We start from the raw sequence: 72,089 nt of genomic DNA on the forward strand, positions 1-72,089 counted from the left end.
GAAGACCCAAGTGCTCACAACCGGATCAAATGGTAACATGATAAATGGACAACAGGCCGAAGTTGTCAGGGATTTTGTCCTACCTGGGTCCACAACCAATGCTCATGCACGCAATAGTCAGGAGATCAAAAGATGAGTTACCTTAGGCTCGTCTGCTGCTGCACATGCCCTCTTTAAATTCCTCAAAGCAACACTGTTACTTTGAAGACTAAGGTGTACATGATCCACGCCATGGAACTTTCCATTGCCTTGTATGCATATGAAAGCTGGGCAAAGACAAAGGAAGAATCAGTGCATTTGTGTTGTGGTGCTGGAGAAGAATATTGCTAGAAGACAAATCTATCTGTCGGGGAAGAAGTGGGATCAGCAACTCCATCTGCCAGTGAAGAAGTAGGGTCAGCATACTCCATGGAGGCCAGGATGATGAGACTTCATCTTCTGTATTTTGGAAATGTTACCAGGAGAGACCAGTCCCTAGAGAAGGACAACATGCTTGGTAGAGGGGCAGTGAAAAAAGAGGAATTTCTCAACATTATGAATCCCCCAGTGTCAGCAACACTGGGCTCAGGAATCAGAATCATTGTGAGGATGGCTGAAGACAATAAAGTATCTCATTCCATTGTGCGTAGCATCTCTCTGAGTCAAAATCAACTGGGTGGCGTCTAACAACAGCAATTATGAAGTCATTACTTACTCCTCTGACTAACAAAATATTTTAAAATCTTAAGAATCCCTTTCAAACTCCTTAACTTTTATTTACTTATAATCTTAAGATTTCTAGTATATATGATTTTTCCTTCCAATCGATACCAAATTCATTGTTATCAAAAGCCTCATGGCAGCAGTGTTACAGAGTAGAAGTGCTTCTATTTGAATTGACCACTTCTGTCCATCAGTCTGCCACACTGTGGTGGCCTATGCATTACTCTGATAGTGACAGCTAATCCAGCAGTGGAACTTCCAGACTAAGATATACTCAGAAAAAAAGATCTAGTAATATCTTTATCAAAAATTTAGTCAGGGAAAATCTCAGGGATCACCACACAATCCTGTTTCAATATGGCACTGGAAGATATCCTAGGAACTGGGAAAAGTTCCATTATGTTACACATAAAGCCTCCATGAACCTTCGCTGACTCAGCAGCCACCACCAACAATCTAGGCATATTTTAAGTTGCATCAAGTACACACAGGCCAATAGTACCTTGAACTCCAGGGATGGTGACTCAGATCATTAACCCATAACCTATGCTCTAGTTCTGAATGTCAGAGCAATGCCTTGCTTCTTGCTCCACATTTACCTGCACATTTTCTTATCCTTTAAAACATCTGAAATAAATGTACTGTACTCTTCTTCCTGGAGGAAAATAAATGTACCCAGCAGATGATCTTTCATTTCTGTAATGCGAGTGTCTGAAATTTGAAGGATAAGTCTACTGTTCAGCATCCCTAATTATCCCAATCTCACCATCCATACTTTCAGATAATGTTACCACGAAATCACCCAAGTTATCAAGCGAGGGGATGGATTTTGAAGAAACATTAAGTATTGCCATTATATATGCAAAGCGCACATGATGTTTATGTTAAAGCAGTATGTAAATATGGATTTTTCCCTTGGCTATCAGAATACATTTGCAAATCAGTGTTATAAGATGTTAAACTAATTATCTAATATGTTGAAGTTTGGGGAAACTTTTTTTTCCTCAGACAAATTGGAAGTGAATTATAAATTCCAACAATTTATATTTTAGATCCCAGTTTCCCAGGCCTGCCAGCAATGTCACAGCCTTGAAGAATTACAGCTGTTTAATCAGGGTTGAGCATTCCCATGCTCACCCTTCAAGCAGGGATGCCATGCCTATGTTTTCACCAGTGATAAATGAATCCAGTCCCCCTCCCGCTTCCTGCGTGACAGTACTTTAGAAGTCCTGGTAAAGTCCACGTTTCTCAATATATCAAAGTTTAGTGGCACAGTGGCCTTCCAGTATTTGTTTTCAGCTGTTTATAACCAACAGTTCATTACTTTCCCAACATGGAGTGGAAGGATGCTAGCCGATGATGCTCACTCTAGCAAAGAAGGCACTACCGCAAACCACACCCCTAGAAATCAGGTTGTGGGACATGGCATAAAGAAAAGTCTAAGACGGCATCATTTCTCAAACTCCTGATGCTTAGAGAGGAAAATAATTCAGAGTCGACCATAAAACAGCCTCATCTGGCTTTATAAGGGTCTTGGTGGGACACTGGTGGGTAAAGCATTGGGTTGACAAAAGAAGGCTCAACTCACCAGCCTCTCAGCGGGAGAAAGATGAGGCTCTGCTTCCTTAAAGATTTCCAGCTCCAGAAACCTTGGGAAGTATTTTTACTGGATCAAATAAATTACTAGAATCCATCTTTTGGAATCTCAATATTCTAATGCAGAGCATAAGCACATGATTTAATAATGATTAACCTTCCTGTGTCCAGTATTATGTCCCTTAGAAGAGGAGACTAAAGATGGAGCTTCTTTGCTTTGCCCAACCCAAATAATCAGAAAGTTTCAGAGAAGGCACATGACTCATGCCTCCTAGCTTTCTCCTGGTAACTGCTTGATATGGGATGCTTCTCATCCAAGCTTCGGTAGGTGCTCCTCACCATCCATCCATAGAACGCTTGGGGCTTACCCTCCCCGGTCCCAATCTGAGTCTGAGCACCTGCTGTGAATGGATGCTTTCATTTGGAGAAGTGTGCTGTCCAACAGGACACACATAACCATAGTTGCATGGAAGAAAAATGAAAGCGTGTGCACTCACAAATCTCTCAAAAGATATTTCACACGGAAGAACGAGCTTGCTGATTGATTGTTCTTGTGAAGGAGAACTGAGCCTAGTGGGTGAGCCCAAAGAGACATAACGTTTTCATGATAACCTCTACCAACTCCACTTACTGAAGGCGGCGAGATGGAGGGATATGTTGGGAAAATTAGGTTGCAACTTACAAATAATGTTGAAATGGGTGCTGAAAGTATCAAGAGGCACAAGTGCTGGTCGGTTTCAATCTGCACCCTAAATCGCAGGCACATAAGTTGAATGTCTCCAAGGAAACTGCGTGAAGAAGTGATCATCTTAAAGTTGTTCTTGGAAGATATACTTTTTCACCTTTCTCCATCTTTATTCTAGATTATTCACCTTTCTAAAATTTACTCCACCCTTAATGAAGCTTGTGAGTTTAGGGATAAAACAAGAGGCCAGCAGAATCTCTCTTCAGCTAGCCAATACACTCCGTGGAATCATTGACGAACTCTCCCAATGTGTATAGTGGAGGAGGCTTCAGAAAAATTTGCTTTTGACCCAGACATCAGATTTTCAAACTCCAGTGAATGTAGGAATTACCTGCGTAGCTTGTTTCAAATACAGACGCTGTTCCAGGTTTTACTGTAAGAGATTCCAATTTGGAACTCAGGGTGGTGATGATGGTCGTAGGTACCATGGAGTCGGATCTAACTGCTAGGGGCCCTGCGTACAACAGACTCAAACACTGCCTAGTACTGTGCCAGCCTCGCAAGATTTCTAGAGCTTGAAACCGTTGTTGCAGCCACTGTGTTAATTCGTCCCATTGAGGGCTGTTCTCCTTTTCATTGACCCTCCGTTTCCCCAAGCATGATGTCCTTTCACAGGGACAAGCGCTTCGCTAGCATGTCCAAGCATGTGAGATGCGGTCTCAGCATCGTCACTTCGAGGAAGCATTCTGACTGCATCTCTGTTTCAAGACGGGTTTGTTTGTGTTCTGACAGTCCATGGTACTTTCGATGTATCAAGTCTTCTACGGTTGGTCTTACTCATTCTCGGTTTTCACGTACATAAAGGTGATTGAAAACATCCTGGCTTGAGACAGGTGCACTTTAGTTTTCAAAGTTCCTTCTTTTCTCATGAACACTTTAAAGAGGTGTGGAGCAGACATACCCAATGCATTATGTCATCGAAGTTTTCAACTACTCCCGTGCGCATAGATTTTGGATCCAAACAAGATAAAATTCTTGATAACTTCAATTATTTCTCCATTGATCATGAACTAAATGTCTATCAGTCTTGTTGTGAGGATTTGGGGTTTCTTTACATTGAGTGAAATCCACATTGAAGGCTGCAGTCTTTGGTTTTCATCAGCATGTGCTTTAAGACTTGAGCAAGATTATATCAACTATATATTGCAGATGGTTAAAATAGTCTTCCATCAAACCTCATACCATATTCTCCTTCAGATAGTACAGCTTCTTTAATATCTCACTGATTATAAAGATTGAACAAATATGGTGAAATATGCCCTGAGGTACCTCTTTTCTGATTTTACACCAATTGGTTTTCCATGTCCTCTTGGGAATACTTCCTCTTGGTCTATGTACAGGTTCTTCATGTGCATGAGTTGGTATTCTAGGATTCTCATTCTTTGACATGTTATTCATAGTTTGCTATGATCCACAGAATCTAATTTTTTATCTACTTAATGAAACACAACTAAACATCGGGTACTTTCTGATTTTTGTCAACATCCTCTAACATTGGCAACAATGCCCCTCTTTCTCTTCTGAAGCCACGTGATTTTCTGGCAGGTCCTTGTCAAATCAAGACTGCAATCAAGTTTTAATTAACTTTTCAAAATTTCACTTGTGTTTGATAATAATAATAATGTTCAGTAAGGCCACATTCTGGTGAGTTATCTTTATTTGGGGTAGGTACAATTATAGAGCTCTGATAATCCACTCATCGGTTATCTATCTTCCAGATTTCTTGGCATAAATTAATGAGGGCTTCCAGTGCTTCATCATCTTGTTGAAGCATTTTCACTGGTTTTCTGTCAATTGCTAGATTCTTATTTTTGGCTCATGCTTTCATTGTAAGTTGGGCTTCATCCTCAATACCATTTTTTCTTAATCACATGCAACTTTCTGAATTGGTTGTTGGCTCACAAATTCTTTTTGATTAACTACTCTATATTATTTTCAAATTCTTGTGATTGTACTGGAATTATCTGATATTTTCCCTATACAGTTGTTTTATATTTCATTTTGAGGCTTGGATTTTTCTTTAATTCTTTTAGCTTGAGATATCCTGAGCATGCACTTTCTTTTTTGTTTTCTAATTTTCTTTTAAGCCTTGATCTTTCTGTTCGATTGTCTAAATTTGCTTATTTCCCTATCATACTTTACTTTGTCTTCTCAAGCTGCCCTGTGCATGTTATGTTCATGTCATTGTCTTGTAAAGTTTGATTATACAATAAGCATCTTTATTCGTATATCCAATTATTTCCAACTAATAATTATTAAAGTGTCTGGATTGGATTTATAATTAATTTCAGACTGAAGAAGATGGCAGCATTCTGCAATATTTTTCATCATTAAAATAATTGTTGGTGCATAAATTTGAATTAGTGGAATTAACTGAACTTCCTTGTAAAAAAAACCTCAGGATATTATTTACCTCAACAGCTTTATACTTTATGACAAATCTTGAATTGTTGTCCTTGTTGATAAATATCACAACTTTCCTCTTAAATTTATTATTTTTGGCATAGTAAACAATATGTTTGTCTCACTCAAAATGGCCCAACCATTCCATTTCAGCTCACTGATGACAAACACACTAATCTTTCTGATTTCCACTCCATTTTTATGACTTCTAATTTTTCTAGATTCATTTTCAATACATTCCATGCTTCAGCTATGAATGGATATTTGCTGCTGTTTCTTCTCGTTTTGAGTCATGTCCCTGGAGCAAATGAAGGGCCTGAAGCTTGGCTCTATCCACGTCATTCAAGTGGGCTCTCCTTTGAGAGGTCTGCTCTACCCCAATTGTATTTTGAGTATCTTCCAGCCTGAGGGATTCATCTTATGGTGCTATATTTGACAATATTATGCAATTATTCATAAGGTTTTCAGTGGCTAATCCCTCAGAAGTGGACAGCCTGTTTCTTGTTCCCAATCTATTCTTTTTCTGGAAACTCTGTTGAAACAGTGTTAGTATTTGACATACCAATGCCGCAGGTTCCAGCATCACAGCAACATGCAAGTCTGACAACCTGACAGATGAGCATGGGAAATTCCAAGGTTTAGCCTACACATTTGCATTTCATGAGGACTCACAAGTAGTTCAAGACAGTCTCAGCCGCACTACCCTACTTAGGTCACTTTCTTTTTACCAGTGAGTTGAGGGATAGAATTCTAGCTATAACATCTATCTCTTTCACACTCCCAGGTCATCTATCATTTTCCCAACAAAGTCACTGGAAGATGATTTAGTAGAAACACAGTAATGCTATATTTCAACATAAAATTGGACCCCTTGCCCCTGGTGCCTCAGCGATTAAGCACACAGCTGCTAGATGAAAAGTTGGAAGTCTGGTGAGGGCATTTCGACGTATTGGTACTCAATAGCAACGCCTTGTCTCAGCATGTCACCTTGCGATCCCCATTCACTCTTGTCCTTCAATCTATTCATTTTTATATTTTATGTACACGATAGCCCTTCTTGCCTTGGCCCAGAAGAGCTCTACATTATTTTGAGAATGGAATTGCTCCTCGCTAATCTCTGTATTTCTGATGATGAATACCATAATAAGCATGTTTTCAACAATGTTTTCTAAAGGGAACAAAGGAGATCAGCCCTTCACGGATGTGATTGCCCTCTAAAGCAAATCCACTCCTGCCGCTCTACAGCTATCCATGATGCTGCCGAAGGTAACGCCGACCATTAGCTGAGCCTTTTTACCAGATGTAGGATATTGTGTTGCCTTGAGAGTTTTCCGTTTGTTCTTCACTCCTCTCAGTTCTCTTAACAAAGTAGCAAAAGCAACCATGGCGAAGACAGGAGGAAAGTGGGTAGACTGTGCATATGGAAGACCCCTGCCTATTATGTGAAAAACAATGGCAGCTGAACCCACAACTAATCCAACCACATACTCAGGAGCTACTGAGGTAAAGACATGGTCCCTGAGCATTAATCATTCCCAAACATGAATGAGGAAGTGGTGTGGAAAAGTAGCTACATTTAAAACCAGGCGCGCACACTCCTTCCACCTCCCATCCCTTCCCTGCCGCCGCCATCCCCACCCCACCAAACCCTTACACACGTAACACAAGCTTTGGCCTTTTCAGACACAAGGGTGTCTTTCAATTTATCCTTTTCTTTTTTTTAGGCTGTGTGGATATAAGGATTACAGGTTTCCTGCCTGTCTAGGAAGAGTGATCGCTTTGCTCTCTAAGAACTTAACTCCCGGGCTTAATTATTATGTGAGCATACCAGCATATGAAACTTGTGAGCCAAAAGCAATTTAAAGTCTCTGCTGCTTTGACTTTCAAATGCTTTCATTTCTATTTCAGATGCATACTTTTGTTAAGGAATTTATCACTGTTACACAATCAACCAGATTGCCCCAAGACTGCCGTCCCTTAAAGCCTCTAACCCCACCAGGTCCATATTAGTAGTAATAATTGACATTCCATACACTCGCATGTTGAGTCAGCCTTCAAGCCTCCTCCCCAAGCACCTCATTTCATCTTGCAATGTAACTCTCACCCAAGCAGAATCTATCAAATCCAGGAGACCTTGTCAGCAAGACAGTTTCTTCTTCATTATCAAGCCATGGGGTGCTCTTGGAAACTCGGTTACTGTTTGTTTCACAGCCATATTCCAAATCTCTTGAAATGAATCAGATGGTACTGTCAGGAAATCAGATCTGCTATTTCCTCAAATGTGTCAGGATCTAGGAAAAACTGGCAAGTACACAATTGCAGCCTTAGAATGTGGTGCATTGACAGATCATCCAAGACCCTTAATGCCATATCTAATGTTGAAAACTTAAGTTTTAAAAATATATTGTCTTGAATATATGATGTCTTAACAAGAGCCTTCCAGGGATAACTGGTCCTTTACCACCTACATTACCTAGCATTAATGAGTTACATTCTTTTCACATAATAAATACACATGGTGAATGTGAGCGCGTTTCTGGGATACTAAGAGAAATTGCTTTTACTGCTCCTTTTTCTTTACCTTTCTAATATTTTTCATTTAATATTTTACTTGTTCCACACTTTCAAAGCTAAATTATAGAGCTAGAAATAGAGAATTAAATCTTTAAATTTAATGAGCCCTTTAAATATAAGTGAAATAAGGAAACTTCTCCAAGGGAAATAGAATAAAGTGGAGGATATTGCTAATATGTTTGATAACTTAGGTTCCTCCATTAAAGAAATTTGGAGCAAAAAATTATCGATTTATAGCAAATAATGAGTGCCAGTTTGATTCAAGAAAATTGTTTGATCACTTACTATTAAAAAAAGGGACAGATACCTAAACCACAGGTTTTCTGGATGACTTACAGTAATATACAAGACATTGATCTTTAAAAAACATTTAAAGTACTATATTTTAGAAAACTATTTATTTCTAATTGCAAATAAATGAAATTTTGCCTTGAAGCATGGTGTAGCATGGGTAATAGTCTTCATGCTGGGCACTCTTAAGGGGGTGTATCTGCATGTGAGAAGACCCACCTGGAGACAGATAGAGGAGTGGTGTCTCGGTTCCTAAGACCATTGGAAATATGTGTTTTGCAATGGTCTTAGGCAAGCCATGTGAAAGGGTCGTTTGACTTCCAGAGAGGTAATGGTCCACAGGTTAAGAACAACTGATCTATGGTATATCTATATCCCTGGTTCACTTTAGAGATATCATTTTCATGTGCCTGGAGAATGTTATAAATAATCCCCCTGGGGCTTCTAGTAATTTTATTGATAGTATCATTAATTTAGCCAATAGTATAGAGTTTTTTTAACTGTTGAAAGGAAATATACATGTATATTAAACCAAAATACATTGTTCACTTGAAAGATTAAAGACATAAGTGACTGGTTCCCAGTTACACACACACACACACACACACACAAAGAAGGGTTGGACCTAAGACAAAACTTTAAATAACATTCATTCACAATGAGTGGGATGGCCCATGCTTTTCTGTACTGCCAGGGAATCCCTCATCTTTCTTCAAACTGCATTACATACAGGAAGTTGTTCTTGAGTGTTGTCAAGTTGGTTACAATTCATACTCTATGCACAACAGAATGAAACACTGGCCTAACCTACGCCGTCCTCACAATTACTCTATTTGAGTCCATGATTGCAGCCACTGGGTCAATCCATCTCGAATGGGGCTTCCTGTCTTCAGCAGCCTTTCTCCTTTATGGTATGGCAATGTGGCACGCTGTTCCTGGGACAGGTTTCTCCTGATAAGATGTCTGAAGCATATAAGACAAAGTCTCACCCTACAGGGACCCTTACTTACATACAGGAGTAAAACAAACAAAAACCTTGACGTCATAATGTTGAATTCTATCCATAGAGACCTTATGGAGCAAAGTAGGACTGCACTGCTTGGGTATATGGCTTGGGACTACACCAGTTACTGTTTTCATGCTCTCTTGGGATTTGTTATGGGTTTCTGAGACCAAAAACTGTTTACATGAGTAGAAAGTTTCATTTTTCATTCAAACTGCTTATCTTGCAGCTAGAAGCACAATAGGTTACCCACTATTTCACCAACTCACTGATTATTTTACCCAGACAAAAATGTATAATAGTAGATGAGATGCCTTCATGTCAATACGAATAACAATGGAGAGAATGCTTCTCCATGTCCCCAAGGAAATCCAGGCAGCTTCCTATTTTCTAATAAATAATTCTCTGACAAGCCAAATGCTAAATATTTGGATGAAGATTTAAAAGTTGCTGGAAAACAAGATATAACTATCATAAATTAAAAAAGCAGAAAGATATATTTGCAAAAATACAATCAGCAGCACGATCACATCAATATCCAAAGGGTAGACACAGGTGAGGTCAGACACAGGACTAGCATTGGCGCCCTGTGCACAGGAAGGAAATTTAAAGAGTAAAGTCTGTGAAGTCTAAGAGGGAGACATTTGTATTGTTGTTTATTTGTTGTTTTGATGGCACCTGATGCTTATACCAAACTCCTTCTATCAAGGAGAATGGAGTAAGTGGTTAAGCTGATGTGAGAATAAAAAAGAAAAGTGTTTTGCAATGGTTTCAGAGACAAGGTGGGGGATCACTTCTGGGACAATAAATAAGAAAAGCGGTCCCAGGAGTGTGAATAGAGGCTGGAGTGTATAGTGTGTAAGATGAGTGGGCTTGGGCTCGGGGATTTGCTTTTGTATTCCATCTGAAACCAATCAGTGAGAGAAAAAACCAGAAAATGCTCTTGGCATCTACTCCACCATTGAGAGGGGGTGGTGGGGAGGGGAGCGAGGGAAGAAGATTTATGTATATAACCCTCCCCCATTAGCACTAATGAAAAGTAAGCGGGTAAATCCCATGTGCAAGAGGAGCAAACACTGCCCTTTGTGTGGGGGGTAATTAAGAGCTACAGAGAGCTTACAGTTGCTCTCAACTGCACACGTCTGTAGGGAAAGTGCCTTCTTAGCAGCATTACAGTTGCTTTCTGCAATTTCAATACTTAGGGCCTGGCAGTCGTTGCCCACTTCTTGCCCTGCTCCCCGAGAAAAGAATAAAAGGGTATGATGTATTGCAAATGGCATTATTTGACACCATTTACAGAGGCGCCTTCAAGGAGAAAGCACAGGGACAGAAGGTTAGAAGTTCAAAAGGAATCAACAATTAAAGTGGAATAGAAAAAGTTGGAGGCACAAGGAAAATATCTCTGTATGCATAATGTCCTAGTCAGCAGCCCGTTCTTTGAAACCATGATGGGAAAGGAGTCATGTCTAAACTCGGAACCCTGATGGAATGGTGGTGAGCATCATGTCCGAGGTCCAGAGACCCAGATCTGGGCAGGAAGTAATAACTGACTGCAGGAACAGAGAGTAAAGGTGAGAGTTAGGTAGTCATCCCCTCCTTCCCATTTCTAAACCGTCACAATTGCTTTGGTCAATTTATTCTGAGTCACAGGAAATACTTGATGGAAACAAATACAGTTCTTTCTTCTCAGGGCAGACTCAGGCCTGAACAGCAATCCTTAAAAAAAGAACAAAAAAACCAGTTTGGACCAACAAAGCAAACGTTAACAATGAGATATTTAGAAATACAAAATGCATGTAAAATCTCTTACGTATTTATTCCAAGATGCAGCAGGAGGAATCTATCTTGGAAACAGGTTGTGAAGAGAGTTTTAATTCGCTGCTGCTCAATAAATATTCAGAACACATTCACCTTTGATTACTCCAGATTCCTGTCTATCGCCTATCATATCCTCTAATCTCATCCTAATGACTGACTGGCTAAACAAATAAATTAGGCTAATAGATAAGCTAATTGAAAAGTAAACTGCCTCCTTATCTTAAAGGGAATCAGTCTGCTCTGTGCTTCTCAGTCCACAAGTATTGTATAATTTTCCACTGTCAGTAACAGCTTTTCAGTGAAACCTTGATAAAGAATCAGACTTTGAAGATGAGATTTCTATGATCAAGGATATTTGAAATCGGACTGAAGGAATTGAAGGAAAATTGTAGAGTAGACAAGGCTTAAGGTAAACAAACCAGCAACCTTTGTATATTGAAGAGTTGTTATGAGAAGAATGGGGAGGCTTATATAGATGATACAATATCCTGATTAGAGTAGAGGATCAGCATCGCTAGTGAAGAGACACAAAACAGCTGATGATCTGAGAATATATACCAGCTTCGTAGTGTTACCATCTCAAGGGTTATTTCCTGGACAGTTCTGTAAAATGTTCCAGAATGGCTGCTGTAGCTCCCATGAGTACATCCATGTCCAGCCAGCAGCAAACAAGAGGAGTGAAAGATACAGTCCTAGATGAGAATAGATGTGAATGTTATTTATTTAATATGTAAGTCATTATTTTTCAAAGTTCATAATACTTATAAAATTATAAATGTCAACATATATATCAATTAATATATGTATATTAACGTGTATATGTATGTCATTCCAACAGAACACGTGTTATTGCATAGTTTAATATAAGAAATGTGTGTGTCAAGGTTGTATCTGTTCACCATATTTGTATAATCTGTATGCTCAACAAATAATCCAAAGAGCTGGACCATGTCAAGAAAAGATAGATTAAGGATTAAAAAAAGACTCATTAACAATATGTGAGAAGATTATGCAAACCTTGCTTGCTGAGGGCATTCAAAATCTATAGACTTTAGGATGCATGACATCTTAGCACAAAGAGGGGGGTGGAGAATTCTCAGACCTTGGTCACCAAACCATATCATGCTAAGCAAGGGAGAGATTGAAGCTGCAAAGGATTTCCCTTTACTTGGATCCCTAATCAATACTGAAGGAAGTAACCATCAATGAATCAAGTTGCATATTTTATTAGGAAAATGTACTGCAAATAAAATTGCCCAAACCTAGAAAAAAACCTTGTGAGGAGGTTGCAGCCTTAGACTAAGTCAAGAACTTTACATGAGCCAACCCACTCTCCTCTTCAACTCTACTCCCTGTGAACCAGGTCCACTGGTGTCTGTGGCCATTCATAACCTGTCCCTCTCTCGCTGCATTTCCACTGAACAAGTGGATCCAGATAGTCACCTAGCAAGCTTTTCAGGCTGCCTGCATGCTTCCTTTAACATTCAGTCCTAGAGAGGTGAGTTTTGTCATGGCTCTAGATGTTTCCAGTTTCAGGCACAAAACTCTAGTTCAAAATTCAAGACCTCAAAAGATTCCTTTTTATTTTCTTCAGTCTGTCAACAGGCCCCTAGGCAAATATCTTAGAATGCAAATGTCCTCATCACTCAAAGCACTGAATGGGGCTTATCTTTTCAGAGCCTTGGTTGCAGGAGTGTCTTAACACATTTAAAGATCCAGTTTAATGATGAAGGCAAGTGGGCTCACAATCTCTCTATTTCCACACGCCCTAATGATCATTTCTATCAATCATATTAATAGCAATAAACAGAAGTCAGCATAAACATAGAATAAGATCTTAAATGAAATTCCTAAACCAGTCAGACTCAATCCCTATCTATCATATCTTAATCCTTATTTAAACCATTCCATTGATATGAAATATGGCCTTAGGCCTCTGACTGCATCAAGCCATGGTGGGCTTTCTGTCCACTATTTTTACTAACTAGTGTTATCTCTATCAGAGAGAGGTTCAATGGACCATTTTTCCTCCTGAGATCAAAATTTACATTTATCACATTCATTTTCATCATTACAGACAGGATTAACCAAAGGCAACTTCGAGCAATCAAAACCATCACATCCATGTCCTATTCATAAAACAATTGAGCAAACACTGTGGGACTTTCTCAACTCTGCCTAGCCAAAGAAGAAAAACTACCATGAGGCAGAGGTCAAACAATCATACATTCTCTATCTTCATGATTTGTTTCTCTAGCACCCCCCTCCTGGTACCATAATGGCTTAGTCCAAGTAAACTAGAGAAACAAATTCACTGACATTCATACATGAGTAGGAAAGAGCTTTATATCAAAGAGTAATTGTATACCAAGAACTCATCTCAGCCAATTTCAGATCAAGTCCGTAAGTTTGGTATTAGCCCATATGTCCGATACTAATCCATAAATTCCTCTTTGGACTCACATAGCCACTCTTGATGATGCCAAAAAGAAAATCATAGACTGGTGGCTGAAAAGTCTTGTGGATCCAGTGGTAGTGGAAGCATGTTAGCACTGCACAGGTCTCCACATGGCACCTACAGCTTTCTGAATGTTTCAACAGCAGGAAAGTGAAGTAAATGGAAAATGTGGCATACCTCCATGGAGAGAGAGACAGAGGAAGTTCCCAGAATCCTCATGAGATGGCATGCCCAGTAGGAGACATCTTCAGGCTATGACCTGATTGACAGACCAAACTCCGCCCCTTCACTCTTACTACCTTCAAGTTGACATGAAGGTAACATTATGTAACTACCATATATGTTAACACATTTTATAGATTGTAACATATATCTATCTTAATAGTTAATATTTAAATGTACATTTGATTTCCAATACTACTCTCTGAATAGTTCTTAGGTAGAATAATCAGTGTGTCCATCCAGAGAAAGTTATACATTCATTACATGAAGAATTAGGATATTTTGTTATGGAATTACTTGGGCTGACTTTATAGAAGCTAACACATTTGCTACCCAAAGACTTTGTGGCATTGTTGCTGTTAGGTGCCATTGAGCTCGGTTTGACTCACAGGGACCTAATGTAAAACATAATTCTTATCCATTTTCTTTTAAAAATTCTGCACTAGGGTGTTCTCTATACCATGATCCAATTTTGTTTGGCCTTATTGTTCTACCTACCAACCAAAACCACCCTCTAGCCATGGTGTCATTCTGACTCACTGTGACTCAATGGAACTGAGTAGAAATGTGTCCTAGGGTTTCCAGAGTTTTATTCATCACAGAAGTGAGCTTTGTTGGTATTGTTGGTTATGCTTGGGCTGCTAAATTCAACTTTAGCAGTACAAAACCACTAGCTGGTCTGGGGGAGACAGATGAGGCTTTCTAATCCAGTAAAGATTTGCAACCTCCAAAAGCCACAGAGGCAGTTCTACTCTGTCCTATAGTGTTGCTGTGAGTCAGAATTGACTTGGTGGCTCTAAGTTTAAATAGTAATCATGTGAAATACCACCTCATATAGCTACAATTAAGCCCTGTTAATATTCATAAAAAGCTTTCATCATTTGAAATGTTAGTGAAATATGAGATAAGATTAGAAATGTGCTAAGAGCACTCATTGAGGTACTTCATTTCTTGGCACAAAGGCTTTTCCTAGGCCCAAACATTGATCAGCTCAAAAACAGAGAGACCATTTAGGAGTTTTTCTAATAAATAACATTTGATATGTGGGTTGACAAGATGGTAAATACCAAAAATAATTTAATTTTCTTTGGGAAAACTGGCACAGACTTAATGGAATCACAAATTTTATGGCATGTATAATAACCATGAATTTGCCTTAGCAATATAACATGATCAAGAGAAATTGATTGAGTTTAATCTGTGTCTACCAAGAACATGGAATTTCAGTAACATCCAAGATATTTTTTCCATTCTCAAGATATTTTCTTAATAATCCCACATACACTCTGGTACTTGGCCAGAAAAATCATACTAAACACTCAATGCAATTTTCTATTTTACTGGAGAAACCCAAGATTTCCTTCAGTTCTGGTCTTTCTATCTCCTTTCCTGAACATCCAGAATAATCAATTTAGAGAAATATCCCATTTTTTTTTTGCTATTTCAATATAATAAATACCATCCAGCGTACAAAGGGGAGTTTAATACTTCATGAAAAAAGTCCATTATCTTTCAGTTCCATTTTTCCATGAATGTTTTGATGCCCCTTATACTTATCTCTCCAAAAATAACCTGAACTCACTCTGCAGTATTTGGTTATGGGTGATTTTGACTAACCCCTTGGCCTGTGGTTCCATCACCCTGAGCCTAGAATTCTCAAATATTGATACTACCAATGGGTCTGATAGTTTTCGCCTCCCAATAGAGAAAAGATCAGCAGTGATTGAGTCTTAGCCCATTTTAGCTATCATTAACTCTGGAAGATCAGAGTCCACCCTTGGCGACTCACTAACAGCCACTATCCATGGCCCATCAGTTAGTCATGCTGTAGTGGTTGGTGTGTTGCTATGGTGATAGAAGCTCTGAAACCAGTATCTGAAATAGCAGCCGGGTAAGGCTCTCCTAGAGAGCTACTTCAGCAGAGCCTACAGACGAAGACAGGCTGAGGAGAAAGGCGTAGCTATGTATTCTCCAGAATTAACCAATGAAATTCCTATGTGTTCCAACAGGATATTGTCTGATCTATCTCTGGAAATGAGCGAATTAATTTGCAAGACACTCAAAATGCACGAAGGCCGTAAACATGGATGCCCAGACCATGCCCACAATCGTGAAGATGGTATAGGAGCTGGCACCACCCGTCATTCTGTGTTGTTGGACATCGGGACATTATGAGTCAGAGACAACTTGATAGCTACTAACAGCAGCAACAGCAACAACTAACAACAGAGATAGCACCACGAACAGAAATCTCATCATTCTATTTAGATATATTTGATGGAAAGCACTGACTAATTTTAGACTAAATTAATTCAAGTATTTAAACAGTAGGATTGTCATTGACTTAATTGGAAATAACCAAAGACTAATACTAGGTCTCTATAACTTTTATTACAAATAATTTTGGGGTTTCTAGATTCATGGTCTTACATTTCTGTAGGCAAACAAAAAAACGTTTTAGTAACAGTATAAAATTGTTATCAGCAAAGAGCAGTGTGCCCCATATCTACATTACCATCTGGTAACTTGAAAACGAGTAAATGCTCTTTGTCTACCTATCCTGCCACCACTTGAAGGGTTCTACAATGAACTCTACTGTCACTTTCACCCTCTAAAGCAGCGGTTCTCAACCTGCAGGTCGTGACCCCTTTGGGGGACAACCGGCCATTTCACAGGAGTCGTCCAATTCATAAGAGTAGCAATATTACCTTGATGAAGTAGCAACAAGAATAATTTCACGGTTGGGGATCCACTGCACGAGGAACTGTATTAAAGGGTCGTGGCAAGAGGAAGGTTGTGAACTGCTGCAAGGGAAGCACAAGGTGGAATCAAGCCCAAAGGATGATTAACCCCTTGCAATCACACCTACAGCCATCTGACAGACATTAGTCACTTTCTGCTACTCAAGGCACATGAAATTAGATATAAAAACCTTGGGTGCTCCGAGTTTGGGTTCTAATGCCAAACAAAATGTGTCCTACATAAGAGGAGCGTATTTGCATTCTCTCTCCTTCGGGTCAAGCGTTAGGCCAAGAATCCCATAAAGGCATGTGTATCCCTGTTCTTATTTCTTGAAGCCCTGTGTGTTTGTTTTCTCTCTTGATTTTAATTAACCGTTCATCATTTTGAACTAGCCGAACTTATTGACCCTTTCAGTGTTTGTCCCCATAGTTACAGTTTTCTGAGCAGAGCTGCCTCAGATAAAAACACATAGTCCAAAATGCATTCCATGCAACATACCAAATACAGTGCCTGGAAGCAATTTGACAGCTTGACTTTAATGGCACAGCTTCCAGGAAGTGTGTGATGTATTTCCTTCAGGGTTTCATAGTCAGACACTCTTGTAATACTAAATGCTTTCTCCTGAGTTCCCGTACACCTGCTCGGTGCAACCTGTTTTTCTAAACACTTCTGTTATTAGACTCTCTTGACATAACTGTCTACTGTTAATTATTACGGTAAATATTAGAAATTAACACAGATCATAGTGAGCACGTTGTTATTAGGCAATTTTTTTGCCAGCTTCTCTCATCATGATTTCATTCACATTTCAACAGAGATTAATTGTGTCTCTGCCATATCAGCTCAGTTGACGTCTAGCCTGTGACTCAGTATCAGTCATTTAAATGTGATGCGGTCTTGTGGGATTCAAATTAGTCCAGATGATAATAGAGCTGCTCTATTCACAGAGTTGGGTACCCACAGCTAAGCTGTTCTTCATCAGAACACAGACACTGCAACATCTGTGATAAAGCGCAATGACTATCCACACAGGCAGTTAGAGGCAAATAGCAGTAATGTGATACAGTATTTTCACAAACGTTTTCCAATAACTACTTCCTGGCTTATCAAGTTAGGCAATAATTACTGGTAACAGGAAACATGCTTGAATTTAATCCTTTATTAAATAAGAATGTGTTTTCCCTTTATACTTAAACAAATCATCCTTTCTCGATCTACTTAAACATTTTATTTTGTTCCTCACTTCCTTATGGGGACACGCGAACATTTATAAATAGACGCACAATAGCAATTATTTTTCGATGTTGAAACTACGTGGGAAACATTTCACATTTAAAGAAAATCTGTAATTGTCAATAAGGCAAATCTCCACGCAGAAATAATGCTGTTTATGGGACCAATTATTTCATGAATGTTTAGCACTTTTCTTTGGATGATTTTCAACATGTTCACAAAAATGGTGAGAAAGGACTACATAGATGATTGCTTTGTTTCACTATTGTAAATCCCTCTCTTCCCTCAAGACCAGCATTAATAATCATTTGGTGGGGTTATGGTGGTGACAGGAGTTATAAGTTGTCCCATATGAAGATAATGTGAGTGTATTTCTAGAAACTAGAATTTCTCAGCAATCTGTTTGCTGAAATTGTGACATTTAATGGGCTGTTACCCAACCTTTTGCAGTGATATTCTAATTAACTCGAATTCCCACCGCAGATCTATTATTACAGATAGAACTCATATTTCACGTACTAATACCCCACTTTATAGCCAGAGGTTGAGAAATCTAGACTTTGCATCAAACTTTCAGTTCAATCTCCAGGCAGCTATTAAGTTGGCAAGGCAGGTGATGAAAGGACTTCAGGATTTTTGCATGGTCAGCTACCAACAAACTCTAGCTTATGCCATCTCCCCACTGCCCTCCCTATTTCCTTGGAAAAGTCAACAGACTGATTCAAAGGAATTAGAATTTTAGAGCTAGAAGGAAACTCAGAAAGAACCCAATAATGCATTTTAAACTTCCCTTTGGGAAGTGGTGTTTTTGCCAGGTGTCACTAAGTTAGTTCAGACTTATCAACCGTGTACAACAGCATGAAATGGTGACTCATCCTGCACCATGCTGACAGTTGTTACTCTGAGCAAATTGGTGTAGCTACAAGGTGTCATCAAAGGTCTTCTTTTTGCTTTGACTCTCTGCTCCTAAACGTAATGTCCTTTTCCAGGGACAAGTCTCTCCTGAGAACATGTCAAAAGTACATGAGATTAAGGTTCCCCATCCTCACTTTGAAGGAACACTCTGAGTGTTCTTCTCCCGTAACAAATTTGTTCATTTTTCTGGCAATCTGCAGAATAATAAAAAAAATTTCACCAACACCATAATTCAAAGGCATCACTATTCTTTGGGTCTTTCCAATTCATTAGAAACTAGTCTTACATAGTTCATATTGAGACTATTAAATAGAATCATACCAAAAAGACAAGCCCATGGCCATTGAGTCTCTTCCTCCTTATAGAGACCCACTACAAGCACAGCTGTCACCTTGATGACACAGGTGCCCCAACGCCAAGCATGGCCTTCCCAATCCATTCGAGTGTATATGAAAGCTGGACAACGTAAAATAAGTCAAAAGGAAAAAGTGCACTAAATGGTGCAGTGTTCAATACTGACTGTACTGACCGCTAATAGAAGAAGGAACACACTAGTCTTAGAAAAAATATGCCCAGAATCTTCTTCAGAACTTAAAATGGCAATACTTAATCTCAATATTTTGGACACAGCAGGAAAGGCCAATCATTAGGGAGAAAAGCATACCTTTGATAAAATAGATGCATTGACCCGACAGTCCATCACAATGAGATCAAGTACGACAGTCATCATAAAGATGGCACAGGGCACAGGTACAGTTTATTCTGTTACAGTTACGGTCACCATGTGTGGGAGTCAATTGACAGAAACCACCAATAAAAACAAACATGCTCACATTTAGGATTAATTCAATGTTTGGTGAGTCATTTGATTTAAATCACATCTTCCAACCTCTTCACATTTTATTATGAATGCTAAGGTTTCTGCTAGCCCATATGTTTATGCTTAGAGATCACACGGATTTTTCTTCCAAAGCAAACAATATTGCTTTAGCTATAGGTTTCAAATATTTATTTAATATATTTTAAAATAAAATTTATAATAAATATATTTTAATATATTTATTTAATGTATTTTAAAATAAAGTAATAGATTTTAGAGTAGTTTTAAACAATTTGAAACCATCAGCCAATATGCCACAACCCACAAGGCGTACTCAAATGTCACTAGGTCAGCCGTTCAAACCCACCAGTGACTTTGTAAGAGAAAGATGAAACGTGCTGCTCCTTTAAAGATGTGTCGCCTCAGAAATCCAGAGTGGCTGTTCTACTCTGAGTTGCTATGAGTCAGAAGTCATCTGCTTGTAAGCGGCCCCTTAAAATTGGCATTTTTCCAGGAGGATATCGTGGGGAATAATTTTTCCTTAGGAGAATTACAAGGATGCATCTCCAACACATGAATGTAAAAGCCTTCCTCCACGAGAATCTCTGCCTCCCAGACTCCTTAAAATGTGAATATAGTGAATTTGTCTGCGTTCAGTCTCTTCCAGGTTCGTAGGTTCCCACATCTCCCCCTTTTGTTTGATTTTTTTTAATTCAAAAGGGACTCTGAAAAACATGGTCACTTTCTAAATTTCCAGTCTTCTAACTGCCAAGAAAAAATTAATGACAATAACTGATTCAGCCAGACTAAAACCAAGGCTATGGGAAATACTTTGATTCCAGGCTCAGGGAGTTAAACCCCTTCCAGCCCATCCACCAATTGGTTAATTGTGCTAGGAGATGATGGAAAATCTAATGTATTGACAATTGCCATTTTTAGCTGCCTGATGTCTATCCGGATTTTCTGTTAGCTAGTTATGGGAAATACATTGATTGAAAATTTCCTTTTTCGGCTAATTGACATATAATGAGATGTTTCCCTTAAATCCCTGCCAATGGTTTCTAATTAAAGCCAAATCCTGCAAGTTTACATTATGGATAAGGGGTTACATAAAACCTACAATGTTCTAATCCATGTTAGTATTATATGATATTGAAAGTCCATTCTCTTATCTTCTAGAAATGAGCAGTCTGTTGAAGGAGTCCAGTCATTTGGGCGTAAACTTGATTAGTTATCAAAGGCCTAGAGTGTCTCTCTGACAATAGTAGAAAGGACTATGAGTGGCAACAGGAAAGTGGGTGAAGGGAGACGCCAGGCAGTGTAAGATAAGATAAAATAATAATTTATAAATTATTAAGGGTTCGTGAGGTAGTGGGGAGCGAGGGGTGAGGGAAAAAAGGAAAATGGGCTGATTCCAGGAACCCAAGTGGAAGGCGAATTTTGAGAATGATGAGGGCAATGAATGTATAAGGGTGCTTTACACAATTGATGTATGTATGGATTGTCATAAGAGTTGTATGAGCTCAATAAAAATATTTTTAAATGACCATGCACATCAGGAAGGTGACAATCACCATTCTCATGAATCTGCGAGGTCTCTGAGATGTTTTAGATAGCTTCAGCAACAGGAAGTAGAAGTGAGGTCTCTGGCCTGTCTTTCCATCCTCGATTGGCCTCTCCTTCCTGGCCTTGAGCCACACTCACTGCCAAGGAGGAATAGTTGACCCTCTCCCTTGCCTGAAAAGAAGCGAAGCAAACAGCCCTTCCAAGGGTGGTTAGCAAAGCCAGATCCCAGACACCATTGTTATCCTTCCACCGGGTCTTCTCTGGCTCAGCTTTCTCTGTAAGGATAGAAACATTCTCTGCTCTAACTATATTAGAACTTTGGGGAAGGGAGAAAAAATTAGAGTTAATAGAGTTAAATGAAGTTTATCGTGTACAGAATCACCTTTTGTCTCCCCCTTCGGTTTTAATACTTGAGATTTTAGAGTGCCACGTATCCATTCAACAGGGCCTGGCCCTGAGTGTTGTAAAGGATGCCCGTTACATGAGGAATATTCCAATCTTGACAAAAACTGCAACACCGTTTGCTGGTGTGAGCGGGACAATTGTCCATTTTCAGATGTGTTGGAATTCCCCATACAGTGAAGCAGGAGAGTTAATGGCGGATGACTTGTGCTGTTGATTCACCAGTCAAGGCGGCCCCCATAAAAATCCTGAGAAAGTATCTCTAGTAAAGTGTACAGCAACTAGGTGTCCAAATGAGGGTATGCGAGTGACATCCATTAGCCACAGAGCATTTGACTGTTCTCCACGTGGATCAGGTCCCTGGACAAGTGAGGTTTGCTGACAGTGAGTACATTCCCTGATTGTCTGGTTTGGCCCCGCATTAGATGATACGTTTGTTTTAAGTTAGCCATGTTGTTGTTATGTAGACATTGATGCTCAGCTATTGGGAGTGTCAGAGTAGCGAATGCCTTTTGAGTTAACTCGTCTGCTGTTGCACTCCCCATAGAAACTGGCCCTGGAAATTGGGTGTGTGCCTTTGTGTGCCTGAAGAAAAATGGATGGAGTCAGGACCTTATTTGAGTTTGTGAGGTGATCGAGAATTTACCAATGTTTGAGTGCAGATCTGATTTCAGTTTCACTGGTTCAGTGAAAGAATGCGCTTGTACTGTATATGCTGAACCATTGATTAAGAGCAAATATCTCTGTGTTCGGAGCAGAGGTGTAACAAGTGTGAAAGCATTGAGAGGAGGGACCCCAGTAGGTTTCTCTGCCATTACTGGAGTCAAGTGTAGAGGACATGGGGCCCTCTCAGGCGGCTTTGTGGGGTGAGACTTTGTAAATGACCAGGAGGTTTAGGAACCCCAAGAGTATTCCTGGAGGGTAACAACAATCTAATTTCCCACAAAATTCAGTTAATGCTATTCGGACATCTGTAGAAAATTCCAAAAGAGGCTTCATATGCACTGGAGTGTAAAGCAAAATTATGATGAATGGATCATACCAATCAAGTTGTCGCAGCGATGCTGGCCTCTAGTGACCAGCTGTGCTTTTCGTTCCCAAGAAGGCCAAACAATTTTGGGGCGCGTGTTCTCCAGATTTAGCTACCCTAGAGGCGTGTCCTCTTGTGCCCATGTAGCAGCGGGGCGGAGAGGCATGTGCAAAATGACAAGGTGAATACTTTTTTCGGGATCCACCTGATAAATCTTTCTCTGGCAAATATGTTCTGCTACAACCTGTAACTCTTGGCCAGCTTCAAGGGTGAGCCCTCTAGGGCTACTTAGCTGTGGGCCTCCTTTTAAATGTGTCACACAAGTGTCTGAGCCCTTCTGTGGGGACTGCCAGCACAGGTAGCTTTGGGGAATTATTTAATGTTTCTAGATGGCCTTTTCTAATTTCACATTTCTGCGGTCTAATAGCTGTCTGATCTATTTTCCCTAGATATGTATAAAGGCTGGATGTCTGAATTTTATCAAGAGCCATTATCAATCCTGTCAGAGATGTCTTTCCTGGTGTGAATATAAGTTTGTTGTAGCATTTCATTATTAGGCATTGCTATGAAGATATCATCCATATAGTGGATGATGTATGCCTTGGAAAAACACTCCTTGATTGGGTCTAGAACGTTACCGGCAAAAAACTGACAGATTGTGGTGCTGTTCCCATGCCCCGAGCTAAGGCTTTTCTTTGAAATATTTTAAGTGGGGTCTATTGTTTAACCCAGGGACCTTGAAAGTGTATTTATCATGGTCAGCAGGGTCTAAGTGGATAGTGTCAAAACAATCATTCAAATAAATGGTTATTAAAGACAACCTTTGGGGGATCATACTAAACAAGAGGAGGCTTGATTGGAGGGTCCCCATGGACTGTATAATCATTAATTACTGAAATCTGAGTATATGTTTATCAGAGTTCTTAATTATAAATCAAGGGGAATTCTAAGGACTAAGAGTTTCTTTGCTACAACTTTTTCTTAGCAGTTCTTGTACTAACTCATGCAAAGCCTGAAATTTCTCTTTCATAAGGGACCACCTTCCCCATCAGGTTACTGGACTTCGAAGATAGTTTAATGAGTGCGGGCCTCATGAAAGCAGTCTTGATGTTCTACTGCAATACAGTTATATTTAGGTGTGTCTTTGATTGGAAGAGGATCTCCTTGTTTGTTTTTTTCTGCGGCCTTGCCTTGTTTATCCTATTGCCTTATCATGTTGGAATCAGAGGTAGTGAGTGTAACTACAGGGTTAATGAAACCTGACTGTCTTTCAGGCGATAGCCTTCAAGCAGTTCACCTTCAAGGGTATAGTAAGCAACCATGTGATTTATAAGCAGCACCTTAAAACTGGCATTATTATTGGGGGACATCTTGGGAATCAATTTTACTTAGAAGAACACGACTGGGGTGCATCTCCAACCCATGAACGTGAAGGCCTCCCTCCATGAGAAGCCTGGCCTCCCAGACTTCTTAACTATGGGCCGAGAGAATTGGTCCACATACACTCTCTTCGCGGTTCTGGGCCTCCCACAGGGAAACACCAAGGTTACGTATTGGTCCAACTGTGAAGATGTTTGTTTTCTTTCTGTTGTGTAATCCACATTGAAGTCTAAAGCCTCATCTGTATCATTATATGCGTCTAGTTCTCTGTGTTCTGTAAGGCACGAGCGGGTAATGAGACTTCCTCCTAAACATAGCAATGTTTACCGAATTGTACCAGACCAAGGAATTGTTTGATTTTCCCATTGTACATAGGGTCAATTTGATGCAGAAGCAACTCAACAGTGCTTAACAACCCCCACGGGGACACTATTCTTCGTGTGGCAGATGTGTAAAGCCCATAAAATGCTCTGTACATGTTTCCTCGTAATTTTGCTCAAACCGTTCTCCTTTCCGGAAGAATTACAAAGTTCTTTCATATGCTTTTTAATCACCCCTCCAATATGAATTCTTCTCTTGTCATCTTGAATTCACTCCACCTCACAGAAGTCTTTGCTTTAATTAAGTAAATGGAATTTAAGTAAGTGAGATCTTTTAGAAAAGAATGTGTGGATGATCAGGAAAGAGAAAGAACAGCATCTTCATTAAGTGACCAATATAAGTTTTGAGTCTATCATTTCAAGCGAATCTGTGCATATACATAAGATCAGCCAGTATTCACTCAAGATCATTGATTTCTCCCCATTAATAACCTCTGAAAGCCCCTATCTAAAATAAAATAGAATTCATAGATGGAATAAAAATGTCACATCTTTAAACCACACATTGGAGTATCAAGTCCTGTTTGATTTTATAGCATTATTTGCCCCTTAAAAGTGTTAAAATCATCAACCCATTTTAGTTATCTTCTTGTGCTCTTGTACTAATATATAGTTAATGCACAACTCTTCCACAGCACATTCAGACACATCAATTATCAATACCACTTCTATAGTTCTTGCTTATGGCTTTGCATTGCAATTAATGTTCTTTGCTATTTTTCTCCCTCCATAGTTTCCTGTCCCTTACTTCTCTCCACCCACTTTGACCCCTTACCCTCCTAGTCTTTTTAAAGTTTATCACAGAATGAAAACTATTTTTCTTTATGATAATGGCATCATAAAATATTTATCTTTATGTGATTGACTAAATTTGCTAAACAAAATGTTCTCTATTTTTTCCATGTTTTAAGGAGTCTGACAGATTGTTTGGCACTTTTGAGTGATGCACAATATGCCCTTGTATGAACGTACCAGAGTTTGTTTATCCATTCCTCTGTAGTTGGAGTTTGTTATTGTTTCCACAACTTTGCTGTTACAGACATTTCTGCAATAAACATAGGTCTGCATATCTGTTGGTGTTTTGTTCTTTATTTCTCTAGAGTTTATACCAAGGAGAGAGATGGGATGATCAAAAGGTATTTTTCTTTGCCTTTATTGAATGAAGTGCCATGTTGAGTACCACAGTGGTTGTACAATTTCAAAATCTCACCAGTAATGTATGAGTGCTCCAATCTCTCCATATTCTCTCCAGAATTTATTGTTTTATCTTTTTTGCCTAAATTTTTTCAGAGTATTGAATGATTTGGTATTGCATTGCTGTGTTAATTTGTGTTTGTCTTCATGCTAATGAACAAGATTGTTGGCCTGCTTGATGTCATCTTTAATAAATTATCTATTCATGTTCTGCCCCTTTTTAAAATTGGGTTATTTGTATTTTCTTTTTAACGTGTTAGAGTTTTCTATAGGCTTTTGAAATGACCCCTTTACCTGAGATATCATTAATAAATATTTGTTCTCAGTCTGTGGGTTCTTACACAATTGTCACATTTTTAGAAATCCAGCATTCTATTTTGTCTGTTATGGTGTAATATTTTTCATTATGTCTAGTAGTGTATTTATGCCTTGTATTCAGGCCCTTAAGATTATAATTATATTTTGCTGATGGTCTTTATGGTTCTAGGATTTATATCAGGTCTTTAGTACATCTTGGTGGAATTTTGTATATGATGTGAGGTTTGGGTCCTGGTTTTTTCTTTTGCTGGTGGAGATCCAATTTTCCCAGTGCCATGTATTTAAAATGTTATATCTTCCCCCACTTAATGTGCCTTTGTCTTTTACTAAATACCAGGTGTCTATAGGTACTCACTTGTATTTCTAAGCCTTCACACCAGTACTAAGCTATTTTGAATTATCCTATGTCTTGTTTATCCTGGGTCTCATTCCTCTCCATACAAAGTTAGTGATTTTTTTTTATTTTCTTTCAAGAACTGTGGAAGTATATGTATCAGAATTACATTAAATTGATAAAGTGTTTTTATAATATTGATATTCCCACTATATTTACTCTTCATATTCAGGAGCATGGGGCATTGTTCTATTTGTGAAAGTCTAATTTGGTTCTTGTAGAAGTGTTTAATAGTGTTCATTTTATAAGTTTTTTGTTTCTCTGGTAAGAGTTATTGTATTGTGATTAATTCTCTACATACACTTGAATTTCATTTTCTTGATGAACAGGACAGTATTTTATATTGCTTTGATTCTGCTACTGCACTTAGTATAACATTGGACAGAAGATATTTCAATAAATAGGCATTGGGCAAGGGAACAAATAAGGGAAAAGAGGGATAAGATAGGGGGCAAGGAATGCCCTTAGAACTTGACATTCATAATTATATTTCCAAATTGTATTATGCCTTGTATCTTTGTGCTCTTTTGGGGAGAGCTTAGGGAATGCATTTCAGAATCTGCTTTACTTTCCAATTTAATCCCTTGCTTTTCACGTAAATTAGAGACATGCTGCTCACTCTATGAATACCATGAGTAAAATATGTGGATAATATACATCTAAAGAAAAAAATCAGAGAAAATAAACTTAGATCATATACATGTGCAGAGTGCAACAACCATTTTGACAAGCCGGTATTTTTCAAGTTCAATGCAGGAGTCGTCCGGCTGTTGATCATGCAGTGAAATCCTCTACCCTAGAGAAGCAATGGTATATTGTACACATATGTAATATCCTCAAAGGGCTTCAGCCAAGTGACATTTCTAATATAAGCCACAGGGCAACATCTAGCAATGTGTGTGGAATTGCTTTGTGTCTACAATTCCAGGAAAATCAAATGAGTTAACATTCTGTGACCATAGAAATCACATCAGTTTTGCTTTCTTGCTGTTTCCTTACTCCATTTTTCACACATTTTCAATTAAATACAATTCAAGGCTGAATTGAAGTGGCCCACAGATATTCAGGACTTAGCAGTTTTTAGGAACTCCTAGCAAGACCCAGACCCAGAAAAGTGTGCTAAGGGTATTCATCTAAGATGCTCAGCGGCATCTTCCCCTGTTTCCTCTTTTTCATTTTTGCCTTAGTAAATAGGTTTTTTTCTTGGAAGTCCAAATCCAGGCTGACTGAAGAGAAAAGTTCAAGCAAATCAAGCTTGAAGACACTCTCCTGCAAAAAAAGCAGTTCCTTACGATTTCCATTTGCATGTTGATAGCATTGTGCTGATGAGTTTAGAGACATCTCTCACTTGGAAATGCGTCTCTGGGCAATTGGTGCAATGGACTTTTCTAAACGCATGCATGTGCTCTAGATTAGAGGTCAGATGCCTTTAGATCATGCATTCAAAGTTAAAGAGGCACTGAACATTTCGCTGTGACATATAATTCCAGTTGCACAAGAGAGTGAGATTGAAGAGCTATCCTGTCTACTAAGAATACAATCGCTTCATGAGTTTGGGGCATTAAATGAAAGGGGATTTTATTTAAACCTGTCAATAACATTTGTGGAAGTTACATAATCTGGTGTCAAGTTGTGGAGGGGTGGAATCTAGCCTGTCAATCAGGTCACAGCTTGATGACCTCAGTTGGAGGCAGCACAGAGATAAATAGCTCACTGGAGGCTAGATACACACACTTCCTGTGAGACATTCCTGTTAAGACACATAGAGCTACGGTAGGGCCCTGGTGCTGAAGGAGCCACATAGAGACCCTGGCAGCACTAAGATTCCACTGCCACTGGATCCACAAGACTCTCCACCCACTGCCCTGTGATCTTTCTACATCCGGCATCATTGCATGTGTTGCATGAGTCTGAAGAGGAATTTATAAATTGATATTGGACATATGGGTTAATATCAGATTTACGCACTTGATCTGGAAAACATTTTGGGATGTTTTCTCAATATTCTTGCATTTACAGCTCTTTCTTATACACATCTGAGTGTCTCTGAATGTGTTTCTCTAGTCTACCCAGACTAACACACCATCCCAAGACCCACTGAGAAACAAACAAACAACAAGGAACACATAGCGCCCACTGCCACGGAGTGGATTTCAACCCAAAGCAATACCATAAGAAAGAGACAATGTGAGTTGCAATCCACTCCATGGCAGTGGGTGATATATGTTCCTTTCTGTTTGTGGAGATGGCAGTGGTAGTGGTTGGGTTTTACCAACCATCAGCAATCTCTCCCTGGAAGCCTTGGTTGAGTATCAAGCTCTTTCTCCATCTGCTTTAGCCCTACAACACGACATCAGTCCATCCTGCCTATCCTCCCTGACCTCCCTGTCTTCAGTTGAGCCCTAACTGAGACTGCTTTGTCTACCATGACCTTCCACGACCCTATACACTTCATTATTGAAACAAGACGTCATGGACAAATGAAAAAAGTCCAGAGGCTAGTGCCCCACTGTCCTTGTGTGGTCAATTAGCATAGGAGCCCCAGTATATCATTCAATGTGACCCAGAGAGGGCATTTGGCCCCAACTGTGGCCCCATGGAGGACCAGAAACATTTTAGTGCCACCAGTAGTACTGGCGAGGAACATGGAAAGTACCGTGGACTGAAAAAAGAGCAAACAGCTATGTGTTGGAAGAAGTGCAGCCAGCATGCTCCATAGAAGTAAAGATGGTGAGAGATTTTATATTTCGTACTTTGGATATGTTATCAGCAGAGACCAGCCCCTGGAAAAGGACATCATCTTTGGTAAAGAGGAGGGGCCGCAAAATAAAGGAACACTCTCGACAAGAGATATGGACACATTGGCTGCAAAAATGGGCTCAATCATAACAATAATTGTGAGGATGGTGTAGGACGCATCGATATTTCATTCTATTAAAGTAAGGTTACTATGAGTCACAACTGACTCAACAGCACCTAACCACAGTAAGTAATAAAAACATTTCAAAACAAACTAATCAACATGTAATTAAGATGTTAAATCATTTGAAAAATTGCATTTGAAACCAAATTGAAAATATTTCTATAATATTACCAATATGAGATTTTTTCCAACACTGATTCACATAGTTGAAAGTTGACCTTACCATGTTTTCTTAGATGTGTAAAAATGTTTTCCTGTTTTTCTTTAAATGTTTTATGGCACCGTACCTATGAGTTGAATTCGCTCTATCTTTGATGTTCGTGTATAATTCACTCAGTCCTACAGCAAAGTACAAAGGTCCTTTGGAATATGGCTTGTGTCCTTCATAGAACAACCCTGATCCACCATTTTTAGTCTTTTTTTTATCCACCCTATTGTTCCTGAACTTTGAAACAATTTGTGTTTAACAGCCTTGTTTAAGTTTTACAACCACATCATATCACATACTTATCATAAAACCCCTACAGATTAAAACATAATTACAGTCATTAGTCCTCTTCAATGCATGTGGTCTCCTTCACAAATTCTTTGGCTTCTTCTCTTCCATAAGAGCCCCATGTATACCAGTTCTTCTAATTTTATTATTTAAAACCTTAGTTATTTCATATGGTTCTGAGTCTATCTTCCCTTTCCCTGTTATTTAAATTTTAAAAACTTACTTTATTCTCATTAATTAGCAATACCAAAGAATGTTGATAGTTTATTTCCTCTTCTTTGATTTTATTTCCTGATAATAAACCATTCCCTTCTTCTTTTCACATTCTGTCAATCTCAATATATAAGGGTGTAATATGAAATTATTTTCCTACAAAAGGAACTGCTAATGCACCGTTCCCTTAAGATAAAAGCAGAAATGACAGCAAACGTTGTTAAGTGGCTGGAGGTGGTGGAGCCCTTGTATACCTCTCCCCGAAGGAAAGCCGGCGACTCCGCAGAACGGGTCTTGAGCACCTTACCACCATGCTGGTGCTGCAAACCATGCGCACGTGTAGGACAAAGACATGGTTGTACGTTTCCAGGAAAAAGGGCAAGTCTTGGAAACTCACTGCAGAGTCGCTCTGAGGCAGAATTGACTAGAGCAGGGGGTTTTGATTGGGTGTGTCTGCTCCAGAGACCATTGAAGTGCTTTCAGGGTTTGTAGGAATGAATTACTGTCTCGGTTATCACCCGATGCTTTCACAAAAGTGTCACAAGAGACAGCTTTAGCAGATCAAGCTCTACTACCCCACAGTCTTGGAGAAGTTGCTCTTGTTAGGAGCCATTGAGCAGGTTCACTGTCCAGTTTCAGTGACACCCTCCCAATCCTTCCTATTGCGGAGGCTATTGTTGCAGCCACTGTGTCAGTCCATCTCATCCAGGGACTTCCTCCTCCGCACTGCCTCTCTTCGTTACCAAGCATGGTGTCTTTCTCAGGAGACTCATCCCTCCTGACCACATGCCCAAAGTTCTGAGGTGCCTGGTTAATAACTTTGCTCCAGTCCTGATGTATCCAACTTCTTCATATGATCCAGCGGCTCTGAAAATTTACTAAGCAGACAGATTGGATGAGAATGATGAGAGGATACGACTTTGACAAACAACTTTCCTGATTACAAACATTCCCTTTTCCTTTTCACATGTCTTCCTGTTGTTCCATGTACAGGTCGCACATGAGCACAATGAAGTGTTTTGGAATTCCTCTTCTTCTCACAGACAGCCATAGTTTGTTATGGTCCGTACAATTAAATGCCTTGTCACAGTCAACAAAACACAAGTAAACATCTTTACGGTCTCTTCTGCCTTCCTCCAAGGCCATATGACATCAGCAATTATAGCCTGCATTCCAAGTCCTCTTCTGAATCTTCCCGGAACCTCCCGTCAATGTATCCTATCAATGTACTGCTGCAACTTTTGTTGGATGATCTTCATCAAAATCATACTTGCATATTGTATCAATGATACTGTTCTACATTTTGAGCATTTTATTTGGTCACTTAGAATGAATACAAATATGGATCTCTTCCAGTCAACTGGACGGGTAGCTGTCTTCTAACTTTTCTGGCACAGACAAGTAAATGTGTTTCATCGATTTGGCAGCGCCTAAGTCTGAATTTAGAGAGCTGACCTTAGGAAAAAGCCTTCCATTTTTTTTTGTTTTCAGGCTAACTTTTATACATTTTAAACATCATCCAAGACATCTACTGCAGCGAAGATCAGACCTTGGTCTTTTTCTTCTTTTTTTTTTTTAAAACATTTTATTAGGGGCTCATACAACTCTTATCACAATCCATACATATACATACATCAATTGTATAAAGCACATCTGCACATTCCCTGCCCCAATCATTCTCAAAGCATTTGCTCTCCACTTAAGCCCTTTGCATCAGGTCCTTTTTTTTTTTTCTCTCCCCCCCCCACTCCCCCTCCCTCATGTGCCCTTGGTAATTTATACATTGTTATTTTGTCGAGCCTTTCATCTTTGTTGTTTTGGAGGAAGATCATATCTTCTTAGAGTTGGTTTGCCCAGAATTCCTTGCAGACTATAGTGTCTCGGTGTCAATCTCCCCATGGGTCTAGGCGCTGCTAAGCACAGGTTCCTCTCCATACAGGATCCTTGGTTCTTGGAGGTACTGAGATCTTCCCTGGCTACTCCTTTCCCACTCTTTTAATCTCTTGCAAAATAAAAGTTGGTTCAGGCCACAACTCAGGGAAATTCTCCTTACACCAGATCAGGCCTGTGACGCGAGTAAGGGTGATGTTTGAATCCCAACACCATTACAAATAGATTGGGTGATAACAGCACAATATATCAGGCGGTATGATGACATCATTGCATGGCTGCTAGATTCCATCATTAGAGAACTGACAAACTACTGACAGTCAAGGCCCAACAAAGTTGACACGTATTTTCAGGTGACACAATTCAATCCATGACGGGCACTGACTGTGAACATGGCCAAAAGAAATAGACTGACAGCAGACAAAACACACAGAAAGTTTTTTCCACCACACCTTTCCACCTATCGAACAGCTACTCATTTTTACCACAAAAAGGCAAACATGTGGTGAAAAGCTTCCTGATACGAACTAAGCCCAATTGGATCTAAATGTCCTTCAGACAGTAGAATTCAAATCACTTGTCATCTCTGGCAGGAAACCATTCTTCAATTCCCAGGTCTGGGCTAACTGTTCCGTCTTTATATTAAAATATCATATTTCTTTCTTGTCCTTTATCACAGACTCCTGTAATTGTCCTGTTTAAGTATTGTTTATCTCCTCTCCCTTAAGAAACAGATGCTGTCTCCAACATATGGATACACAAAATATTTGCTAAATAGACCGGTAATTTAGAAATGAGGGTCAGAATGATTTTTAAAAAGCATTCAATGTGTAAAATAACCAAGATTACAGCTGTGTTGACTATAGTACACCAACTGCTATATAGCTTCAACCATGATGTGGTCATTTCCTTCGACATTGTATCTTCTATCCCTAGTCTTCAAGAGCTATGTCACTCTTCACTGTTGTAACTTCTTCAACAAATGAGCTCAGAAATACACAGTGAGTGGAAAATATCATTATTTTTAGCTAGCATTCCAATATCATGAAATTTCAGCCAACTTTATCTACACATAAAATCTCTTCACACAGTAAATAACACACACTCTTGTCTACCTTGATAATGGGTTTCATGATGAGGCTATTAAATCGGAGCTACAAGAATATTTTTAAGTAAATTTCTGAAGAATATTCATTTACAGAAACCTAATGGTCACAACCATCTGAAACCTGTCCAAAGAACACAAGGAAAGAATTATATAATTGAGAAAAACATCGCAGTGATATATTAAGGTCTGCCAAGTTTCCCATTATAGAACCAGGTGAAACACTCCCTTGGGCATCACTTGGAATGAAAGAAATCAAACCAGAAGGGAAGCTAAACATTCAAATTGGTTCATGGTTTTATGAGGTTGAGAAAGAAATTAAACGGAAAAATATGGAAAATTGTAACTTTTCCTTTTAAATCGAACCCCTATTATTTGAAGGGGTTTATTTTGATACAAGACCTGAATCCAGCTTACTCTACTTTATAACATTGTGTTCACAGTTCAATATGTCAGATGAAAGTAAAGCTTGAATCTAGAATGGATTTGGTTTGGGAATCACTATGACTTAATAAAGAAAAAGAAGGTATGTTGGAATATAGACAAAAGATTTTCAAATATTTGTGAGGGGCTTAGGGCTGGGTAACCAGTAAAATAAAAGACCTATTCACAAGTTCTCCCTTTAAAGGTGTGAGATCAATAGACTGTTTAACCTGAATGCAGAATTAAACATTAACTTGTGAAATATTTAGAGACTGTACCTCAGTTTTAAACTAAAACAATGATTTTAGTTGTCATATGTAAACATGGTAGAAGTGCCCTGACAATACTGTGATCTATCCACTTCACTGAAAATAACAATACAACATTTATTTCTCTGGAGATTACTAAATCTGCATGGTAAAATAAAGTTTTATATCTATCCCCCTTTGTGTTAGTCTGGGTACATTAGAGAAACGAATCCACAGAAACTCATATGTATAAGAGAGAGTTTTATATAAAGGGTAGGTGTACATTAAGAAAGCATCCCAACCCAGTGCTGCCCAAGCCCACAAGTCCAACATTATGCCCCATATGTCCAACACCAATCTACAAAGTCCTCCTCAGTCTCACAAAGCACATGCAATGATGCCGACTGCAGGAGGAAAGCCGAGTCAGTAAATGTATAAACATCTCAGCGCTGGCAGGGGTCTCCACATGGATGCTCCAGCACCCAGGGCTAATCAGGGTAGGTCCATGTGACTTCTCCTCGGGGATGTCTTGCAGAAAGTGAGCCTTGCCAGCTGAAGCAGGGAACTGTCCCCCTGGTCTGACCATTAGAAAGCAAGAGACCCGAGATCTTGAAAGGAGAGGCTCACTGAGCCATTTACCTCTCCACCCTTCAATTGATCCTAATAAACCTTAACTATCTCACCCTTATAGCATGACACTACAATCAAATTAAAAAAGGGAATTTCAGTAATTATAACAAACAGAGAAAACAGAACTTTATGGTATCTTATTCATGTGTACATGATATCTTCCATTCAAAGATGTTATAGATCCAAGGAACTATATCATTTTAGCTGTTGAACGCTGCTATGAAGATAATATAACATATCATAAAGTTAATCTAGGAAGTTTGGGGTGGGAGCTGAGAGTTTCTTTACCTGGACTAGACGACAACAGCCTGTGCATCAGAAAACTTGAGAATATTCCCTCAAAGGCCACTCACTCACCCTGCGCTTAAGTAGGATGTGTGACAATCTGTTAGTGATTGCATTTAACCTACTTTTGGGAGTCTAGTCACTGTACTTTTTGCTCTTCTCATATCTCATATTCTTGGGTGGTTTTGCAAGTGTTAGCACCCCAGCATCTGCTCACAAGGAAGATTTTTTACTGGGCTTAGGACACACAACAGTTGCTACTCATGAGCAACTACTCGGTGATAAATCAGTCCAGATTTGTCCTCCCATAGAAATCGTGCAAATAAAACTGCCAAATCCAAACAGCAAAAGCTCTTACAAGGCTCCCTGGTGCATTAGAGCTTGCTTTCTTTTCTGACACGGGAAGCTGGAGATGTCTGAATATTTTATTTGCATTGTTAATTTCTCGAAAAGTAGAATTTTTTGGCAAGTCTATATATACTCAGTACAGTGTTCTGCAGATTGAAGCAAATCTGTAATTATTATTTATTTATGATCAAGCATTGTTCTTCCATGCTAGGAAAGGGAATTCTTTAACAAGTCCTCATTTCAGTCAGTTCTTGCCTGCCTTTTTCTTTCTTTACACATTAGCCCACCATTTAGAAAACACATGGCAAGCTTAGAACAAAAATCATTTGTTTCTGGTCCAAACCCCATCTCTGAGTAGCAAAAGCTAGAAGTTGAGGTCCCTATAAAAGGGGAATTAGGAATGAATTGTACATGGATAGCATCAGTTATGGAGGCTATGGTAAGAACAGCAAGAAATTTCCAATGAATTTTTTAAAGTTAAATATTATTGACAGCTATACACTTTTATAGGAGTTCCGGTGACACAGTGGTCTCAGCTTGGGTAGGAAGGGACAACCTAAAGCCCAAGTGGAAGAATGATGAGACAGTCTGCTTCCCTGAAGATTTACAGCCTTGGAAACCTCTGGAGCGATGCTACTCTGTCCTGGAGGGTCCCTCTGTGTGCCAAAATTAACTGAAACACAGTGGGGTTTGATTTGGTTTTCTACATTCTTACTCATGGAGGCCTTTATATGAGTACTTGGAAGACTCTTTCAAAGTAAGGATTTCATTTGATCCTATGGTAAATCTTCCCTTGTCCAAAACTTAACTGAGGAGAAATCTGAAGGTTCACAAGGTAGGGTGACAACCAAGATGTACAATTCTATCAAGTGACAGAGTAAGAACTCCTTCTGCTAGATTTTTGGCAACCAGTTCTCAGTGAGTGAGTTTGGGAACTGCCAAATCAATTCCTGTGGTCCACAGTGTTGAAAACAATTGTCTATTAATACTAAGTGATTTGTCCTTTTCACTCTGTTGGTACTTGCATCAATGGTACAAAGTAATGGAATGGCAGGTCAACCTACATGCACCTTAACACAAATCGAGGCAGTAGCACCACGCTCACCGCACTGTTGCTGGGACAAAGCTATCCTGCCTCCCAGAAACCCCATAGGAACACAAGAAAAGCATTGCCAGACCCAGAGCCATCCTCATCATGGTGATTTTTGAGCCCATTGCCACAGCCGTGGTGCCAATCTGTCCCATGGAGGGGCTGCCTCTTTTATGAAGACCCTCTCCTTTGCTTCGCATGATGTCCTTCCCCAGGGAATTGTAGAAATCATAGGATTTTCTATCACTACATAAATTGGGCATGCAAAAAAATTAATTTTACTTAAAATGTCTTTGATGAGTCAGTAGCCATTTTCAATATTATTGAATGGTGACGTTGAACCCACATTCTACTATTCTGTTGAGAAAAATGGGAAGTGTTCTCAAAGCAATGTTACTGCACGCGGTGTTTAGCTTATGATGGTTGACGTTGCAGCTGAACTAGTTTCACTTTCCTGGGACATCATTTGAATTTCAAATATAATTGACAAATCATTCTGATGCAAGATTTAAGTACTTGGAAGCTATTATCTCAAAACTTAATGAAGCCGCCGTCTATCATTTTAAGGAAAACAGTTGACAGTATTTATTGACAATGATAAAGCTTGAGCTTTCCAGGGAAAGCTTAAAAACTTGAAGACAGTTCTGATGAGACCGAGATTGATATTAATAAATGATTCTTGTCGTATTATATGGTGAAAGGTGTCAAACTTTGGAAGATATGCATAATTCAGTGAGTCAATGTTTTCCAATGAACAATATTTGAGTCTAAAGAATTATATAGAGATAAAGATCCATTCATGGTACAGGACAGACTAATGGATTTTCATCTAACATGGTACAAAAGTTGATGGATAAGATAATAAATAACATTGAAACTAAGTTTTAAAAAGCTATCACTTAATGATTTTTGCTGTGATTTCAAACTTGTTTTGAATGTAAAAAGTGCTCATAATATGCACGTAAAAATACAAGATAGAGCAAAACAAAGCAACAAAAGAAAACAGAGCAACAACAACAACAAAAAGACAACAAAAGAAAAGAAAAGCCTGTAAATAGTTCACAGTCTGTTTGTTGACCTTTAAAACTGTTTTCTGGTTGAGCCTGATAGGGTACCAAGACCTGGCTCTGAAGTCTATGTTTGGTATTTCCTGCAGACTTTGTTGCTCTGTTCCCTCGTTGTTCTGTTGCACACCCTTAGTGTTTTGCCTCAGAGTGGTGGGGTCAGATCAGGCACAATGTTCACACTGTCTCCAGTGTTATTCCTAATAGTGCTATGGGTCAGTGAGAGACGTCGGGTGTCATAGTGGGGCTGGCCCTATGGTCCTCTCTGTGCTTTGACTACTCTGAGTAGGAATATCATCCTCAAGACTTGTGGGCCAGAATATATTCCACTCTCTCTTCCTCTCCCTTCATTTGCTCTTTTGTGCTCTGATCAGACATGTCCCTCTCACTGAGCTGTAGCTTCAGTGCTGTCCTCTGAAGAGAATACTTCTGTGGGGAGGGAGTACTATCCATGTATTTGGGATTGGAGCCAGCACCTCAGGCCTCTCTATTGGTTCCCTGTTTCTTGCCGATCTGTTGCATTCATGTCTTGGAGCACCTGGTTGAAGTCAGGGCCCTCTTCTGTTGCTTTGTTTTGCTCTGTCTTGTTTTTTTTTTATGTGCATATTACTATCTCTGCAGGTATATCTACATAAGATAGGTGGGATAAAGGAGCTGGAAATAAAACAACAGGACCAATGGGTTCCAAGGGAACATGGGAGAAGGGAAAGCAGGGGAAAGGAAGTGGGTGTTCCCAAACACAGGGACAAGGTAACAAGTGATCTAAAATCGATAGTGAAGAGGGCATAGGAAGCCTGGTAGGGGTTGATCAAAGGCAATGTAACTGAAAGAAATAACTGAAACCCAAATGAAAGCTGAACATGAGAGTGGAACAAGAGGAAAGTGAAAGGAAATAGAAGAAAGAGCTAGGAGGCAAAGGGCATTTATAGAGGTCTAAATAGAGGCATGTACATATGTAAATATATTTATAAATGACAATGGGAAATAGATCTTTGTGCATATATTTATAGGTTTAGTATTAAGGTAGCAGATGGACATTGGGCCTCTACTCAAGTACTCCCTTGATACAAGAATACTTTGTTCTATGAAACTGGCATTCCATAAGTTTCACCTTCCCGATGCTATTGCTGAAGACAAAGTGGTTACATAAGCAAATGTGTCAGAGAAAACTGGTGGTACCCGGCTATTAAAAGATATAGTGTCTGGGGTCTTAAAGGCTCGAAGATAGACAAGCAGCCATCTAGCTAAGAAGCAACAAAGACCACATGAAAGAAGCACACAAGCCTGTGTGATCACGAGGTGTTGATAGGATCAGGTATCAGAGATCAAAGAACAAAAACAATCATATCACCGTGAATGATGGGGAGTGTGGACTCAAGACCCAAAGCCCATCTGTAGGCAACTGGACATACCTTTACAGAAGGGTTGTGGGGAGGAGACCAGCCAGTCAGGGTGCAGTATAACACTGAAGAAACATACAACTTTCCTCTAGTTCTTTAATACTTCCCCTCCCCAACCCCCCTCTATCATGATCCTAATTCTACCTTACAAATCCAGCTAGACCAGAGGATGTACACTGGTAAAAATAAGAGCTGGAAACATAGGGGATACAGGACAGATAAACCTCTCAGGACAAATAATGAGAGTAGTGATACCAGGAGGTTAAGGGGAAGATCGGGTGGAAAGGAGGAACCAATCACAATGATCTACATCTAACCCCCACCCCAGGAGACAGACAACAGAAAAGTGGGTGAAGGGAGGCATCAGACAATACAAGACATAAAAAAATAATAATAAAATAATTAATAAATTATCAAGTGTTCATGAGGGAAGAAGGGTGGGGGAGGGAGGAGGAAAATGAGGAGCTGATACTAAGGACTCAAGTAGAAAGCAGACGTTTTGAGAATGATGATGGCAACAAATGTACAAATGTGCTTGACAATGGCTGTATGGATTGTGATAAGAGTTGTATGAGTCCCCAATAAAATGATTTTTTAAAGAAAATGGAATTCTAAGACACACTAATACCTAAAATGAAAAATAGAGAGAGACTAATGGGGCAGCCCATAGTTCGTTTTTCCTTTCTTCTATCTTTGTCACATTAGGTGGAGGAGTGCCGGTAGACTAGCTGCACTGCAACAGGCGAATAAAAGCAGTTGTATTAGTTGTGTGCCACCTTGATTCTTCAGGTAAGCATTAAATTTATGCATGTATGAGCTATTAACTATGCACTGTGAAATTTTAACTATTCCATGCTCGTCTTTATTTTTCTTTAGCGTTTGCGATCAAAACCAATCTTTTCCATAAGGATGAATTCTAAAATTCATACTAAATTTTAAAAAGTAATTTTCCTTTTCTTATAATTATAATAAATAGAAAATTTTGAATGTCTGCAAGGCTCTGGGAAATGGATTTTTTAAAAATAAAAACCTTATATTTTAATAACTTTAATGTGTACTTTTTCTTGCTTTTGAGCTTAAAGACCTACTCGCTCATTTTGCATGAAGTCACCCAAATTATGTATTTTGGTGTGGTGCCAGTGATGGTTGGAGCTTCCAGTCCATTCAGAAGAACCTCATAAGTTGGCTTGGCCATACAAAGAATGTACAGATGTGCTTTACACAATTGATGTATGTATGGATTGTGATAAGAGTTGTATGAGTCCCTAATAAAATGTTTAATAAATAAATAAAATAAAAAGAGTTGTATGAGTCCATAATAAAATGTTTTTTAAAAAAAGAAAAGTAGGCTTGGCCATCAACTTCTGAAAAATCGCCATGAAAAACTTCAGAGAGGTCACTAAATCTGACTCATGGGTTGATCATGAGTCAGAATCACTTCAATCACAATTGGTGGTTTTTAATATTTTTGGACAAATAAGGAAATCCATAACCTCCACTTTACCTTCCACTGTGGTGACAGTGGTGTCAGCGGAGAAATCCTCACAAGTTCCTTAGAGTCTAGTGCATCTTCTTCCTCAGACAGGGGGAGGGCCTCGGACTGGTATCAGAGAAGATCTTGCTGGGAGTGATTGTCTCCGGCAATAGCAAGTGCTATCTGATTGATTGTTTTTTATTCCCCCTGGAAAGCACCTTTTCACAATTAGCCAATGCACCATTGGAAACAGCAAACATAAACTAGGGAGGGTTTGGAGCTGCATTAATTTTAAAGAATGCAAACATGCCTTAAAGTAGGAGAAGCATTGTTTTTATTTTGCGTTGGAGGTGACGGTCGGGAGCGGGGCATAAATATAAACGTAACAAAACACTTGCCATTCCAAGTCCTCATTTGCACAATTCAGTGACATCCATATTAATATTGCTGTTCAACTATCACCACTGTCCATTTCCAAATTTCCCCTTCACACTTAACCAGGTGCTCAGTGGCTTCAGCTGTACATTTTTTGTTTTTTGAAACTGTCACAGAAACTCATCAGTCATGTATTCATTCCTTCAGATTCTCAGATATGGTCTATTTCAGGACCTAATGTTTTCTTTTGATTTTAGAGTGTGATCCTGAACACAAGCGGGGTTAAAGAAATTTGTGGGAAAATCCAATTTATCTTTTCCTTTTGTTCTCCTATTTAAAAACCTTTATTGTGACTTAAATGAAAGTTTCAGAACAGCTCATTAATTTTACATTAGTTTTACAACTCATCAAACTTCCCAGTGGCATGCCATTTCAATTATTTTTTAGATATCTCTCTTTTGTTGGGTATTTCATATCCTCTCACCCAAGTTAACAGCTGCCTGACTTCTACCTATTGCTTCTTCTTCCCTCATTTACCTTTACTCCCTGGTAACCGTTAAAAAATGTTTTTTAGTATAAAAACTTTCTTTTCCCCACCATCCTATATAAATATATTTACATATGCACATGCCTATATTTAGACCTCTATAAATACCCTTTGCCTCCTAGTTCTTTCCTCTTTCCTTTCCTCTTGTCCCACTATCATGCTCAGCCTTCAATTGGATTTCCATAATTTCTCTCGGTTATATTGCCCTTGCTGAATCCCTACAGGCCTATTACACCCTCCTTGCATTGATTTTGGATCAGTTGTTGCTCCCTTGTTCCTAGGTTGGTAAACACCTTTCCCCCATGTCCCCCTCTCCCATGTCCCCCCAGAATCATTGGTCCCATTGTTTGCTCCTCCAGATTCTTCATCCAGCCTATCTTACCTAGGTAGATCTGCAGAGATAATAATATGCACCAAAAAGTAAGGCATAGCAAGACAAAACGACAAAACAGAACACAACAATGACAACAAAAAAAGAAAACCGATGACCCAGAGAAGAATAAATTAATTAAAAATAAAAATATATTTTTTAATTTTAAAAAGAAAGAAAAACCTGTAGATAGATTAAGGTCTGATTTTTGACCTCTGGGCATGTCCTCCAGTCATGTCCGATGGGGTGCCATGCTCTGGCCCAAGAGTCTATCCTTTGCATTCCCTCAGAAGCTCCCTGCTGATCCCCCATTGCTCTGCCACACACCTTTAGTGTTTTACCTGTGTCACAGGGTCAGACCAGGCAAGTGTTGTCCTCCATAGGGCCATGGGTCAGTGAGGGATGTCGTGTCTCATAGTGGGATCAGCCATATGGTCCACTCATTGCATTGGCTGTTCAGAGCCAGATATAGATCAGAATGGAGAAATAGATCTACATGCATATATTTATAGATTCAGTATTAAGGCAGCAGATGGGCATTGGACCTCCACTCAAGTGCTCACTCAGTGCAAGAACACTTTATTCTATTAAATTGGCAGTCCATGATGCACACCTTCCTGACAAGATCGCTGAAGACAAATGTGTGCATAAGCAAATGTGGTGAATATATCTGATGGTTTCCAGCTATCAAGAGAGGTAGCATCTTGGGTCTTAAAGGCTTGCAGGTAAACAAGCAGCCTTCTAGCTTAGAAGCAGCAAAGCCCATGTTGAGGAAGCACACCAGCCTGTTTGACCATGAAGTGTAGAAGGGAACAGGTATCAGGCATCAAAGAATAAAAAATCATATCAGTGGGTGCCCACCTTCCCGATATGATCACAGAAGACAAATATGTGCTTAAGCAAATGTGGTGAATATATCTGATGGTGTTCAGTCATCAAAAGATACAGCGTCTGGGGTCTTAAAAGCTTGAAGGTAAACAAGCAGCCATGTAGCTCAGAAGCAACAAAGCCCACATGGAAGAAGTACACCAGCCATTGTGAACATAAGGTGTCAAAGGGATCAAATATCAGGCATCAAAGAACAAAAAGTCATATCATTGTAAATGAGGGGGAGTGGAGACCCAACACCCATGTGTAGGCAACTGGACACCCCCCTTACTGAGGGGTTGTTGGGAGGAGATGAGCCAGTCAGGTTGCAGGGTATCAACGATGAAACCTACAACTTTCCTCTAACTCTTAAATTTTTTCTTCCCCCCACACTATCATGCCCCCAATTCCACCTTACAAATCTGGCTAGACCAGAGAATGTACACTGATACAGACAGGTGGAAACACAGGGAATACAAGACAGATGATCACTTCAGAACCATTGGTGAGAATGGTGATACCTGGAGGGTAGAGGGAAATTGAGGTATAAAGGGGGAACCGATTACAATGATCTACATATAACCTCATCCCTGGGGGAGGGGCTACAGAAAAGTGGATGAAGGGAGAAATTGGACAGTGTAAGAGGTGACAAAATAATAATTGATAAATTATCAAGGGCTCATGAGGGAAGCAGAAGCAGGGAAGGAGGGAGAAAAATAAGGAGCTGATGCCAGGGGCTCAAGTAGAAAGCAAATGTTTGGAGAATGAGGATGGGCAACAAATGTACAAGTGTGTTTGACACATGGATGTATGTATGGATTATGATAAGAATTGTACAAGCCCCCAATAAAGTGATTTTAGAAAACAGCTTTCTCTTGGTTTTAAAAAGCAATAATAACAGTTGCCTTACACAATTTCCATCTATTTTTGATTAACTAATTTCACTCAGTAAAATGTCCTCCAGGTTCATCTATGTCATGAAGTCTTCTCTAGAGAAGTAAAACCAGGGACCCTTATATGTGTTTATAGAGACTTATATAGATCAAGAAATGTCTCGCACAGATGTAGAAGCAGTAAATTCAATCTAGTTCAAATCTGTGGGTCAGACCTTGTAGTAGACCCAATTGACAAGAGAAGCAAATTCATAGATACTCATATGTGTATAAGAAAGAATTTTATATAAAAGAGTAATTGTATTTTAACAAAACTTTCTAGCCCCATTCATATTAAGTCAATTAGTGTGATATTAGCCCATATGGTCAATATCAGTCTGTAAATTCCCCTTCAAACTCATTCAACACATGCAAAGATGCTGAGTACAGGAAGATCACAGACCAGTGGTTGGAAAGACTTTTAGATCCAGTGGCAGTGGTAGCCTTTCCACACTAGTGTGGGTCTCCACAGGGATCCTCCAGCTTCAAGGCTCTGGCTGCCATTAGTATCATTCCTGTGGATTTTCAGCAGGAAGATGATGCTGAGAGAAACAATGTCTGGCCCCCGGTGAGCTATTTATCTCTGTCGCACCTCCAAATGAGATCATCAAGCTGCGACCTGATTGACAGGCTAGACTCCACCCATTCCTCAAGTTGAGAGTGCATTTGTAAGTGCCTTAGATAATAAGCTAGAGGTTCTCCTGACTCATTGAGCTGTAGGGGCAGAGGAACCAGAAAGTGTAGAGATGAAACAGAGCCAACACAGGCTAGTGCAATGCACGCAGTCAAATGAATCTACGTTGCTTATCGATCTCACTTGCTCCCTATGTTTTCTGTTCTTCCTTCTTTCCTAACCCTCTAAACTTGGTCTTTGGGTAAATGCTAGCATTGTTTATCTTAAATGAGTTTTTTCTTCAATTTTTATTGTCAATCAAGTGAAGGTTTAAAGAGCAGATCATCAGTTTTAAATTCAACAATTCATACATATTTTGTTTCAACTCATGCAGCATAATTTAGATGATCTATCCTCACCTATCCTCATCTATCCTCACCTCTCTGTTCCCCACTTCTAAAGGAAATTAAGTTCCAGTCCAGATCTAAAGAGTAAGGGCAATAATAATGGGGCGGGCAAAGGGTCTTTATTATACCAGTAAGCCTGATCTCTCTTGTGATTTTGCATTCTACATCCTATTTTCCTCCCATTCTATCGATAACCTTCTAATGTGAATTCTTTTTGAGAAGTTGACTCTGGGAAATGGGAACGATTGAGTTCTTCTGGTCTCAGTGCTGCCGAAACTGATACGTGTGCAGCCCGTATTGCTAGGGAACTATTGTCTTCGTGTGTTTTTGAATTTCCATCCCTCCGATTTCCTCTCCACAGGGAGACAATAGCTGTCCCTGAAATGGCTGCTCATGATCTTTTAAGACCCCAGGCCATGCTCACCAAATTAAGGTGTAGAACGTTGTCTTTGTGAACTATCTTATGCCAATTTATCTTGGTGTCTCTCCTGACTGCAGTCCTGGTCCCCTAGGGCCTGTGATTGGTGCCTGCAAGTTATGGCTAAGAAGTTTGCATAACTTTCCCCTATATTGTCCATCACATTCATGGACATATTTGCAGCAAAAATAAGTATGTATGTATACACACACACACACACACACACATATCCTCTGTATCCTCAAACTCGTTCAATTCCATTTCTCCTCCAACAATTTGATGCATCTGTGCATATGCCACCAGCACAAGTTCCCACAAACACATACCCATGTTTCTTCCTAAATATGTTCTCACCTGCCTCCGAGGCAGTTCATCTTCACGGCAGGAGAGAGGAGGGTGGCATGGGGTAAATAGGCTCTTTATTAGGCAAAAAGATTCCTCACAAATGTGACGCTCCTGTAACACTAAGTGATCCGCATCTTTTCAGCCTCTGCAGCTGTGCCATTCATGGGAAAGGCTCACTGAGAAGCTCAGGTCCTCAACTGCCTGCGATTTGAACCTGACGCAAGAACCATTTTGTTAAGCTTTACAATGGGTGTCTAAACATAATTACTTCCTTTGCTGCTCACTGTAATAATATTAATCACACTGATTCTTGTCATATTTACAGCTTTGCTTTGAAATTAATTACCCAAGCCAATGCCATTCCTGATGAAAAATGCAGGGCCTGCCTGTTTTCATGAATGTCCCCAAAGCAGAGATGACGTCAGAGCTGCACAAAAGCCCTCTCCTTACACATCTGTAAAATGTAAGAATCTGTGTAATCTGTATACTTTAAAAAAAATAAATGAAAATTGGGGGAAATGTACCATGGTTTTCAATTGCTTTCAATTACCATTAAACCTTTCGGAGAGCGATTTGCATAATGTTTCATAAACATGTAGGCAGATTAACCTTTTTTAGTTAATTTATTCATTAGCAGTAAAAATTCAAAGCACCTCTTATGAGAAAATAATGTCTTGCTGTTAAATTACATGGAAACAAAGCAATTGGAACACACTTGCCTAAGTTCTCACCATGTCAGAACCCAGAGAAAAAAACGCAGAGAGGAACAGAAAAACCTTGCCTGTTAGCGGCGCGTTGATGAAATTGCTGGTTTGTGAACAATTAGTGGTGTGCCTGGAAGATTAGCTGAAGTATTAATTAGAGGTAGGTCGGCTGGCTTCTGAGGAGTGAAGATACCCCCCTGAAACTGCTGTACAGAGATACAGCAAGTCAAGAGAAGATTTGGCCTGTGCTCACCGACATGCGGGGTGAAGTTTGTAAGACAACCCAGTTTAGGTTCAGTCAAGATAAGTAGACATTTAATTCCCAGCATTTTTACATGTTGTTTGTGTGGATCACTATGCCTCAGGCATCGTAGACAACAACAAACCAATGACTTATGCCCTCTGATTTGAAGTCGTAGGCAACATGCTGGATTTGGGGAATCAAGATGTACCAAACATGTAAATGTTTCCAGGAAGCTACAGAAGACCCAAGGGAGTACTGAGGATGACTTTCCAACATCCATCACCTGTGAGTTGATTCCAACTCACAGCTTGAGAGGCTAGAGCCTTCCAAAGTTATGATCTGTGTGACACCCGTGACCACATCTTTCTCCCAGGGAACAGCTGGTGGCTTTGAACGGCTGACCTTTCAGTTAGCAGCCAAGCGTTTAACCACTGGCCCACCAGGGCTTCTTTTGATGTACTGAATCAAAGTTCAAAAGAAAAAGAGTGTTCATATGTCACAGAGAGTAAGTGAACCATCAAGGTCAAAACAAGGCAAGGCAAGGCTTGCACACTGCCTGCATAAAGCACTGCCGCCTGCAAAGGGGCAGGAGAAAGGTTTGGATGTGGGAGGTTGGCCTTAGGTTAAGAATCCACGTTCCAGATACGGAAGAATCTCTTATTTCTAGAATAAACTCTTATTTCAAACAAGCAAATAAAAACAATTCATCCTGTTTCAAATGGCAGGTCAAAATAAGGAATAATAATAATAATTGATAACCACAACCTGGACCTTAACTTTCCATTGCACCTTCCTCCTCCCTTGCAGTGCTGTTCCTCCTTTATCGTCCTTGATCTCTCCCTTCCCTTTTGGCAGATCTCTAATGGGAAAAGGAGTCCTTGTGGAGAACAAATGGTTCAAATGCCCTGCTGCCAACTAAGTGTCCAGAGAGGCATCACATCAAAAAGTCCTAGCGATTGCCTAAAAGCAGTCATTGCAACCCAGTGGCTCACCGTGCTGCTGGACACCTGTGGTGCAGCCGGAAGTCAGCAGGGGTTCACTGGCCCCGGTGGGGCAGTGTGGGAAGCTTGCATGTCATGGCAGCATTTGCCTGAGCTTCAGCGGTAGGCTGGTTTGTGCCACCGCATCCGAAACGCCCTTTCTTATAGGGATGAGTCAAAGTAGCTTTTTTCACCTGTAATTTCCAGAAGAAGAAATCTACTCAGTGAGTGTTGTCAGATGTTGGAATTTTATTTAAAGTCTGTCCTCATTCCTTAGACAGTCATACACTGGAGCTACTGGTGGTCTTCAGCAATAAAGTGACTATATCAACCAAAGAGGCCACACTCTTTTTTTGGTTTTCCAGTGTGTGTGAAAGCTAGATTTATAACCCTGGTGATATGGTAGTTATGCATTAGGCTGCTAACCACAAAGTCAGCAGTTTGACATCAGCAGCTGCTACTCCCATGAAGAGTTACAGTTTCAGAAACTCAGTGGGGCCCTTCTACCGTGTCTTATAGGGTTGCTATGAGTCACAATCAACTCAATGACGGCGAGTTTACTGTAGCCAATTAAGTGTACAAGAGTATTAAGGAAAAGCTTGAACTGTTATAAGGATTACCAGAAGGTTACATGGGCACAAGTGAGGACACGGTGCTTGAAACACGTCACAAATAGACTTCTTCCCCGCAGAGTTGGCACAAATCTGCAATATGTAAAAGATGCATCATCTAAGATAGCAACCCGCCTAATAAAGAGTTCTAGTTCCTGGGAGACTGAAGTCAAGGTTTATTGAAATTGATATCACCACATGTCCAACAGAACACTTGGCATGATTGCAGTTAATATTTTCTTATGTTTCGTATACACGTATAAATCTAAATTTGAGGGCGAACACCAGAAAGATTTCATCTTACATACTTTGGACATGTGGTCAGGAGAGATCGGTCCCTGGAGAAAGACATCATGTCAGGTAGGTTGGCGGGTGGGGGCGGGGCAGGGGTGGGGACAAGGAAAGCGGAGAAGGCCTTCCAGGAGATGGGTGGACCCAGTGGCTGTAACAGTGGGCTAAGGCACAGGGACAATTTTGTGGCTGACCCTAACTGGGCAGTGTTTCATTCTCTTGTGCGTAAGGTCACTATGGGTTAGAACCAACTAAAGGACACCTCACAACAAACCATGGACTGCAAAAAATTAAAATCTCTCCTGGAAAAGTACATCCAGCATGCTCCTTAGAAGCTCAGAGGGCTAAGCTTTGCCTCATGTATTTTGGATATGCTACAAGAGACCAGATTCTGGGGAAAGATGTCATGTTTGGTAAAGTAGAGGGTTGCCTTAAAGACGAAGATCCTCAATTAGACGGTTCGACTCAGGAGCTTTAACAATGGGCTCAACGAGGACAATGACAATGTGAGGATGGCCAGGATTGGGCGGTGCATCATTCTGCTGTGCACAGAATCACAATGGGTTAGAGTGGATTCTGCATCTAACAGTAACAGCCTGACTCTGGGAAAACAGAAGACACACTGGTCAGCCTAGAACCAAGCAGCAGTAAAAATAACTTTTGACTATTAAAGACAAACTATTTGTTGCTTTGGGTGCCATCGAATTGGCTCTAACCCACAGTGACCCAATGCACAACAGAACTAAATGCTAAACAGTCTGGACCATCCTCAAAATCGTCCCTATGCCTGTGTCCATTGATGCGGTCACTGTGTCTACCCATCCCATTGAGGGCCTTCCAGGCTCCATGCTATCTTAAATAACATTTTAGGGTGGTTGTCAGTAGCTCTATTGTACAGATGATGGAACTGAAATCCAGAAATAATGTATATGGTACATGATCACAAAGGATCACAGAAAGCATTTGAACCCAGGTTTTTGGCTTTAAGTCCCCTGCTATAAAACAGATTGTACTGAAGAAGCATGGAGAGAAAGCCCTCAACATGTGGTGACATGAGGATTTTGGAACATATATATATATATATATTAATTTTAATCTCAAATGATTATGTGATCTTGGACAAATTATTCACTTCCTCTGTGCCTCAGTTACCTCATCTCTGAACTAGTGATACTAATAATTCCAATCTCATATCATTATTATTGTGGTTGATATTGTTAGCTGTTATTTAGTCAGCCCCGAGTCCTAGTGGAATTTAGTCAGCCACAACTTAGGCACAATGGAATAAAGGTAGCCCAGTGCTAGGCCATTCCCATGATTGCTTATGGATCAGAGTGTTGGGACCAATGAAATATCACTGGATTATTCTCTGAAGTAGATTACTTGGCCTTTCTTCCCAGTTGTTTACTCTAGAAGTTTCACAGATATCTGTTCAGCATCATAGCAAATGCCCATTGACCACAGGTGTGGCTATATATGAAGTTCTGGGAAGCTCAAATTCAAGTCTTCCATGTGAAAGACAAGAATTCTACCAAGGAATCAAATAATTGAATATTTTAAAAGTGTTTATTAAGAGCTATGCAATATTCTCTTAAGTATACTATATTAAATAAGTATACTACCTAAATTCATGCAAAGTACTTACCAGTTAAACTGATTTTTTTTCACTACCATAGTGACAAAGTGTTTTATTCTAATGCCTGGAAGTTTCTGCTTTCAAAAGTTACAGCCTCACAGATAACATTTGGTCAGTTTATTACATGAATTCATTGCATATGATCCCAAATTGCAGGTCAATGTGCTAAAAAAAATAGTGATAACATCACTGGTGTTTCTCAAGTTTTTCTTAAAAGGCACTTTAAATTGTGTCAGATAACATGATATTGGGTTGACTCTAAGATTATGTCTCGTGGGAGAAGCACATCATATCAATAACACATTAAATAAAACTTGCAGCTCCTGTTAGACAAAAACTAACAAACAAACAACTGACTGCCATCAAGTAAATGCTGACCCATACCAGCCCTACAGGACAAGGTAGAACTGGCCCTGTGGGTTTCCAAGACTTCAACTCCAAAGGAATAGAAAGCCTCATCTTTCTCCGGTGTTAGAAAGAACCACAAAAGATTTTGTAACAAAAGCAAGAATCACATCAAATTCTGAACCTACTTTTCAGAGAAACACTGTTTTCAACTTCTTTCCAAGTTTAATGGCTCCTATTAGCCCATAACATTTAGGTTATAGTTTTAGAAATTTGGCAAATTGCAAGGACAGGAAATTTATTTTCCAGAATAAGCACAGCATGAGGTAGCAACATTTATGGGGATAAATACTTTCAATTGTGAGAAAATTCCATGACATAAAGACTGCATAGTAAACATTGAAGTAGTCTATTTTAATATAGCCCTAAATATGATACTTACAGGATTTGCTTCATTTTATTTCTTAAGTATGAATATTGTTCTGTTTATGATAAAAAGTCGATAAGAAAAAGAAACACAATAACAAAAATTCATTCGGCTTTAATGTTCTTTAGTAAGTTTGGTATATACACAAATAAGCTCATTTTTAACACAGGTACAAGTAAACCAGTTTATTAAGATTTTGAACAAAAATAAAGAACAAACACAAAATCTCTAGCCAAATGTTTTCTATTTGTATAACATTAATGGAGGGAAGCACTTAAATATGGGTTCTGGTCGTCTCAAATTTAGAAACATGATACTATAGCACAGTTGAATTACTCGGTGCGGCTTTTCTATCCATAGACTTCCTTGCTCCCACCAAATGACTGGGTGGGAGTATGTGCAGTGGCTGTGGGAAACACTAACACGTCTCCTGGCCGTTCTACTGGCAGCAACGTGAGCCATATCAGAAGAGGGGATGAGAGGAATCTGATGCTCATGAAGAAGAAATGTCACAGGAGGAGCACTGGCTTCAAAAGTGGACCTCACACTTCCTGCACAGAACGGCAGTGACCGCAGAGGTGGCGAACTGACAGCACGCGACAGAAGACTGGGCTTCTCAGCCCACAGGATGAGGAAAGCTGAGTTCCTAGGAGCAGGACTCTGGCTAGCAGCCTGAGGTGCTCTATAGGGAGCCATTGGTAGTCACGTGGTCTTCTAACCCTTGTCTGAGCAAGGCAAAAGGCAGGAAACTGAGTAGCTGAGGAGACAAGGTCCAGAAAGAAATGCCCTTAAGCTCCAATGTTCTATGTTTAAAACTGAAAAAAAATTAAATATACAACTTATGTATTTACACACATATTTATACTGTTTGGGGTTATAGTTGATGTGGTAATTATATAATCATTTGTCAATTTGAGAGAATTAGGAGTGAAGGGGTGGAGTCTAGACTGTCAATCAGGTGATAGCCAATGATCCTTTGTGTGAGCATAGCCTTCTCTAGAGGATTCTTGGAACTCCAGTATTCCTCCTTGGAGGCAGGAGACTTGCCCTCTTCTCTCTCTCTCTCTCTTTCTCTCTCTCTCTCTCTCTCTCTCTCTCTCTCTCTCTCTCTCTCTCTCTCTCTCATCTCTATCTCTATCTCTATCTCTGTCCTGATTCTCTGCAAGACATCCCTGTGAAGAAGACACATGGAGAAAGGCTAATGGAGCCACACCTATGGAGCTGGAGAAGCCACATAGAAACCCTGCCAGCGCTGAGATGTTTACAAAGCCATTGGATCCACAAGACTTCCCACCCACTGGTCTGTGATCTTCCTGCATTTAATGCCATTGCATGTGTTTCATTAGTCTGAGTAGCACTTTATAGATTGGTATCAGACATATAGGGTAATATCTGATTTATGGACTTTATCTGGACTGGGCTGGGACATTTTCTCAATATTCAATTGCTCTTGTATAGAAACCTCTTTCTTATACACATATGAGTGCCTATGAATTTTGTTTCTCTACTCTACCCAGACGAACACAGTTGATCAATTAACCAGGTTGTTTTTGAACATAAATCTCTCTCCTAGATGTTGAGACCAATTTCATGAGGCCAACATTTCGAGTGTCCTCAGACCTGAGGGTCCCAGCTGGCAACGGTATCTCCAACAATGTTGTGTTTCCTTTGTTTAGGCTTTCAGTGTTTGGAAATGCTTCGGAGGTGTGCATAAACTTCTCAGCAGCTTCCTCCTCTAAAGTGGGGAGCCACTTCCATTTGGGGTCTCTATTCTTCATCTGGAAACTCCACCAAAACCTATTCACATTGAGCGGCTCTGCTGGCATTTGAAATAACCAGAGACATAGCTTCCAGCATCGTATCAACACACTAGTCACCACATCCAACAAATTGACAGACAAGTTGTGTCCAAAAATAAGTTAGCCTAAAACAAGTTTCAGGAATTGGCAGAATGCCCATTGAGACATCAAAAGGCTGAAGAACTCCCAGAAGCACTTGTTCATCTAGACCAGGACAATTCGAAGACAGCTCCCTGGCCAGGTGACTGGAAGAGATCCATTTCTGCTCCCATTCCAAAGAAAGGTAACCCAACAAAATACTCACAGTTTAAAAAGATATCACTGGTAGCGACACACAAGTAACATTTTGCTTAAGATCACCCAATACTACATGCAGCAGTATCTTGATGGGGAACTGGCAGTTCACGCCACATTCAGAAGAGGACATGGAACAGGAGATGTCATTGCTGATGTCAGATGGGTCTTAGCTCAAACAGAGAATACCACAAAGCTGTTTATTTGTGTTTCATTGACTATGAAAAGGCATGCAACTAGGTGGACCATCATAAATGGTGGATAACATTTAGAAGGATGGGAATTCTGGACCACTTCATTGTGCTCGTTCAGAACTGGTATCGGGATCAAGCGGCATTTCTCCTAACAGCCCAAGGGAACACTGCATGGCCTAAAATCAGGAAAAATGTGTGTCAGGGTTGTGTCCTCTCTCCACACTTATTCACAGTGGAGGATAAGCAAACAATCAGAGAAACTGGGTTATGGGAAGAAGAATGCCATGTCAGGATCAGAGGAAGGCTTATTAACAACCAGTGGTGCGCAGATCACACAATGTTGCATGCTGAAAGTGAGGAGGAATTTAAGCACCTGCTGATGAAGATCACGGATTGCAGCCTTCAGTATGGATTACAACTCAATGTAAGGAACACCAAAATTGTCAGAAGTGGACCAATAGGTAACATCATGATAAATGGAGAAAAGTTTGAAATTTTCAATGGTTTTGTCTTACTTGGTACACCATCAATACTCATGGGAGCAGCAGGAAAGAGAGCAAAAGACATAATGCATTAGGTCAATCTGCTGCATGAGACCTCTTTGGAGTATTGATGAGCACTGATGCTACTTTGAAGAATAAGAGGCATGGGACCAATTTGAAAGTTGAACATTGAATAGGGTAGACCATACAAGACTTGATACATGTGAATTGTGGTGCTGGAGACGAATATTGAAAGCATCATGGATTGCTAAAAGGACAAACTGACTTGTATTGGAAGAAGTAAGACCAGAATGTTCCTTAGAGAGAAGGCTGGCAAAATTTTATCTTTCATACTTTGGACATGTTGTCAGGAGAGACCAGTCCCTGGTAAGGGACATTATCTTTGGTCAAGTGGAGAAGTGGCAAAAAAAATGAGAGATCTCCATGAGATGGATTGACACAGTGACTACATCAATGGGCTCAGACATAGGAACAATGGTGAGGCCGGCGCAGACCAGGCAGTATTTCATTCTGCTGGGCATAGTGGCATTTTGGGTAGGAGCTGACCTGATGACACCTAACAACAACAACAACATTTATACAAATATGTTCAACCATATTATTGAACCAACTCACCAAGTGGTTTTCTAAGACCAATCTCTCTAAGTTGTGAGGCCAATTTTAGGTTTTCTGGTCTTCTATACTGGATCAGCATATAAATTATATTTTTTTAAAAAAACAAATTACTGCAGCTCTATGTTCCTCTCACCTACCACCTTCCCCTTCCCTTTTTATAGTAAAAGTCCTCAAAATAATCACTTCCGCCTTCCACTTCCAATTCCCCACCTTCCAGATCCACTCATTTTCAATCAGCTTTTCATCCCATCTTTTTGGCCAAATCTAGTTTAGTCAAGATTACAGATGACATCCAAATTGATCATTCCTGGAATCAGTTCCTTAGCCCTTACCTGAATCTATCAATCCACATTCTATTGCTTTCTCCACTCAAATCTGAAAACACCACCCACCCAAGTTTTGTTTTAATCACACTTCTCTTCACTCTCTTTGACTAGACCCCATAGAATTCTGACTTATAAATGTTTACATACACCATAATTATTTCTTTAGAACATGGCTTTTTGCACTTATTTCCTAGTTTATTTTATAAAGTGTCATGGCTTTAAATACAATCAATAATTTGATTACTCAAAAACCCTGTCTTCGACTGAATTATATCCATTAAACATTAGACTCAATTTATACTGTCCCTGAGACATATCTGTTTAAGTATAAAATCATTATCATAATGTGTTAATCCCACACACAGCTTTTAATATTTTTTTCCAAAACGTCACTTCCAACTGTACTGACTTTAGCCCACTTTCTTTGGACACATCATCAGGCAAGTCCCACAGTTAGGAAAGAACATTATGCTTCATAAAGTGAGCCAACAAAATTAGGAAGGTCCTCAATAACATGTATGGACTCAATAGTCACAATGAACTCACATACACCCAGTAGCTTAGCCTCTAAATCTCAGGACCTTGGAAGCTTCCTTGGCTCCACTTTTGTTCATACAACATTCAATACATACCAAGTTGTATAGTTCTTATGTGAAAAATTGATGTCATATCTAGTCATAAACATGAGAAATTCACAAAGTAGTGCAGACCAAAAATGTTTAAACATTCCGCTGTATTCAGTGGATGGCTGCAGAGAATTCTCTCTGCAACATACCTGTTATAGTCTTTCTAGGGTGCTTTCAAAAATGGATTCAATTTTTATATGGAAAACTATTGTTTGTGATCAGGAAAACTATCAAAATTTTAACACAACTCAAATGAGCATTTATGCAAATCATTAAAGCTTAGAAACTAGTTTACAAGAAAGTTCTGCTACATAAAATAGCAATTTTTAGCCAAATCTAGAGTGTTATGGAAAGTTGGGAAAGCCTCAAAGATGAATCGTGAGAGGGAAAGACCACCAAGCTCAATGAATGCAGAAATTGTGGGTAAAGTCCAGAAATTTGTGGAAAAAGACTGTAGATTATCATTGCTGCGATAGCTATTGAAGTTGAGATCTCATGTGATTCGGTAATTTCCATTTCAAGTGAACACTTTGGTTTCAATAGCATGAGGCTGGGTGGGTGCCTTAAGAGTAGGCTAAGATCAGGTAGTTCAAGGAGCTGATCTTTTTATAAGTCTTTTAAGAATGGTCTAAGTTTGAGAAGATGATTTTTGTGGACCAAATCATAACCAGAAATGAGTCTGGGATTTGCCCAGATGAGACAGAGAAGTAGGTGCAATCAAAACAGTGGGCTCTGAAGGGAACTGTGGGGCAGTTAAATTCAAAGCAAAGGAGTCAGTTCAGAACATTAGAGCAACTGTTTTGTTTTTTGAAATCCCCAAAGAGTACTGTTTCTACATCTTCTCAAAGGGCACATAATGAACCTGGGAGCTTAAGACAAAGTTGTAGGGACACTGAACATTGCATTGGCTAGATAAAAGGCAGGAAAGTTGTGACTGGGAATGTTTTCCCTTTGGGACAATGTACCTGCTCTGTCATTGAAATAAGCGAGGGCTTTTTCTGTGGTTGGTCAACCTGACCCCATTCCCTCTAAAGCCCTGGGGTTGCCCCTCTGGAAGGGCACTGGTAGAGTAGTGGCTTACAGGGTGGACTACTACTGTAACCCACCAGCTATTCCTCAGGAGGAAGTTGAGACTGTGTCCTCTTAAAGTTATTCAGCCTCTGAAATCCAAAGGAGTAGTTCCACTTCTTTCCTAGAGGTTATTAAATGAGTCAGAGGAACTCAATGACGATACAGCATTTCTTTTTCATCCCGAAATTTAAAAGAAACAAACAAAATAAACATGGAAAAGGAACATGATTTGCGTCCCTCAAGGAAGCCAAATCTGCCATTTTGAGGTCATGGCATTCAAAAGAGCCCGACTTGAAATTCTATGGCAGTTCAACCCTGCCCTATAGGGTTGCTATGAATCAGAATTGACTCAACACCACAGATTTGGTTTTGGTTTGTGTGTATGAGTGTGTGACAAAGGGAGAAAGATATGTGATCATTTGAAGCTTTTAAACAATGACTCTATTAAGAAATTTCAATTATGACATTTTAGGGACATGTCATTTCTTAAAAAGAAATGACAATTCATTCCCTAAAGATTTATGTTGAAATTACATTCTACCTGAAAATAGTTAAAAGCTAATCAAATAAACCTTTAAATTAATTTGATGCAGTATATCTATGAAATGGATTGCATTTTTTTGGCCAAGGAGCACAATGAAGTATTACTTGGTAGAAATTCTCCTTGCTACCACCAGTTTGCTTCATTTCAACTTATAATCATTATAATTTTTTTTTCATCTGCTCCTAGTGGGGAAAAAAGGACTCATTCATTATCGTTTTTAGGTTTGCCCCAGGGCCTGGAAACGGGGTTGTCCTCAATGACCTTTAAAGATCCCTTCTAGTCTTATGACTCTGAAATAAATTAAAGTTTTATGATCACATTATGCATAAGCATCAGTGGATCTGGAAGACAATGAGGATGAAATCTGTGTTCAGACTCTCCCTCCTAGTATTTATGCTTCCTATTCATTTCATGCATAACTAATTTCATATAGCAATTGGTAATCGTGTCTTGGTAATGACACCACGGGCATCACAAAACAATGGTGCTCACGGCTGCAATTCATTGTAACTACAGCTAAGTGCCAGCCCTGCAGTGGAAACCCTTCCTCAACCCACCAAAGTAAAGGATGAGAAGAACAATAGAAACTTTCAAATGGTCACCTTCGCTAACTAGCACTCAACTCCCAATAGCCTGGTTTCTCCTTTGTTGTCATTCCAAGGACATGATGATTCATTGAGACCGTGAAATCCAGAATTAGTGCATATTTGAAAAACAAAACAATACATGCTTCTTATTTCCAACCACTCCACTGATGCTCATGTCTAAGGCAGTCGGAAATAAAAGAGCTTTATTGTTTAGCCCCCTGCAACGCATCCCATTGAATCCACAAGCAAATTCAAGGAAAGGAAATGATTATCATGAGCATGTTAGAATAGCAAAGTCAATGCTCCCTTCTTCCGGGAACTTTAAACTAGCATCTAAGTCACAAACTTGTGATATCTCATGAGTTAACTGGAAACATGCTAATGTTCTGATAATTAAAAGCACGCTTTTTGTGGCATTTTTAATTCTCAGACAATGGGTTGGGGTCCATTATTTTATTTTACACTTACAAAAATGTCTGTTAACTAGATGAAATCATTGTTATGATTTCGAATTCACAAATGAAGATCAGAGGTCCAAAGGCCCTAAATAATGTTTCTGTTGTCATTTAAACTAAAACTATTTTTCTGGGATTGAATGCCATCCGATCCTTAGCGTACAACAATTTCAAATGCCAAGCCTGACAGCCATAGCACCTGGAACTGGCAGCCCGTGGCTAGAACTCTCTACCCCTGTGTCCTCCAGCTTAACAGGGGCGATTGCTCTGACAGACTTATTGGGATTCTACCTAGAAATATAATATTGAGTGAAGAGTCATTAATCTTTTTTATTGCATTTTATTAATGAATGGCAAAACCCCTGGGTTTTGTTAAGCCTCAATGTCAGTGCTTTGAGCGGAATGAAGAATGGTAAGTAATCGTTCTAAACTAGAACTATACGAGGACTCTTGGGTCGTACAACGGAACCCTGGTGGTGCACTAGTTTAGGTGCTGGGTGCTAACTGCAAGGTTAGGGATGCCAGCCCATCAAGCACTGGGCAGAAACAAGACACGACTGTCTGTCCCCATAAACGTTGCACTCTCAGCAACTCTGGTTCTCCCCTCACTACCACCTGATGGCAGTGGATTTGGTTATTTTGTTGTTGTGTGGTGATACGCCGTTAAGTTACTATCATTATGGCTTTACCAGTACAAGAGAGCAGCTTTATAGATGCCATCATCTATTTTGCTCATTTTGGAAGATCCTGGCTCGTGCAAGCATTGCACTACTGACTGAAAGGTTAGACGTTTGGACCGCCCAGCAGCAACTTGGAAAACAGGCCCTGTAATCTGCTTCTACCAGGTCACCATCTTGAAACTCTTATGAAGCATTTAAAACTCTGGACTCTGAAGCCACCATGATCAGCATCAACTCAGTGGCAGTTAACAACAACAACAATAACGGATTTCTAAACTATACCTGTTCCTCTGCTTTAACACGGATGCACTTCGGATAATTCATTCATTAATCTGTGAATGAACTTAGTCAAGGTTAATTCTCCTCAATCATCAGATGATATACATTACTCTTTAAATAGCAACTTATTTCCATTTGTGAGCTTAAATTATTCTACTGTCTGAAAAATGATATTTCCATTTTCTTCCTCCAGAAGTATATCAAAACCATATTTTTTAAAAGTGGCATAAACTCTTCACTGACCTCAACTGCTTCAAAATATAGTAAGTAATGGTGATAGAGCAGATCAGTGAACTAGTGTTTTCAAGGTCATGGAAACGATATTAGTGATCCTGGTGGAATCAATGGACATAGGCCCTTCTAAGACTGGCTGTTTTCACTGACTACTGACAAGCCCTACTTTACATGGGATTGTTGGAAGAAATAAATCCTTACTGCTCCGGCAGAATCAGATTCATGCATTGAGTCCAAAATGAGTAGGAGGGAATTGTTTTTAGAGTTGAATAAATTAGGAAATAGACCCAATTCATTTTTCTTAAAAGAAAAAAAAAGACTCAAAAATAAGGAGGAAAGGCCATTCTAACTTCTACATTCTCAAAAGTTTATATTAACTAAATGTATTTCAATATTATGTGGAAGAGAAGAATTAATGAGCTTTGAAGCCCCCAGGAAAAACAAGAGCTAGGGACTCTCATCTATATGAGATATATGAAAGTCATAGAAGCATGTTCCACTCACTGCAATAAAATAGAAAAATTAGCAATTCATAACATGTTGGAAAAAATAGTGAATGAAAGCACCTTAAATGAGAAAAATATCCATTGGTGTCCATGTTAAACTATTAATATTTATTCATATGTAGTTTACTGTTATCATTGTACTTTACCTAAAATTTGTGGAGTCTTGTTGATCATGTAGTTTCCATAACAGTATATTTCTAAATGGATTTGATAACTTTTATAATTATGAAACAATAACATCCTTAGGAATTTTTACTTGATTACTTTGATTACTCATCCAACGGGTAATGCCTTTTTAAAAATGTACAAGGGTCACTAATCATTCACTCTAAGCCATGCCTTTATTTAATAACAATTCCTTTTTATTCAACCTGAAAGTCATAACCTTGTCGAAAATGAAGAAAAAGAGAAATCCACATTTACCTGGACTTCAGGGTAAAGCACATTTTAGCTAGAGAGTTTTAATCCTAAAATCTACCCCCTTCACTTTGCATAAAGCATAATATTTCAACAATAATTCTTTGGAGACAAGGCTATTGAACAGTTCCTAAGAGTAATAAGGTCCCAGTATGATTTTTTGAGACTTTGTCTGACATCTTATTTTCAATCACATTGCCAATTTTCTCAAGGAAAAATTAATACATGTGTTTTTTGCTTGATTTATGCTCAAAAGCTAAACATGTATTTCTGTAAGAGACTTGTGATGCCCAGGTGCAAGTCTGGCCTTCCTAACAAGTTTAGGAAACACTGTCTTTAAAAATATGAATGAATGCATCCTTCCATGAGCAATTCATCAAAACATGCTGAAAAACTATGAAGATGCTCTGCAGGATGTATTTCCAAATGAGGGAAAGACAATACTTTGCACAATCTGCATAATAGTGAAAATTGTATTGCTTTTTGGTTCTTTCCTTTGAAATTCTGAAGCTACTTCAAGCCTCTAGAGATGATTCTAGGTAGTTGTTTACTGTAAGTCGACATTAATAATATTTAAGGGTACTGTGCTTTCACCAGGAAGGGCAATAACTAATAAAGTCCGCATGAAATCCAAACCTTATTACGGATGTGCCTTTTTGTTCCTGTCTCAATTTGTTCATTTTTGAGATGATAGAAAGACAGACCTTTCACGTGGAGACAGACACCCTCCTTCTACAGAAATGCCAATAGTCTTATTTGATTTGTCCCACAATAGAGGCCCCACGCCGCTGCCCTCAAATAACATTATGGCATGGCTCCATTTTTCATATTAGAAAGTAATCAACACAGAATCAATGGGAGGCCATCTTGACTCAATAATTAATTAAATTACATAGAGAAAATGGATGTGCAATAATTGAGTAAACTGTGTTACAATATGATACTTTCTTCTTATTTTGGCCAATGTTTCCATCACTAGTTTCTGAAAGATCAGACTAGAAGTATGAAAAAATAAAAGAGCCCTCTGGGAAAGTGCCAATGGGATGAGAGGAAGAGAAATCTTGGCTGTTCATCATCCTCAGATGAAGGCTTTCGCAAGAGCAGTGAGGTCTTCGTCGAAGGAGGTTAATTGCATGAAAAAGTCTCAGCCAATACTTCTCTCCTTGCAAGTAGCAACATTTCTTTGTCTCTGCTTTCATTGTGCTACCAGGAGAGACTTACCTTAGGAAAATGGTCTTCACTCTCCACCACCGTAATAGCCAGGGTGAATTAAACAATGACTTTTCCTAATAGATATGCAAAACATAACCAAATACACATTAGATTAAAATAAAAATATTAGCATCTTCCAACTATATTCAGCTTTGTTGGGAGTCTTACCAAGTATTGTACTGTAACTTACAAGGATTACAAAGAATCAAGGAGTAAGTACATATCTGATCAGAGCACACGGGAGCAGAAAAAGGGGCAAGAGGAGAGAGTGGAACACAGCCTGGCCCACCAGGCCGTGAGGATGATGTTCCTAAGTAGAGCAGACAGTTCACAGAGAGAACAACATGGCTGGCCCCACTATGAAAAATGATGCCACTCAGTGACTAAGGGCGATACAGGGGACAGCACCGGAAACACAGTGTGGGAATTGTACCTGACCTGATCCCACTACACCGAGGCAAAGCACTGGGAGAGTGCAGAGGAACAGCAAAGGAATGGAGTGGCAAGGTCCCCAGGGAATGCCGAAAGTGGACTTTGGGGCCAGGGCGTGGTGCCCCAACAGACTGGACTGGAAAACGCTCCTAAATGCCAGCAAACAATCCTTGAACGAACTACAAACTTTTCTTTTGTGAAGTGTTTTGCTTTGTTCATTGTCAGTGGTTTGTTTTTGTTGTTTTGTTGTCTGGTTGTATACTGTTGCTTTGTTTTTCTCTGTCTTGTTTTCACGCATGTTAGTGTCTCCACAGGTCTGTCTGAATAGGACAGGCTGGATGAACTATCTGGAGGAAAAACAACGGGACCTACAGTTCCGGGGGGACTTGGGGTGGGGGAGGGGGAGGGGGTAAGGAAGTGGTGTTAACAAACACAGGGACAAGGGAACAACATGGGATCCAAAATGGTAGTGAGGGGGGAGCGGCAGGCCTGGTGGGGAATGATCAAGGGTAAAGTTGCGTAGAGAAGGGTATAGCTGTAGCCCAGGTAGGGACAGAGCATGGTAGTGGGGCAGGAGGAAAGTCAAGGGAGATGGAGGAAGGAGCTGGGAGTCAAGGTGCATTTATGGAGGTCTAGACAAAGACATGTACATGCAAACATATATATGAGGATGGGGAAATTGATCTATGTGTCTATATTTATGGGTTATTATTAAGGTGGCGGAAGGACCTTGGGCCTCTACTCAAGCACTCCCTCAATGCATGAATACTTTCTTTTATTAAATTTGCACTCTATGATGCTCACTCTCCCGATACAACACTGAAGCCAAAGTGGGTGAACAAGTAAATGTGGTGAAGAAAGCTGATGGTGCCCGGCTATCAAAAGAGATAGTGACTGGGGTCTTAAAGGCTTGAAGATAAACAAGCTGCCATCTAGCTCAGAAGCAACAAAGACCACATGGAAGAACACACCAACCTGTGTGGTCCCGAAGGGATCAGTTATCAGGCATCAAAGAACAAAAAATCATATCATTGGCTGCACACCTCCATGATACGATCCCCGAAGACAAACGGGTGCATAAGCAAATGTGGCGAAGAAAGCTGATGGTGCCCGGCTAACGAAAGAGATAGTGACTGGGGTCTTAAAGGCTTGAAGATAAACAAGCGGCCATCTAGCTCAGAAGCAACAAAGACCACATGGAAGAACACACCAACCTGTGTGGTCCCGAAGGGATCAGTTATTAGGCATCAAAGAACAAAAAATCATATCATTGGCTGCACACCTCCATGATACGATCCCCGAAGACAAACAGGTGCATAAGCAAATGTGGCGAAGAAAGCTGATGGTGCCCGGCTAACGAAAGAGATAGTGTCTGGGGTCTTAAAGGCTTGAAGGTGAACAAGCAGCCATCTAGCTCAGAAGCAATAAAGCCCACATGGAAGAAGCACACCAGCCGGTGCGATCATGAGGTGCCAAAGGGACCAGGTAGAAGGCACCATACAAAAAAAAAAAAAAGAATATATATATATATATATATATATATATATATATATATATATATATATATATATATATATGTGTGTGTGTGTGTGTGTGTGTGTGTGTGTGTATACGTGTATGTGTGTGTATATATATATATATATACCATATTGAATTAAGGGGGAAGTGCAGAGTGGAGACCTGAGGCCCAAGTGTCGACCACTGGAGATCCCCTCACAGAGGGGTTTAGGAGAGGAGACGGGTTAGTCAGGGTGTGATGTAGTACCGGTGAAGAACATAGCTTTCCCCCAGATCCTGGATGCTTCCTCCCCCCAACTACCATGATCCGAATTCTACCTTGCAGGGCTCGATAGGGTAGAGATTGTACACTGGTGCATATGGGAGCTGAAGGCACAGGGAATCCAGGGTGGACGATACCTTCAGGACCAGGGGTGTGAGGGGCGAGGCTGGGAGAGTGGAGGGTGAGTGGGTTGGAAAGGGGGAACTGATTAAAAGGATCCACATGTGACCTCCTCCCTGGGAGATGGACGGCAGAGAAGAGGGGGAAGGGAGACTCCAGATAGGGCAAGATATGACAAAATAACAATCTGTGGATTATCAAGGGCTCATGAGGGAGGGGGGATCAGGGAGGGAGGGGGAAAAAAAGAGGACCTGATGCAGAGGGCTTAAGTGGAGAGCAAATGCTTTGAGAGTGATTAAGGCAAAGAGTGTACGGATGTGCTTTATACAATTGATGTATGTATATGTGTGGATTGTGATAAGAGTTGTATGAGCCCCTAATAAAATGTAAAAAAAGAAAAAAGAAGAATCAAGGAGTAAGCTAGAGTTATACTTTTGTTTCCTAGGGAACAGCTTGACCGGCGAGCATGCTTCATTCTTGAAAAGCAATAAGCATATTCCAAGTAGATTAGAAAGTTTATAGCTAAAATGATGTTCTTGAGCTGCCATCAGTCATCAGGGGTGTACAGGGACGTCTGCACACCTATGTCGTGTCTTAGGGTTGAGCAGGTATCAGGAAAATTACTGTATTTGTTACAAATGGAACACTGTTGATATTTATATTCAGCTTGAGTCTCCTGAACAGTCTTTCTCCCCCACCCCCCACTGAGAATGCGGTTGGCCTCTTGAAATCCTCAGGAGCATCTTTGACAAAGCCTGTCTGTGGCCTTCGCAGGAAGGCTAGTGATTCTGTTGTGTATGACGTGCCTGTATAGAAGACAATCTCTCTTTAATGACATGATTCATACATACACAGTCCTCGCTTTCCTCTTCCAAATGCCTCTATAAAAAAGTAGCAGTGAAATTTAAAAGGTGCTTGCTTAAATTACAGATTGTTTTCAAAGTATATTAGCTAAAATTCAGCCAAACCAAACTCAAATAAACTAAGGCCATAAAAGTAATGCAATGCTTTATTCTATCTTAAAGCTGGTAGCATCCGCTATTAGAGAGCCACCCAAAGAACCGATGTTTGTGCCTTTAGTTTCAAAAGCGAGCAAACAGGACTGCTCAGCAAAGGCTTTCCCATAAATGGTGTGAAGGGTCAGAGAAACTTGCTCTCTGATTGATAGAAGCTGAATCTCCTCTAGTGTAGAAAGGGACAATCAGCATTACACACCACCCACTCCTCTCTCTTAGACCATCACACAAAGGCACCGAACCCAACTAGCTTGACTCCCTTTGACAAACGCTGGCTAGTGCCATATTTTTGTTAAAATGGTATAACTCTGTGTGTGTGTGTGTGTGTGTGTGTGTGTACACACACCCTAGGGACTTCAAAAATTAATGGAAAGTGACATTACCTTTCAATTCCATTTCTCCTGGAACTTTTTGAAGCCCCCAGAGCTTCAAAGCACACAAATAAGCAAGGATACGTTGGACATTGTGCTTGGTAATGTAGAAGGACAGGAGAAAAGAACACCCTTTAAGAGATGAATTGACTCAGTGGCTCCAAATGGGCTGAAGCATAATCATAGTGAGTGTGATGTACGACCCGTCAGTGTTTCATTGTGTTGTTCATTGGGTTGCATTGGGTCGCTATGGGTTAAAATCAACTTGACAGCACAATATGTGTGTATGTTGGGGGGGGGGGCACACACATACACAAATTGAAATGACCTCAAAATGCTCCACTAAGTTTTCAAAAATACTTACCTACATGGCATTGTGAGTTACATGTTGGACTGCAAACTGCAAGGCCAGTAGTTCGAAACCCCTGCTTCTCCGTAGTAAAAAGATGAGCCTTTGTGATCCCATACTTACAGTGTCACAAAGCCCACAAGAGAAGTTATAGTCTGTCCTATATGGTGGTTATGAGACAGAATTGACTCGAAGACAGTGATATATATATCCATGTACTGCCCACTGCCATTAAGGTGATACTAATTCCTTTATCGTACATACAGCCTCATTAACTGGTAGGTTTGAACCCATTGCCTAACCCACAGTGTCACCAAGGTTTGTGAGTGTGTGAACAGACAAAGGAACAAACAAACTCACATTCACCATTGATCCTTACTCATAGTGACCCTGTTGGACAGAGTAGAACAGCCCCTGTGGGTTTCCTAGGCTGCAATTCTTTTCAAGGGCAGAAAACCAACATTTCCCCCCAGGGAGGGACTGGTGGTTCGAATTGCTAACGTCACTGTTAGCAGCCAACAAGTGAAACCTGCTCATTGATGCAGCTACCTTTTGGTAGTTGCTTCTGCAGAAATTTCACTTATTTCAAGTTTATTTTTCTCCCGATTTGGGACCATGTCTCTCTTCAAATTTTGAAACACATTTCCCCATCCTAAATTGCCACTCAAAAAGTCAAATAAATAAATAACTTTCCCTTAATCCCATGGCTCCTAGTAAGACCCCTTTCCACTCTGCCTTCTGATATACTTCTTGAAAGGATGGTCTTTACTCCATTATACTAAATCACTTCTTCCCTTTTAATCAGGGCTTCGGCCCCTCCACACACAAGTAAAATTGTTCTCCCGAATGTCAGCAGTAACTTCCCATGTGCCCAATCCAGAGGATGTTTCCCATCTTTTTCTTACACAGACTATTCTCTGCCTTTTTTGTTAGTATATCCATTGATTTAAAACTTTCATGTTCCACTCTTGGACCCCACTTCACAGTACTCGTGGTCTTTGTGAACCTTTCCTTTGCCCACGCAGGAACTGCTGTGATTGCCATGCTTCTGACCTTAGCTCAACCCTCTTCACATTCTGCAGACTTGACGTTGACTGAGTACCCATGTGGTTTCTGACCCGACATTGATACGTTTCGACCTTTACCCAGATAGCTAGAATTTGGTTGGTTTCAAACTCTCATTCCAATTAACTGGCATCTAAGACTCAATATGTCCAACATCATCTTCACTAATTTCCCCGTCGATATTATACTTTCTCCTATGATCTGTTTTTCTCTTAAACTCTTGAATATATGCTATCTCTCTAGCTACATTACAGGAATTTGACCACCAATTCTCTCTCTGCTGCTCACTCATCTCCTGAATCCATCGATGATCAAGGTCCCTATTTTACCTCCCAAATATCTCTCAACGATTTTCTCTCATCCCCGTCTCTGCCGCACTTCTTCATTCCTTCTTCTTGAGATAAATAAAGCGGTGTCCTAATTGGTTGTTTCTTGAAATCTTCTTCCAAATCACTGGCAGAATCATCTATTTAATTTAAACAAAGAGGATATAACTCACCTCTTAATACTCTTAAATTGTAACAGCAAATCAGACCAACTTGGAACCTGATCATGACAGTTCCTGCTCCCACATAGGTGTCCTATTGTCTGGCCATGAGATTGATAGAAGATCATGAACTACTGAAGCTAAACATATGCACACTCAATGAATCAGAATTTCCAATCCAGTAATCTCACCCCACAAAAATATGGGTGTGATTTATTTAATGTATTTAATGTTCTGAACATAAAATACTTGTAATATTCCCAAATTCACATGTACTTAAATACCTATCTATGTAATGGGATGTAAATAAAAATAACAGTATATCTATTACAAGGAATACTAGGGCTCAATGTAAAAGAATGAATGACAACTGCCTACAATAGGATGGATGCATTTTACAAATCTAATCATGAGGAAAAAGATACATATACTCAAAACCATCATAACTGGGAAAAGCTTAGTAACATAGGGTTTAAACACAGGTGAAATCTAATTATAGGGTTAGCAATTAGTCTAGTGGTTTCCTAAGAGAAGAACTAAACACACACCACACCGTCTTGCGAATTCTCCTCTTACCCAAGATGCGGCAGTCGTTTACCATGATTTGGAAAGTATACATGAGCGATGCACACTCCTCCACTCCATTTCTCAGACAAAACCACCTACTCAGTCTTTTCATTGCTGACTCTACTCCAACTGCACTTGATTTTCATGTCTGTTTTTGAAGTCCACCAACAGATCCCAGCCTCAGGACCTTGGCAGTTGCTGTCATTTCAATTGGGAGTGTGTCCTCCTCACCTGTATGCTTGTCCTACTCTTTTTAACTTCAGACTTTTTACTGCCACACAATTTTCCCCAGTGGTGCCTTCATTATTTATCCCCGATCAACGTGTAATGACCACATCCAAACTCCTCACCAACGAATGCTTTTCTTCTTCAGTCGTTTGCTCCTTGGCACTTATGAATGTTTAACATATTATATTTTATAATTGTATTAGGTTGGTTGACTAGAGAAACAAATCCAGTGACACTCATATATGTGTAACAAAGAGCTTTATATCACGAAGTAATTATATAGCCAGAAAACATTCCAGCCCAGTTCAACTCAAGTCCAAACGTCTGATGTGAGTCCGTAAGTCCCTCTTTACCTCTTCAGACTCGCACAACCACAAACAATGATGCAGAATGCAGGGAGATCACAGGCTGGTAGGTGTAAAAGTCATGTGGATCCAATGACTCTGGTAACATCGCTGGGTTCTGGAAGTTACTATAGTCAGCCAGAAGGAAAGTGAAGGCAGAGGGAGAGAGAGAGAGAGTGAGAGAGATAAGGGGAGGGAGGATGTGCCGGGGTCTTCCCTTATGAGAAGGCCATGTGCACAAGTGTATTACTCTGGTTACTTTAGAGAAACAAATCAACAGAAACTCATGTATAAGAGAGAGTTATATATAAAGGTTAAGTGCGATCAAGAAAGCATCCCAACCAAGTGCTGCCCAAGCCTACAAGTCCAACATTAACCCATATGTCCTACACCAATCCACAAAGTCCTCCTCCATCTCACAAAACAGACCCAATGATGCCGCCTGAAGGAGGAAAGTTGAGTCAGTGAATGTGTAAACATCTCAGCGCTGGCAGCGGTCTCCACATGGCTTCTCCAGCACCCAGGGCTCCATCGGAGTAAGTCCAGGTGGCTTCTCCTCAGGGATGTCTTTCAGGAAGTCAGCCTTGCAAGCTGAAGCAGGGAGAGACCTGAGAAATAGAAAAGCGAGGCTCACTGAGCCATTTATCCCTCCACCCTTCAATTAACTCCACATGTGTTTATTAACCAGGTTGGCACAATAAACTAACTACCTCAACAAGAAAGCACCATCAAGCTATGACCTCACTGGCATGTTGAGTATCAACCCTACACTTGTATATATCTTCAAGTTGACATGAACTTATGTAACTACCACAGTAATTTAATTTGATTTTTCTTTTACTCTCCCATTAGGATATACATTCTGCAAAGGCAAGGCTGTTTTGCTGGTTATATTTCTCATTATTTCCAGATCCTGAGATATTGTGTACCACGGTAGGACTTAGTGAATTATTTCTTGAATGAATAAATGAAAGAAGCTCTGAGGGAATCTAACCCCTGAATCATTGTTGTTCCATACCAATAATAGGCATTTGAAGAGATGGACAAGTCTAGAATGTTAATAATGAGAAGTGAATACATATGATTGTCTGGAAAAGGGAGGAAGATGAAAACAAATTGAACTCTGCTCATACATTAATACATGTCTTTTTTATTATTGTTGTTAAATCGAAGACTGAAAAATGCCAGAGGAAAAGTACAGCCCATTGTATAAACATGTTTAGGAAACCGTGAATTAAACTACTCCTGAGTCTGAATTGGGAGAGCATAGGATCGAAAGTATCAGTGACCATGATAAATTATTCCTTTAATGATATATGGGTGGTCCTAACAGAGTTAAGTTTCAATTGTGACTCTTAATTGCCGTCAAGTTAATGCCACCTCATGGTACACCTGAGGTACAGCAAAGATGCATATTGCCCATTTCTTGCTGCCTTCGTGATCGCTGGCAAACTTTGGGCCATTGTACTAATTATGTTTTCAGAGTGCCTTTCCACTGGTGGTGGTGTAAGGGCTACACATTTGGGTGCTAATAAAAAAATCAATAGTTCAAACCTATCAGTCACTCCAAGGGAGAAAGACTTGGCTTTCTCCTCCTGTGAAGAGTTACATTCTCAGAAATTCACCCCGGCAGTTAATATTCTGTCCTTAAGGGTCACTATGAGTCAGAATGGACTCAGTCGACTGAGTTTAGGGGTTTAATTTTCAACTATGGTGGCTCACCTCTCAGCACTCTATTGAATCATACTCTATTGTAGTATGTAGGATCTTCACTGGATAATAATCAGAGTTTTGCCAGAGTTTCGTTCAGACCAAAATGGAAAATACCTTTCCATTTTTTAAGCCAGGCAGAATCTTCTTGCTTTGTTCAAATGACTGCCTCCTGGTCTATGTACAGATTCCACATCAGTACAAATAATTTGCTAAAGTCGCCATTATTCACAATGTTATCCATCACTTACTATGATCCACCTAGTTGAATAGCTTTACATAGGCTATAAAACATGGTACATAGTGTCCCGACATTTACTGTTTCAATGACAATCTATCTGGCCTTAACAACAGTACTCCTTCTTCCACACCCTCTTCCAAAATCTGGCTGGAATCCCTGGCAGATACATGTCAATGTGCCCCTGTAACAGAGTTGAATTATCAACATTTTACTTGCATGTGATAGTAGTGACATTATTCCATGATTTCCACATTTCACTGGACCACTTTTCTTTGGAATGAGCACAAGTATGGATTGCTTCCAGTTTGTTGGCCAGATAATGTCTGCCCATGGCATTAAGTAATCAGTTTTTATAAAATATGGAGACTGATAATTTGAACAGTCAGACATAAAAGTGCATGGTGGAATAATTTGAATCCAAATTCATTAGCAGTAATGTTCTAATTCAGGAAGCAATATTTTATTCATGTGCATAAGTCATTTTGGGGGATTGCATTTACCATGTTTCATTGAGGCTGGTCTCATCCAGTGGTTTTTGTCACGAACTATCTGTTGATAACAGCTGGAAGGAGTATTTAAAATAGTCTGATGCCAGAGATCTTGATTTAATTGTTGTGTGGTTTGCCCCCAAAACAGAATTTTCCAATTATTAGAAGATGAGCAACTGTCCGTATATTTAACATTTTTGGAAAGTGTGCCAAAGTTTTAGGATGATAGGCTATTTATTTCTGAACACTCCTTTTATGAGCACTTCACTCCGCAGTGTCCACGAAGCACCACTGCCTCAATGCATTAGCTATTCACGAGTCGGAGTGTAAATACCCTGCCATCCTCATGGCTATAGTCACCTACCAACATATGCTCTGATGTCCTTCCATAATTCCACCCACCAATAGAGTTATTACACACACAAAATGGATACTGCCATCATCTCAAAAACTCCATCCCTTTGAGTGACTGGAGGTTGCCTCCAGTCCTGGTAACAGCTGTTTCTGAAGTATGTGGTTCCAGGCTATTATTCACAGGGACAAGAGATCCTGCCCCTAGAATTTTCCAAGTGCCTTTCTTAGCTGGGAGCCACCTGAGCCTCTCTTATCCCCTCTTCAAAAGTTCTTTTTTCTTTCTCCTGCCAAGAGCTTATATTTATTTTCCAGTTTTCCCCAACTGCTAATTTTTCAGGATTTGAAAAGATCACCCCAAGTAGCATTTATACCGGAGGGCATCTCTGTTCAAGGTCTACGTGACATTAGCTGACCAAGTAAACACCCGCATGTGATTGTGGTTCTTACTGTTCCCTGTCTATAAAGTTAAAGCTGGGAAGATATTGCCAAAGGCAAACCACTAAGTACATACAAACACTGAAATGTTTTGCGTCCATGGCTATTTTAATGAAAATAGTTAATACTACAGCGTATCAACTACATAGTAGTAGTCAACATTTGCTGTTTTTTTAAGGAGCCAGGGCTAGACATGTTCTTGGTTTTTACATGAATTAAATCATTCAGTCCTCAGGAGAGGAAAAAAAATGAGATGGCTACTATTAAGTCTATTTTAAAAGAAAAGAAATTGAGGATGGGTGTCCTTAAAAATTTGGCCATGTAATCAGAATTCCTTAATATTTGAGCTTCAAATGCTTCAATATTTCCCACTGCACATACCATGCTGGCTTTTAAAAAAAGAATAAAGCAAACAAAAAAAATCTGCCTTTTTTCCAGTTAATGTTGCCATGAGTCAGGTAGTCCATGAGTTTCAACTCAGCAGAATTTCCAGACGAGAATGCTTTTATATGTGTTTTATATAAAAGCTAGAATGTCAAAATCTAATCCATGCTATCAGAGTTTTGCCAGAATGTCGTTCAGACTGAAATGAAAAATACAATCTCCCATGGGGTCCTCTTCCATAATGAAATCATTGAGATATGAAGAGCCTCAAGAGAAAAACTTTTTAAAGTTCTAGCCATCGGCAAATAAGAAACCAATTGAGATTTGTTTTTAAAAGAAGATGGTGTAATATTCCTATAGTTTGATATCAGGAGGAAAGCCAAAAACCTAAATTGTAGACCATCTGGAGAAGAAATATAATGAAGAAAGCCAACAAAAATATAATTATAACAACTGGCTTAGAAATAACAACTGCATTTATTAAGAACAGCTTAAGCAGGGATGTCAAGAACAAAATCTGAGTTAAATTTCCATTTCAACTTAGCGGTGGGAAAAGGAAGAAAAATGTTCTTATTTGGAGACGCAATGCTGTGTACAAGAGATATGAGGAGAACTGGGTAAAATATCACATGTAAAAAATAAATAAACTTGCACTTTTAAAACACTGTCCTTTTGTTTCCACATGAAATGAAAAATTGAAGCACAGTAGCATTAAATGAAAATCTATGGTGAGAAAACCAAATAAACTCACCGCCTTGGAGCCATTTCTGACTGGCAGCAACCCTATAGGGCAGAGTGGATCTGCCTCTGAGAGGTTCGGAGGTTGTAAATCTTCACGGGAGCAGAAACCCTCATCCATCTCCCAGGAGCGACTGGCGGATTTGAGCCGTGGACCTTTCCCGGAGCAGCTCAATGCATCATCTATTACACTACCAGGGTTCTACAATTAGTTCACTGGAAATACAGAATGGGGAAAACGTGCTCTTATCTCCAGGAAGCTTAAAGTGGACCTTGTAGAGAACAATATTATGTCCACATAAAGCAAGCAAGGAAATCTCTGCACAAATCTACGTCCACTTTAGCTTTAAGAGTAAAACTAATCAAATAGATTTAGATGGGGGTCAATAAATGACAACTCAAAGTAGGTCAACCTAAATTTCTGCACTTTATATGACATTAAAGCAAGAACGTATGGAATTGATAATTTTTAGAAATAATATTTTAATATATGCTCTGAAGTCCTTCCATAATTCCACCTATATGATGGTCGCTGAGCTAAATAAATATGTTAATTAAGTATATATATTTTTCCTCATACCATCACATTTTGGGATAGACAGAAAGTTGTGCATAATTAATTAAGATATATTGATTAAAAAGAGAAACAATAAGATCGCTTTGATGTCAAGGGCGGGAGAAGGTTATAGAAAGGATTGAGAGAGTAGGTTGCTTCCGCTGAAAGATGACTATGGTTTTCTTTGATGGAGGA

This window comes from Tenrec ecaudatus, chromosome 14, assembly GCF_050624435.1.
Source record: "Tenrec ecaudatus isolate mTenEca1 chromosome 14, mTenEca1.hap1, whole genome shotgun sequence".
NCBI lineage: Eukaryota > Metazoa > Chordata > Mammalia > Afrosoricida > Tenrecidae > Tenrec > Tenrec ecaudatus.